General features: G+C 40.0%; 6 protein-coding genes across 7 annotated transcripts; 4 read left to right on the forward strand and 2 right to left on the reverse strand.

The window, feature by feature from the left end:
- Nucleotides 1-6,050: 6,050 nt before the first annotated feature.
- On the forward strand, nucleotides 6,051-27,810 carry LOC128742761 (alpha-tocopherol transfer protein-like). 2 transcript variants are annotated; one of them, XM_053839211.1, is made up of 4 exons: nucleotides 6,051-6,331; nucleotides 26,548-26,822; nucleotides 26,880-27,240; nucleotides 27,307-27,810. In XM_053839211.1, the coding sequence occupies exons 1-4, from the start codon at nucleotides 6,317-6,319 to the stop codon at nucleotides 27,544-27,546; spliced, it is 891 nt and encodes a 296-aa protein (XP_053695186.1). In that variant the 5' UTR covers nucleotides 6,051-6,316; the 3' UTR covers nucleotides 27,547-27,810. The 2 variants fall into 2 exon arrangements, with proteins under 2 accessions (XP_053695186.1, XP_053695187.1); XM_053839212.1 differs by lacking the exon at nucleotides 6,051-6,331 and adding an exon at nucleotides 20,633-20,741.
- Nucleotides 27,811-32,561: 4,751 nt separating this feature from the next.
- On the forward strand, nucleotides 32,562-33,820 carry LOC128744536 (uncharacterized). The gene is made up of 3 exons (XM_053841608.1): nucleotides 32,562-32,747; nucleotides 32,819-32,990; nucleotides 33,049-33,820. Exons 1-3 carry the CDS (start codon nucleotides 32,634-32,636, stop codon nucleotides 33,435-33,437), a joined length of 675 nt encoding a protein of 224 aa, XP_053697583.1. The 5' UTR covers nucleotides 32,562-32,633; the 3' UTR covers nucleotides 33,438-33,820.
- On the reverse strand, nucleotides 33,715-34,546 carry LOC128744537 (uncharacterized protein C9orf85 homolog). The gene has a single exon (XM_053841610.1). The coding sequence runs from the start codon at nucleotides 34,468-34,470 to the stop codon at nucleotides 33,829-33,831; it is 642 nt and encodes a 213-aa protein (XP_053697585.1). The 5' UTR covers nucleotides 34,471-34,546; the 3' UTR covers nucleotides 33,715-33,828.
- Nucleotides 34,547-38,606: 4,060 nt separating this feature from the next.
- Nucleotides 38,607-39,523, forward strand: LOC128744538 (dnaJ homolog subfamily C member 30, mitochondrial; the record flags this gene model as incomplete). Its single annotated transcript, XM_053841611.1, has 1 exon — nucleotides 38,607-39,523. A coding segment is annotated over one exon (708 nt), but the record flags the coding sequence as incomplete, so codon positions are not given.
- Nucleotides 39,500-40,664, reverse strand: LOC128744535 (probable 18S rRNA (guanine-N(7))-methyltransferase). Its single transcript, XM_053841607.1, has 3 exons — nucleotides 40,553-40,664; nucleotides 40,082-40,492; nucleotides 39,500-40,007 (listed from the first exon to the last, which is right to left on the reverse strand). Exons 1-3 carry the CDS (start codon nucleotides 40,589-40,591, stop codon nucleotides 39,630-39,632), a joined length of 828 nt encoding a protein of 275 aa, XP_053697582.1. The 5' UTR covers nucleotides 40,592-40,664; the 3' UTR covers nucleotides 39,500-39,629.
- Nucleotides 40,665-45,564: 4,900 nt separating this feature from the next.
- On the forward strand, nucleotides 45,565-49,131 carry LOC128741553 (protein unc-45 homolog B). Its single transcript, XM_053837460.1, has 4 exons — nucleotides 45,565-45,666; nucleotides 45,735-45,838; nucleotides 45,911-47,462; nucleotides 47,528-49,131. The coding sequence occupies exons 3-4, from the start codon at nucleotides 46,128-46,130 to the stop codon at nucleotides 49,040-49,042; spliced, it is 2,850 nt and encodes a 949-aa protein (XP_053693435.1). The 5' UTR covers nucleotides 45,565-45,666; nucleotides 45,735-45,838; nucleotides 45,911-46,127; the 3' UTR covers nucleotides 49,043-49,131.
- The last annotated feature ends 22,508 nt before the right edge of the window (nucleotides 49,132-71,639 follow it).

Raw genomic sequence — 71,639 nt, forward strand, 5'->3', positions numbered from 1 at the left:
TCTGGAACAGCCTATGGGTCCACCTACCATGATCGGTGCGATCCCATTTCGCCTGCCAACGCCTAATACTGTACCGTAGCACCGACAGGGCAACGCTGGCCATCAGGCATCTCTTACTGCTGCTAGGACCGTACCCGTTCGGCATGATCTTTGCCAGCGCAGTAACCGCCGTTGACGCTTTACCACAAGCATAATCCACATAGCTGGTGAAGTTCAGCCTGTTGTCTGCCATAACACCCAGGTACTTCACGCTTCGTTTGGAGACAATCACCTGTCCTCCAATAGCATCTGTTAACTACAGTTATTAATCTGTACTAGACCTTGTAAGTAAATCAAAGCAATACAGTAGCTTACTTTTTTTTTGTATGGGCTTATCACTTTGACCACAACATTATTGATCTATTGTAATGTTTCCCGGGTGTATGCTGTATTCTGCACTGCATTTCTGTGCTTTATCGTTATTGAGTAAACGATAAGCTTATATTTTTTTATGCGTGCTTATGTGTTGAGGGTTTTACACATGCTTTGATGCATGTCCTACTATACCAAACCTGTTTCGCCTCGTTATAGTTAGCACTGGTGAGTCCTCATGAGGTTCAAAACCATTACCTCCTCAGGTCCTCAATAGGTCCTCATACTATACTAACCATAAGAAGCGTCTTCGGGATAATGTAGAACTCTGCATGAAGGAAGGGTGATGAAGGGCCAGAGAATAAACCCATACTAAAGTCACTTTGACATCGAATGGCCTGATTCTATGTAACCCTTCAAACTGCTCAGCGGGAAGGGAAGGGAAGGGTAATGGTGCTAAAACGGATAGAAACGGTTGTGCGTCACGGCTATTCCTCAATACAATAAGTGTTTCCGTCGCAAACAGAAACCGATGGAAATCAACCAACAATTAGGATAATATCACGATGAATAATGCTACCAGAAACACAATGATCGAGTTTATATTCGGGTCACACCTCAGGAGAAAAATAAACGAACAGGACTGAAACTCCTTTCGAGCTCGCAAACGAAATTTACAATCAAGGTGAAGATAAAATTAGAGGACGGTGACGCTGTTGGTAAAACTCTAGATTATGTATACAATTTACAGGTTTATTTGCCCTCTCCCGACAATTTTGGCTTAAATCTAGGTTACTTGCTTATCTAAGGCTGGTGGAACGACCTTCTCCTCTCAACACCGACGACGGTTTTTCTACACACGGCAATTTTGATGTTAATGTGGTCAAAGTGGCCTCGGCTACCGTAGCTTGATGGTACGGGGTATTGTTCTCGTCCCGCAATGAGTGTATCAACAGCTACGTTACACAACGCAAGGGTGTTCGAATTGCAGATATGTTGAATTAGCCGCAGGGAGGCTTTTGCGGCGGGTACGGTCAGCAGTAGACACCGGATGGTATTGTGACTCGGCCTGTACCAAACGATCCAACGGCCAAGAACACCGATTCACTCGCTCTGCGCCGAATGCTGACGGGCACGCAGGCTCACTGGGTACAGTTGCTAGCGCTGATGTTCTGCGCCTGTGAAATAGTCCAAGAATAAAAGGTCCCTCGAGGACCTTTTCGAGGGATATTAGCCTTTTTCACACACCAGCCTTAGTTTTTCCTACACCAGCCTTAGTTTACTTTTGCACATTTTATAATTTGCTTAAAACTATTTTTACCTTTTTTCTTCCTTGTATATCGGCACTATTACTTTTATAATTCTTTTTATCCACGTTTGTTTCTTCGTTACGTGTTTGTAAATTGTTCGCTTTTAGCTCTTTCTGTGTTTTTATAGCTTAACACTAGAATAAACAATAGATTTTACAATAGACTTTTTACTTTCCACAATACACTTTTTTTTAACCACTTGACAATTACCTAGTTTAGTCCTTTTAACTTTACACAACACACGACAAAATCTTCCTTTTTATCTCACCGACAATAATCAAATCAATATAAATATATTTTTAAAATAGTAACGGACAAAACGATTCTCGCGCACTATTATCGTTTACTTTTCCAAACATCAAATGATATGTTTATCGAGCCTGAACCCTTTTATAAGTTCGGTCAGTTAAAAATTGAATCTTTAAAAGTTTTTCAATTTTTAACAATCTTTTGTCCTGGCAACCATTATTTACTGTATAATACCCTATGGCTCTGAATACCTTGGTTGTGTTTCTCATGGTATCTGTGGGCAACTCTGTGGGGGGGACCCCTCCGTCTATCGGGGACGTGGAGGGTTATCCCACTTACAGAGGAATCTTCTGGTTGTATTTGAAAAGGCCTTCCCGAGAGAGTTACCGCTCCGTCCCAGACGAGCGACGCCAGTCGTGGAGGGATATAACTCACCCAGTCGATCGCATCACCGTTTCTCTGGCAGATAATTGAGAGAGCTATCCGAAGTGAGCGATCCGTCCGTCCCGGTCGCACTGCAACAGACTTGGAGGGATATCGCTCACCTCGTTGACTGCTAACTCAAACCTGTTGAACTATGCCCGAGAGAGCTTTCCTAAGTGAGTGACCCGTCCGCCCCTCGCAAAGCGAGAGACTTGGAGGGTTATCACCCACTCAGTAGACAGCTTACTCAGGTTGTTTTAGATATGCCCGAACAAGCTTACCCGTGTGAGTGACCGCTCCACCCGAAGGTTTGGAGCGCTATCAATCACACAGTCGACAGCTTGCTCAGAGATGGACTTAGGAAATTTGGATTGGGAATTATGAGCAGATTGAAAAAAAGCATGTTAAATTGGCAGAGTTAATTTTATAAAAAATATGTAAACGAAGGTTACATCTACTAAGATTCGAACACACGACCATTCGCTTGTCAAAGCAGACTCGGTAACCTTACAGCTACAGAGCCCCCCTACTTACTTACTTATGTGTCCAAGTCCGCCGGTCCGGCAGAACAAAGAGATGAAATCAGAGATCTCCGCTGCTGACGGTTACCCGCCATGGTTTTTACCTGTCGGCAGGACAGGTTCTCGTCTACAGCCCGGATGACGTTCACTAAGCTGCGTCGCCATGAGCCTCTGGGTCTACCTCTTCTACGCTGTCCTTGTGGATTCCAGTCGAGTGCTTCCCTGCAGACCTCGTTCGCTCCTTTCCTCAAGGTGTGTCCGATCCACTTCCATCAACATCCACGAATTTCTGTGGTTATCGGCCATTGATGACACCGGTGATGGAGTTCCTCATTGGATATCCAGTTGTCAGGTCACCAGGCACGATTGATATAACACAGATGGACTAGCTTATCTGGGACTCCCCTACGCCAAGGCGCGCCCCAGATGTTTTCGTGGTTGAGCCTTTTTGAAGTGTGAAGAGAGTCCTGGAATTCGTTGATCTGCTCCAATATAATGCGGAGCGTTCTGATATGGTCTACACATGATAGACCAGCACGGAATCCTACTTGCTGCCGCCGGAAAGTAGCGTCGACCTTCTCCTGGATCCGGTTGAGGATTACCTTACAGAGTACTTTGAGAGCAATACTGAGCAACGTGATACCACGCCAGTTACTGCATTCAGTTAGGTTTCCTTTCTTAGGGACTTAGGGACCAATATGCATTGCATCCAGTCCACCGGAAAAGTTGCGGTTTCCCAATATATCGTGGGCGGCTTGTGCGCGATTTCTCACTCGAACACCAAAGCTCTTCAGGCCGTTTAAGACGAGTGGCCTAAGCGCCACCTCTGAAAGAGGACCACTCGCTCGGTTAAGGTATTGGTATCGTATTGCTGAAAAGCTGATGCATCATCTGGGCTGACAAAAATGGGTCAGCTTTGAGCATTTCGGCTGAAATACAGTCTATCCCTGGTGCTCTATTGGATTGGAGTTGACGCGATTAATTCCACGAATTGTAGGCATCATACGCTGCTGGTTTTGTTGGTCTCTGACATTTGAAACTCGGAGGAGTAGTTCAATCCATCGCTTAAGCTGTTCTGTACGGTTTGTCACCAGCTGACCAGCTCTGTCCTTTGGCGGCATCTTTGTATTCATCCTGGCACCACTAAAACGGCAGGATATATCGTACAACAAACGGATATCACCATTGGCGGCGGCACTCTAACTGTGTATATAATTGCTCATTGTAACATCGAGACTTCCGAAGTGAAGACTGTGCACATAGCTGATGCTTATATTAAAGACTAAAGAGGTCCCTCTTGATTCTCGTTCTGCATATTTTAGGACTGATTTGCCATCATCCAATCACCTATTTCCGCATTTCGTGCACCACTATGGAAGCTCTATCCAGCTTGAGTGCATTGCTGGTAGAATCAGTGGCGTTATGGCATTTTATTTTTAATTATCTGGGTTTTGTAGGTAAAAGCTAATGTAAAAATTAAGAATTCGGCGCTAAAATCATTTTCCTTATTCAATTAAAGGCAAATCCTTAGTTGAAACTTCCCTTCCCTTAAGGAAATTTAACTTCATATTCTGTGTGAATTCGAATGCAATTGTAAGTGTTTAGGAAACTGACCGATATTTAAGCATATTTTTGGAATTGAAATATTTTGTGTTGCCAAAATCGAGGCATGCCAAAATCGAACCATGCCAAATTCGAAATCCCACTGTACCACTTAATGTCTTCATTTGCGAAAGATTTGCGTTAATGTGCAATTTAATTGTGAAAAAGATGTCGTATATTGTGATATGATTGTAAATTATCACAAAAGTACTCTTTATTCAGCTAGTTATCAGCTAGTTAATTCAGCTAGTATCGATTGAAGCAACCTTTCAGTTAATCCAACTAACCGACTAACCGATTAAATGACCTCCCGACGCGTGGATTGATTGATAATTTGATCAGTTATGCGTTAATTTATTAACCGAACGATTTGTCTCCCGCACACGGATCCGCACATGCTTGAAACCAGCTTTACTGCCTATAATCGCATATCAGTCCCACTAGGAAAATCAGCTTCATCTGTGTTTCATGCCATCGTTTGTATGTCTTGTCAGCATGGTTTGTTTTAGTTTTTTCCTAAGATTTTATCGTTTCAATTTGGTCCATAATTATATTGAAATATGAGGAAATGACTAATATTGTTGTATTGTTGTGTAAGAAATCTGTCTAGTAACTGCATACCAGTATCAGCTCCTCTACCGCTGAATTGTTAATAGAAATAGTACTATGAAAAACAATTGTAAATGTTATGAGTTTCTTTAACCGGATGCAAAAAGTTTAACTGGACAGAAAGTCCAATATAACAAAATTCATACTCTCGAAATTAGCGAAGTGTCATTTTTCTATATCTATATTAACACAATGGTATTTATAGAGACAAATGAACAAAATTATTATTGTTGAGCGTCTTGGTAGAATCTCCAATCTGATTAAAATATTTTTTTTTTTCGTTTAATTCTAATATTATCATAATTGTTATTATTATGATAATAGAAAAATCAAACGAAAAAAAATCTTTTTGACTAATATTCATAGAGACGTAGGCATAGCAGTTTAGAAGAAAATACTTAAAAACTGATCTGGTCTGAATTACAATGGTTTGAAAAGATATTGAAATCTATAACATTTTCGACCCATCAATCTTAAATTTTTATAATAAAAATAGCGACATATTGAACATGTTCTGTATATTCTGTGCTATTTTTTCAAAAGAACTCTCTGGTAGGTAGAACTTTAATTATAATTAAATGGAACTTGTTCTTTTCATTGATTTTACCTCACGTTTGTATGCAAAATATGTATATACTCAATCAAAAAAATCATAGGAATGCAAAAGTATAGAATTATGAGTAATTAGTTTTTGCGCTCAGGTGCCGAGAGTAGAAAATAACTTTCAACAAACCACAGGCGACCAATACCAGTAGCTCGCCACATCTGAGGAAACATATCGTTGGTAAAATGCAACATCATATAGCACCCATATTCTGTAGACCCCGTCAAGAGGCATACAACTTACTGGCTGACTGGCTGTCTGATTGACCACCACAAGCACACGTGTGCACGATACATATTACCGGCAAAACAGAATAGTTCGAGCTAGCGGCTAGCTTGAGACATCCACCGAAAGTACGATTTGTATTTGGACACTTCAGTCTGAAAACGACTCGCGAGTGGTACGGTTCGGCTATTACCATCGGTATCGATCGCCCTCCAAGCTCCTGAGTTGTGTGCCTTGAAACCCCATCTCCGTCAACAGTAACGAATTGCCAAGCCCAAAGCAGCAGATTGTGAGTTAGATAACGTCATTGTCAACACTCGACACCGTTCAAGCATCGTACTGTTTATTTTGTCTGCCATCCGGGAATCACTCAACAAGCTGTGACGGCTACAAGCAGAAACTCCGAGTTCAAAAACAAAAAAATGGAGCCCGAAAAGGTCGGTAATTACATCTAGAACGTGCTAAGTCTCATGTGTGTGATTGGGATCGTTTGCGCTGTCTCGTGCGTTCTAAAATTAATCCCTGCGACGATGCAAAATGCTAATAGATTGCTGAAACTGAGAGTGGAGAGTGAAAACATATTGCATAATGTAACTAGTTTATTGCAAATAGTAAATCACTTTGTTGAAACCGATATTAGACCCAAGCGAACAAATAAAAGGCGCGAAATGTGCCCAAATTAATATATCAAAGAAACTTGCAATTTAGTGCTAAAGCTTCACAGTGATTAGGGAGGTTCAGCAGTTGCCGAAAACAAAATTAAAATGCTTTTGAAAAGCATCACGTTAATAGGAGGACGTGCTGTTTAAAAATTTCTGTGTTGTTTACTCTGATCACATTGCATCAGTCCAAAATTTATTTTTGTTTTCAATTACATCGTGTCGTTACGTGGTTCCATAAGGTACTGACTATCTGTAATAGGCAACAAGACAAAAAAAGTTTCAAGCAGGATTTTCAACTCAAACAGTTGAAGAAATTCCTCAATATCATCATATATGAAGCTTAACGTTACAGGTGGTATCGGCACATTAAATATTCCATCTTTTTGCAGAAAGATATGACAGTCATTCTGTATAATGAAAAGTGATTAGTAAATTGAAATTGGTTAAGGATTGTTCACCTAAATTTTAAATATTCAAATAAGTAAGTGGGAGGAGAGTCGATCAAGTTGAATTCGATCGAAAATACGTCACGATCACGATGTTATTAAATCTGAGGGTGTGTATTTATATGTCGATAATTGTTCTCGGTACGTGCCCCTGGCTGTGTACGTGTTTGTACTGTAATTTACGTTTGAATTCGTAAACATATAAGTAATGTGTCTTTGCGTAAGAGTGGATAATTATGTGATATGTTAATTTGAATATTTATATGTTCATTTGAAAGAAAGAGAAGTTCTAATATACATGAAAATTCAACATTTTGCGAAATTCACATCAACATTTAAATAATTTTTTTGCCTGGTGCATCAGGTGCAACAAATAAACATCCTGTACAGCCACAATGAAGGTTTTTTTTGTGAAATTCCAAAATGATTTACGTTATTAATATTCTATTTTCTAATTTTCATCTCAGTTCAACACATTTATGATTATGCACCTTAAAGTCACTAGGTTATACATCTGTTAGAAAGTTTGCCAAGTTTAATATTTAAAACAAAAATACCGAATCTGGCAATAGTCCAGGAAATGGACTGTCGATGTCAAACATAATAAAAGCCTTGGGCTTCAAAGTCTTTATAAGACTTGACCCTTCTTTATCAACAGACTTCACAGCCGGCTACACTACCAGCTACGGGGCAAGTGCACCTACTGATTCTATTTAGCAGCACCGCCTAGCAGTGATGTAGCCAGGATTATCGTTCGGGGGGGCAAGCCATTTTTTCACTAGAGAAGTTTTAAACCTAAGAGGTTCGCTTGCCTCTGGAGGGAGGCCAAGTTATTATGCAGAAAACGCTTAGAAATATATATTTAATGCTAATGTTACAGAATTTTCTTCGAATTAATTAATTTATTTTAACTAAGTACACTCAAGTCGCTTTTTACGCGCAGGATACGTCCCGCGTAAATCAAAACCGCGTAAAAAAACCTCGTAAAAAACCGCGTAAATTCCGAAAACCGCGTAAAAAACCAAAATTTCGCGTTAAAAAAAACTTTGTAGATTTCAACACTACGCGAAAAAGTAGGCGTTTTGAGCACATCCGCGTAAATTCCGAAAACCGCGTAAATTCCGAAAACCGCGTAAATTCCGAAAACCGCGTAAAAATAGTCGCGTAAAAAACCGCGTATAAAAAAACCGCGTAAAAAGCGACTTCAGTGTATTCATGTTACACTACTAACTTTCTAATAGTTTTCAAAAGTTTCCGTACAATGATTTCTGCTAATTAGTTTGCTGTTGAGAAGAATATTTTACAGCTTCCGGCACTCTCGCATCGAGTCTACTTTTCCCTTCGCAAGACGCTTCGATCAAGGAGCATATGCCGCACAAAGCTGACGATTTACAAAACGCTAATCAGACCGGTAGTTCTATTCTTCAGCTGGCGAAATTCTCTCCGGATCTCTTGTAAATCGGGAGCCAGCATGCTGTTGTCGTTTGTGGGCACCCCGAGGTTAACTTTCGTTGCGTCTCCTATTGCTATATCGCAGTTGAGGTGCTCATCGAAATACTGCTTCCACCTGTCGACCACCTCGCTCTCGTTTGTGATTAGATCCCCTCCCTCGTCCCTACACATGTCAGTTTTAGGTGTGTAGCCTTTACGAGTTTGGTTCACCTCCTCGTAAAACTTTCTCGTGTCATTAGCCCGGAATAGTTGTTCCAGTTCCTCATGATCTCTGTCCTCCTTCTGGCGCTTTTTCCTCCTCAGGATCATGGTCAACTCATTCCGCGCTCGTCGATACTTGATCAAATTCGTTCTCGGGGATATGCTTAGATAGTTTTTCCAAGCTCTTTTTTCCTCTCTGTCGCTTGTTGGCATTCCCCGTCAAACTAATCATTTCGTGCACTCGAGGTTTTCACTCCTAGCACCGCGGTTGCGGCCTCGTTAACGGTCGAGCGTATCATACTCCATCCATTTTCGAGGGTCGAAGCATCTAGCTCCACAGAAGAAGGCAGAGCTTCATCCAGTACGCGTGCGTAGTTTACGACAACTAGCGGGTTGTTTAACTGCCGAATGTTTAACCGAGAAGGGCGGCTTTGTCGCGGGACATAAACCGTCGATAGTTTTGAGCGCACGTGTACTGCTACTAGGTAATGGCCCGATTCGATAATCGCACCCCGTAGGGAGCGTACGTTGGTGATGTTCGAGAAAAACTGGCCGTCGTTGAGAATATGGTCGATTTGGTTCGAAGCTCGTTGGTCAAATGATTTCCAGGTGCCTTTGTGGATATCTTTGTGGATATCTTTGTGGATATCTTTGTGGATATCGCTTTGGGGCCCGATCGCTAGTCTGTGCATTCCCTGCCAACCTGGGCGTTCATATCCCCGATGACGATCTTGATGTCCCATCGTGAGCAGCTGTCGTATGTTGCCTCCAGCTACGCATAGAACGCTCCTTCTCGTCGTCGGGTCTACCTTCGTATGGACAATATACGTTTATGATGGTGTAGTTGAAGAAGCGGCCATTTATCCTCAACACGCACATCCTCTCGTTGATCGCTTTCCAGTCCATTACGATCCTGCATTCTGCCCAACACTACGAAGCCCGTTCCTAGCTCGTTGATCGCTCCACCGCTCTGGAAAAATTGGGCTTTGCCGCCACGGATCCTCCACACCTTCTCGTCTTTGCGACAGATCTTCTGCAGTGTCACGATGTCAAACTTTCGGGGTTCTAACTGATCGAGCAGCACCTTGTCGCCACCAACGAAATTAGGCGATTTGCAGTTCCGGATACCAGTACAAGCAAGGCCCTCAGCCCCCCGCCCTGGCTACGTGGCTGTTGTCAGACAGTAAACTGATGCATTACGTGACAAAAGGAGACTGGAAAGCCAAAAGCGGAAGCGGGGCGACGAACGTGAGTATGATTGCATGTTCCGCCAACAACAAAGCAACGGGAAAGGATGGCATTGGAGCGGCATTTATTAAAATCGGCCCGGACAAGATGGTCGGCTGTCTGCATCAATTAATTGTCAAGATTTGGGATACGGAACGACTACCGGAGAAGTGGAAAGACGGGATTATTTACCTTATCTACAAGAAAAGCGAAAAGCTGGATTGTGAGAACTATCGAACGATCACTATCCCGAATGAAACCTACAAAATGCTATTCTAAGTCATATTCCATCGACTATCGCCAATAACCAATAGATTCGTGGGAAGTCAGGCCGGCTTCACGGATGGTTGGTCTACAGCGGACCAAATCTTCACCCTGCAAGAGATTCTCCAGAAGTGCCGCGCATTCCGAATCCCCACACATCACCTGTTCGTCGATATCAAAGCCGCAAATGACAGTGTAAACCGACAAGAGCTATGGAAAACTTTGGACAAAAAAAACTTTCCGGATAAGCTTACTAGACTTATCATAGCCACGATGGATGGGATCCAGTGCTGTGTGAGAATCTCGGGTGGATTGTCTTTTCAACATTGCGCTTGAAAGTGTCATAAGACGAGCGGCGATCGAAATACGGGGCACGATTTTCAATCAATCCAGTCAATTTATATGCTTTGCTGACGACGTGGATGCTGTCGGCAGAACATTTGACACGGTGTAAGATCAGTACGGCGAATTAAAACGCGAAGCAAAGAAGATGAGGTTGAAGATAAATACGTCTAAAACGAAGTATATGCTGGCAGGCGGGACCGAGCACGACCGTGCCCGCTTGGGCCACGGTACTACCCAATCGGTAATCAACGGGGATGAGTTTGAGGGAGTCGACGAGTTCGTATACCTTGGCTCACTGGCAACTGAGGATAACAATACCAAACGTGAGATTAAAGGGCGTATTATCAACGGAAGTCGGGCCTAATATGGACTCCACAGACACTTGCGGTCCAGTTATACACGGTGTCCTCTACGGGAATGAAACGTGGACACTGCTAAAAGAGGACAAGATAAAAAAGGGCACAGCGAGCGAAGTGGCAAGATCAGATGGAGCCAGAGATCTGGCGAGCCAGAGCCAGAGAACTGGAGACCAGCTGCCATGAACCGAAATAGATGGAGAAATTATATTACGCAGGCCTTGTCATAAGACGTTAGGCTAATTAAGTAAGTAAGTAAGTAAGTAGTTCCAGTCAGCATGGATTCGTACCCAAACGATCCATATGCACAAATTTGGTTTCTTACACGTTGTTTATCGCACGATGATTGCATAATCACTTTTAAATCGACGCAATTTAAACTGATTTATCAGCAGCATTTGATAAAATCAACCATCAAATTGTGGTACCCAAACTCCTTCGACTAGGTTTGTATAGCAATACCTTAAGATTGTTTGATTAGTCATCATACATCATCATCCTTCCTAGTTACGTCTGGTGTTCCTCAAGAAAGCCATTTTGGACCGTATTTATTCTCGATCTACTTCAATGACGTCAACTTCAAACTTTTAAACTTTAAACTCTTTGCTCCTATCAAAGACCAACCAGATGCTGACTTTCTGCAAGCGGAGTTGAATATTTTTGCAGATTGGTGCTGTGCTCACAGAAAGGTTCTTAAAGGAACTAAGTGCTGTTATACATCTTTTCCTGAAGAAAGGAGGGGTCTGAATTCTCCATAGAAAAAGTTCTTGCCTTCTGAAACCTCCACATGCCAAATTTGGTTCCATTTGCTTGATTAGTTTACAAGTTTTGCGGAAATTTATGTTTCATTCATATAGGCGCCCCCCCTTTAAATTCTCCATAACATTGCTGGTCTTTTTATCCATCCAACGACATGTAAATTGTTTAGTTTCGTTCAGTAGTTTTTAGTTATTAGCATTTGAAATCTTTCATTCAAACGTTACACTTCTATTTTCGTTTACAAAAAGTGCTACCCAGTCCCAGTATAGTAAACAACGACGTATATTGACGTAAAATATTGATGCTAAAACGTCAGGAAATTTGTTTTAAACACATTTTTTATATTGCCCATCCAAAACAAATTTCGCATGTTCAAAAAATGGTGGTCGCCCGATAAATTCTTCAATAAAATTTTCAAACATTTTTCAATGATATCGTCGTAGAGTGGATGATCTATTAGTTGCGCCACTAAGCACAATATAACTTCATTTTGCTTGTTTATTGAGATATATGCTTCAATTAATGCATGTGGGATTTAAATTTGTTAAATACAAGGAATTTGTCACAAGGCAAGACAATTGCTTTCGTTGTATGAGAAGCTTTATAAAGAAAAAATGAATTTTCCGATTCATTTATATTGTACCAACTCCAACAGTTGCGCTAATGTTTCCTTAATTAAGTTTGATGTTCCTTTAATTGTGGTATTCCATATACATTGCTAGGTTAATAAGTGAAAAAACATCGTAGCAAAACTATAAATGAGCGCCTATAGTTGTGCGCTTCAACTGCGCGTTGGATTTTGGAAAATTGGCATTTTAGCAAATAATGCTTTAATTTTAAATGGTGTAGTCTAACTACCAATACTTCTAAAAACCTGTTTTATATTATGGATGTAATTGTTTTATCTAAAATGCTACGGTGACGAAAATATGCATTAATAATGGATAGTAGCATAGCTATTGGTACTACCACAACTATTGGATCAACTACCCTAATAATAGGTACAATTACATTTTACCGATTATACTAAATCCAATACACTCAAATTTGTTAGTAGGTTAGAAAGTATCAGATTTTACGAGAGCCTTTTTTGCAAATGAAGCTGTTTTTTTTTTGATATTCTTTCTAATTATGCAAACAACATTGCATTTCTATGAACTGTGTCATTAAAACGCAAATATTTTCTGAGTGCAAATTATCATCTATATAGAGTAAGGAGGGGTAAAAGTGCGATGCGGGTAAAAGTGCGATTCGATGATTTATCGGTGCAGCTTCCGAGTAAATTGACTACATTGACATGGATGGGTGACTACTTTGACAGCTTGAATCTAACGTAAACTTTGGTTGCTTACGAATCACAGTTGCTGAGTTATGCGCAAATGCTATTTTAGGGTGGTTTTGATGTAACTGAAGCAAATACGATATCAACAGGAGGATATTACTTGTTGAAAATTTGTAGCAACGTTATATATCACTCACATATCTGTTTTGAAAATACGGTGAAAAGAATTTACAAAATATATTTCGCTTTTCTGTAATTTAATCTATCCCCGTCAAGCGCCTAGCGGGGTAAAAGTGCGTTTCACGGACGGGGCAAAAGTGCGATTCATGGACGAGGCAAAAATATATAGCTAATTATATACAACTTTAGGGACTATATTACAGATACTAGAAATGAAAGATCTGCAGAAAACTGTGTGCTCTACAGATGTTGGCCGAAGGAAAACAATGTTTTTCCGCTGATGAAACAAAAACCAAACGTTTGGAAAAGTTTCGATCTAACGGAGGCTGCAATACACCAGTGCAAAATAGGAAAGGTGCAAATTGAGAATATTCATTACCGAAACATAGCGCAGATTGAAGATAATATGGTTTTGTTAGCGACGGTTGTTCTAATTTCATGGATTCGAGCTTCGTATTTTTGCCCCGCAGTATACGCACTTTTGCCCCGCTAGTGGGGTAAAAGTGCGTATCGGCACATGATCAGAAGAAAGAAGAATTTGCTTTGCTAAACACTATTACCGCAGATGATTTATAGTTGAATGTGGAGACATTGAGTTACTGCATCACTATAAAATATATTATGCTGTTGTCCTGCTTTATATCTCATGAAAATTGATGACAACATCAAACATCGCACTTATGCCCCGCCCTACTCTATATAAAAGTAAACGTGAGTATGTTTGTATGTTTGTATGTTTGTATGTTTGTATGTTTGTATGTTTGTATGTTTGTATGTTTGTATGTTTGTATGTTTGTATGTTTGTATGTTTGTATGTTTGTATGTTTGCATGTTTGTATGTTTGTATGTTTGTATGTTTGTATGTTTGTATGTTTGTATGTTTGTATGTTTGTATGTTTGTATGTTTGTATGTTTGTATGTTTGTATGTTTGTTTGTTTGTATGTTTGTATGTTTGTATGTTTGTATGTTTGTATGTTTGTATGTTTGTATGTTTGTATGTTTGTATGTTTGTATGTTTGTATGTTTGTATGTTTGTATGTTTGTATGTTTGTATGTTTGTATGTTTGTATGTTTGTATGTTTGTATGTTTGTATGTTTGTATGTTTGTATGTTTGTATGTTTGTATGTTTGTATGTTTGTATGTTTGTATGTTTGTATGTTTGTATGTTTGTATGTTTGTATGTTTGTATGTTTGTATGTTTGTATGTTTGCATGTTTGCATGTTTGTATGTTTGTATGTTTGTATGTTTGTATGTTTGTATGTTTGTATGTTTGTATGTTTGTATGTTTGTATGTTTGTATGTTTGTATGTTTGTATGTTTGTATGTTTGTATGTTTGTATGTTTGTATGTTTGTATGTTTGTATGTTTGTATGTTTGTATGTTTGTATGTTTGTATGTTTGTATGTTTGTATGTTTGTATGTTTGTATGTTTGTATGTTTGTATGTTTGTATGTTTGTATGTTTGTATGTTTGTATGTTTGTATGTTTGTATGTTTGTATGTTTGTATGTTTGTATGTTTGTATGTTTGTATGTTTGTATGTTTGTATGTTTGTATGTTTGTATGTTTGTATGTTTGTATGTTTGTATGTTTGTATATTTGTATGTTTGTATGTTTGTATGTTTGTATGTTTGTATGTTTGTATGTTTGTATGTTTGTATGTTTGTATGTTTGTATGTTTGTATGTTCCACACTTAACTCCAGAACGCCTTGACCCTTTTGGGGGGCGAGGTTCCCTAATAGGTAGAGGAGGGTCCCTAATAGGGAGGGGAGGCCATAACTCCGAAACACCTTGACCGTTGTTCATCAAACTTGGCACACATGTTCCTTGACATAAGAGAATCAGCACTGAAGGAGTTGACAACAGGGGGACCGAAATGTTTAGACGGGTCTCTCATAAGTGACGGTAGCGGTAGGACAAAAGGAGGAGCTGATGACCAGAGGTTGCTGACGAGAAGGGAGGAGTAACGCCCATATGACTGTAACAATTCATCCGTACAATAGAAAAAATCAGAATACGAAACACTAAACTGCAATGCTCGCAGCAGTACATTTGTCAAGTAAGTGTAATTATGCACCGAATCAAAGTGACCTGTATAGTGTAGCGTTCGATCATTAGTGCTAATTATTGTTGACCGATTCTGTTTGAGTCACAGGGGCAATCATTCAAACAGCGTGGAGTTCATCTGAGAACACCATGTTTTTCCCATGGTAAACTTTATGTGGCATGCTCCAGAGTGGGGATAATTTGTGCATACTTGCTCCTGGTGACACTAAAAACATTGCTTACAAACAAGTTTTTTCTTGAAGTGAGATGAAAGGAATGACAGGTTTGTTGTATCCATTGAAGAAACACTGTTGCACCTTCTACTTTTTTTGACGTAGGACTATGTCTTTGTTTACTATACTGGGACTGGGTAGCATTTTGTGAAAACAAAAATAGAAGTGTAACGTTTGAATGCAAGATTTCAAATGCTAATAACTACTAAACTACTGAACGAAACTGAACAATTTATATGTCGTTGGATAGATAAAATTACCAGCAATTTTATGGGGTGATAAGAGAGCAATTTTAGGGAGGGCGTAATATTTTCTGCTATGTAACAAGCGGTGATCTAATGATAGCACGGTTAGCAACTGTGATTAGCTGTGAAAGTAAACTAGTAAAACCTTTTCGGAACAAAAGACAGTGAGTCGACACCGCTAACTTACGTACCCGTTATCATTCATGTCAAAAGAGAAGGACATTCGAATGGCACGTCATATTTGCGATGAACGTGCTTTGGCTTTAATGTTATTTGTAACCAATGACCCTTTTAAACGCCACTAGCGAGTTAAAGTAAGATTATTAAAAAATGTCAAGCTACGCATAATCATATTTAATACATAAATAAATAAAAGCTGTGTTTAGCAAAGTACAATAACAAAACTATTCATTTCCTATTGAAATTGTTAAAAGCGGAAGGTGCAAAAAGGAAAAATGGTTTTGTTTTTGTTTCTTTATAGGGTTTTATAGGGATTTCCGACAAGAAAACAGATGTGCGGGTGGCCGGGTAGACAAAAGAGATGGAGCTGACAAATGGAGAGGAACATCCGAAAGAGGAACAAGCGTTGTATTTTTGCAGGCTCCCCGAGTAAGATCGGGCACTCAGCTAGTACATCAATAAAATCTATCTACGTGCGCTTGCTATGATGCTTAAGTCAAATCCACACACCAATAATTCCCTTCAATAAAAGATTACTACTTTTCACTGGAATAGACTCGTGTCAGTAACGTGCTAATAACGGTCGATAAGTTAAATATTTACCTGGTAGGAATAAATGTAAACACCAAGTACTTTAGTGACAGGCGTATGCTCATCGTTTTTGTGCCGCAAACTGTAAAGCTAATCAGAAATGTAAATTTAATTTGTACCTGAGGGTCATTAAAACAAACTTATTGACCTAGCCGCTACTGATAGACATGCTTTGGCATAGCTAGGTGTTAACATTATCACATTGTAAATTAAGTTTAACTAAATATGGTATGCAAAACGCTTTCATGAGTATAGCTAATCTGTTGAGCAGTATTGTTGTTGTATTTTTCACAATCCTTCTCAGTTCAGCTATGCAACCATATATTGTTCGAATACGGATCTCTTGGAAAGTAGAATCAATATATATAGAATGCCAGTGTCGCTGCAGTGCTCGTGGTAAACATCACACATTTGAAAATTACGTATTTACACTGTATGCGCATATGTGTGAGTGATCGATTCGAAACGGGAATCTGATTGTCAAACTAAAAAGGCAACCCAATAAAAAATCCTTCTGCTTTTCCGTAAATCACGTAGGATAAATCACCCGATTTGGTCGTTTTGGGGTATTTCGTCGGCAGGAAAATTTTCTATTGGGCAATTTGACAATGTAGTTCCGTATCCAAGACACGAACCAGCAACATGTTTGCCACCAAAATATCCATGAAACACCAGCGACACTGGCATTCTATATATATTGATTATACTTCTTCGAATCTCGGCTGCGTAGGCTGTTAGCAGACTGTTAGAGTCAATAGGATCGTAGCAACTGGCCCTGCAATTGTCCTGTACTCTAACAGCTGACTGCGAAATCTGTCGTATAAAAAATAGAAGGTCAAGTTTCGATAACGGAACGTAGCACCTTGGCTTTGCTTTGCTTAGCATGTATTATTCGCACTTTGTTAAGGTGGTAAATTGTTTTTAGATTTCAAACAATCATTTTTTACTGATAATTTCGATAGATCAATATTTTGAAAATATGCGAAGCCGCTTGAAATTTTTGATTTGAAAAACAAACAAGTAAAATGTGGGTGAGCTTCCCAATAAAGTATTGTTGAAATAAAATAATCTGTTTCCTAAGTTTGTTACAGCAGCATAAGATAAGTACCTAACTTTTTCACGACATTGCTCACTTCGATTTTGAAGCATACATACCTTATGTTTATGCTGGCATTCATACTGAGTTGATCTGTAGTAGAAGTAGGCAAAGCACAAAGAGACTAGAAAACAGGTTTTCCTCGTACATAAGCGACACTTAGATTCCGTTAGTGGAAAGCGTTCGAACGCTAGGGTCTATCGACAGTAAGAGTAAATGCCAACATACCGGTTAGCTCGATCATGGCAACAAGACTGGTTCTAGTCAATATTAGCCAATATAGTTATACAATCTTATTTACTCATTTACCGCCATAGTTTTATCGTTTTTCACACTAACGATAGAGATTCATCATTTTAAGTTTGTTTTTTATTTCTCTTATCTCATTTGAATTTCAAGACTGTTGGAGTGGTCAAGGTAAATGCGTTAATTGGCAAGTTGTTGTTGGAAATTACTAAGGTTGTAAGCCGAGTAATTATGTTGAAACTAATTAACCATACTCAATGTAAAGAGCTACAAAATTTTTTACTCAAAGATTTTTATTCAAAACAATGGTAGGTACTATGTAAAATTACCAGAAATTTGACCCAGATTCGTGCCAATACACTTAGAAGTATCGTTGTTGCTTTTTCACATCTTGATTATTCTCAGCTGGCTCCTGGTACGCATCTGAGTTACTTCCACTTCGGCGTTATGCGTTGCACGCAAGAATTTTCGTTACAGAAACTTTTTTCCTTTATTAGGGCCCATTTTTCAATTTATAAAAAACTCCTAATTAAATTTTTTGAGAAATATCTGCATCTGGCCGCACAGTGCGTTGAGCCATAGACAAAAATCATTTTTCACTTTTTTACATCGGGTATACCAAGTATTTAAAATTGTTTATAGATGTCTTCTGCTATATAAACAAGTATTAGTTTGCTTCGGAAAGCGTCACAACTACCATTACAAGCGTTCAAACTGTCAAGTTGCAGAGGGGATTTTACTTACAAATTTTGCTTTCATTTTTGAAGGATATTCTTCGCGCTCGTAAAAGTTTCATAGTTTGTGTAATCAAAATCTTTAAAATGGAGAATAATAATCAAGGTTAGTAGAATAAAATTTGGTTATAGAAGGAATTCATTTTAACCTCACTCCTAAGAAATCGCCCCATAGAAACGACATAGATATTATCCTTCAAAAAAACAGAACTCCAACTTTGATTACTGATTTAAAAAATGTTCCACCGACTTCCAAGCTAAAATATACACAGAATTATTGTTCAAAGTGTCCTCTACAAGATCGAATAGGTTTTAGCTGCAACTCTGCAAGATATTTCAATATTTGTAGATCAACGTCAAGCACTGATAAACCATCAGATTTCCGTTGATTCTACTATATTATGTTATTCCTGTTAGAAGAAACCACTGTTTATGAAGCTTTGTGCTATTACTGTTCAAAATTAAACTCAAGGCGATTTTATTTCATATAGCGAGTAAATATTTCTTTAAAAAAATTAATAAACTTATTGCCGGTTGCCTTTTTTCCCGTTTCTCGTTTTCTTTTTTTTATATATATTTTTGTTTATTTACATAAAATGTATGTACAAATTTTAATTTTCATATTCGCAACTTAAATAGAAAGATAATTCCTCAATGTTAATTGTACCACTAGCTCTTCAGACATATGCAATGTATAAAATAAAGATTTTTAATATTTTATTCCGTTTGGTAGTTGGTATGTTCAGAAGCGAAGGCCGCAGCAATGCTTCAAAAGACAATCTTTGCCATCCGCCCAGTATCGTTGTAATTTTCTGTTGAAACAGAGTTGGTAATAATGACGAATAATGAATGATAACGGTTTTCCTGCTGGAAATTCGATTCGTGGATCTAGTTGAAAGGTTTTCATGAATTGCCTAACAAAAACAGAGCACGACGAGCTGCAGACTTCTCTCAAATAATACCACAGAAAAATATTATTTACTTATCCGTTATGGCTGAGAATGGTAAAAAAGGCTTAAGTATCACTCAAACACTAGCTCTGTTCATAGATCTAGATCTGTTAGTGCGAAAGTATGTTGTGCTTCGAAATGCTTCGAGAGCTTCCATGCACTTAAGAAAAACCTTTCGATTACCGAAATTGCAGCTAAGGTTGATCTTCAAGTGCTGCTCAATCTAACACTGGATGACATTGCTGAATTTACTAAAGTATTTTGAGTACAAATGCTGTTTTTACAACTACTTGGGTAGTTATATAGCCGTCGGCAACCCATATAATGATGAAAAACTTTTGCAATACTTGCATAAAAATTTGGCGTTTGAGACATTTTTGCCATTATGTAAATATTTTGAGACATTTAAGCAAAAACTAGCTTTGTTTACCGCAAACTACTTTTTTCATTACACCAGCTTGATAAAATTTCTAAAACTAGCAGTTTTGATTTTTGTTCCGCAGTCCCATACTTTCAACGCAAAGTGGGCCGTTTTGAAAAAAATACAAGGTATACAGCCCTAAGGGTTTTGCGAGAGGGTGACGTAGGACTATATCATCATTAGATTAAAGACTAATCCCCCTTTTTAAAAAAGGCAGAGGTCTTAATTCACCATAGTAAAAAATCCTGCCTCAAAAAACCCTCACATGCCAAATTTGGTTCCTTTTCCTTGATTAGTTCTCGAGATTTAAGGAAATTTATATTTCATTTGTATGGGATCCCCCGTTTTGAAGGATAGAGGGGTCATAATTCGCGTAGAAAAAAATCCTAAAGAAAGGAAGGGTCTCAATTCACCACAGAAAAAAAATCTTGCCTCCCCCACATGACAAAGTTGGTTTCATTTGCTCGATTAGTTCTCGAGTTGTGCAGAAATTTGTGTTTCATTTGTATGGGAGCCCCTATCATAAGAACTTACTATCATAAGAACCTTCCCCAGTCCCAAAGCCCCTGCATGCAAATTTTTACACCGATCGGTTCAGTACTTTCCGAGCCTATAAGGAACATACAGACAGACAGACGGACAGATAGACAGACAGAAATTCATTTTTATATATATAGATACCATAAAATTGCTAGTCATTTTATCTATCCAACGACATGGAAATTGTTCAGTTTCGTTCAGTAGTTTAGTAGTTATTATCCCGCATTTTGCACCTTATTGGACACCGCAGTCTAAAAGTGCGACTGGTACAAAAAGTGCGACAATGCGAATCCTGTGAGTGAGAAAGAGAAAGAGTGACAACTGCAATGTTGCTGTTTTCTTTTGTCATGTACATTGGCATTAGAGGAAATAATCTGGATTAATGCAGGTACAGCTGCAAAGCACAATACTATTCGAAATCTTTCCATCAAACGTTACACCACTGACAAACTGACGTGGCACGGGTAGGGCTGTCGGTATTGGGCACTTTTGGTGAAAGCTGGTATTTCGGTATTGGCGTAGAAAATAACGGTAATACCGGTAAAATACCGGTATTGGCAGATTATTCGGAATCAATAGAAAAGTTCATGTTTTTCAGTAAAAGTCTCTATTTTTAAACTTTTGCTTCAGTATTGGTGCTTAGCAAAATAGTATTAAAGCAGAAATACTATGCTTACCGATTTATTTCCTTCGGTAGAACGGATTTTGTTGCCAACGCATTTGGCAATTGAAAAAACTTCCGCTTTCATAGAAGTCAGACGAACGGCTGTAAGTGCATTAGAAACTTTGCTTTCATTTCTTCAAATTTATAGTAGGGAAACCCGCTTTAATTATTTTCAAAGATCCCTGTATTGCAGCTTCCAGCATAATGAATACCCGGATCTCCTACAGTCTCTTCACGAATTTTTCCTCTAACCCTAAACCGGCACCCTCGCAAAGCAACATTCTCTTCATCATCGTCTACAGATACCTTCTCTTCGCTGTTATCTGTCCCACTGTTCGCAGAAAGTGGCTTGGAGATTACATTTGCTTGTTTAATCAATATATCACCACAGAAGACTTGAAAAAATGTTCCAAATTCATTCCTGGTAGATCCTTTGATGCCAATAATACTCACAAAGCGCAAAGAGCTCCGTATTGTAATCAGGGCCTGGTATTGTTGAAACAAATAAATGAAGCTGACTTTCTCGTACTTTCGCTTCATACATGAAGCGAATTGTTTCATTGGTTGAACAAAACGTTTCAAGCAAGCTTCAGTTGAAGTTAGTGACTGTTTCAAATGACGAAGACAGGCGGTCAGGCACGACTTGTCAATGTTGAGTAGGTTAATTATAGTATGCGTTAAATTGTAAAAAAATTTACTCAAATTCAATTCAATTGCATTCAAAGTTGTTGGCCTTCTAGTGAATATTTGATAGAAAAATCAAATGAATCTTTAAAACTGGTCTTCATGGTGAAGTGTATTGACGCTGATTGAAGCCAGTTTTGAAACAAATCGGTGCTGCTTCAGTTCAAACTGAAGCTTCATTACTTCAGTGACGATTGTAAGTGACGTTGCCGGGCCCTGATCTTGTTTGCAAAGTTCGTTATTTGAGAGCTTCGAATAATTTGGGGGTTTTAAATATTGAGTTGTTCGAAAATAAATTAAAACGCAACGTCTAGCTTATACAATAAAACATTTGCGTGAAACATACAGCAAATATGTTCTACTGTCTCTTAAACGGGTTCGAGAGCTATAATTATTTGACCCACAGTTTCATCCTCTGCATTACTAGTAGTCGAAGAATCTTGTCAGCATTAACACGAAGTTGTTTTTCTATGAGTTTTACAATCTTTTATCAAACTTAGTTCTTGTTCAAATAAGAAGTTTAAAGAAAACTAGGATATTATAAAATACCGGAAATACAGTTCCCCCACAATTATGGACCATTTAAGCAGAAGTATGATTTTAAAACAATCAATTGTAGCGCATACTATTATTTAAAAGCAGTTTATAAATGTTTTTAGTTACAGAAATATGTAATCTTTCAGTTGATTCAGTTCTTAAACCCATTTAGTGCAAGTTTTCCACGGAAATTAAGCTTTTATTATGACTGATCAAAAACACAACTATGGATCACTTTTGGAAGCGGTCACAATTATGAAACAATTTTCGCCATATTATGGATCAAAATAAAAATACACTTTTTGCAGCAAATTCTCTCAATGAACTTTATTCAAATCATGTAATAACATAAAAATAACATGTTTCAATCGTATGAAAGACCTTGTGTGGCTTTTGGTCTGTCTTTAGAATCCTGTCGTCCTTCTTCGAAGACACCTACCGATCAGCCGTTGGGAATGCTTTTCGCGATTTCACGACTGATTTTTTGTCCTGAAAAAAAGTCTTAGGCTCACCAGCTGCGTTGGCTCCGAAAAGACTAGTACAGGATGAAGCTTTTTTTCCGAATTGTTATTAACGATGTACACACTTAACAGACTCAGCAAAATTTGCCGAGATTTGGACAGCCGAGCGTTCGGTAAAAATTTCAGTTTTGCAAATCGACGTTTACGGATCTTTACTAACGTTTGGCATTATTAAAAAATTTTACCGAACGCTCGGCTGTCCAAATCTCGGCAAAATTTTGCTGACTTCGGCACTTTCTTTTAAGTGTATAGGTACAGTGGATCTCAGAAAAGTTAATCGATGCAAGAGTTTAATTTCATCGCTGCTATGATGCGATGTATGAAACAGTGGAAAGACGACAATAAACCGAAAAAATGAAATATAAACATAGAAGGAAATTTTTGACCGAAAGCTCGAAGAACCAGTAAATTCAAACTCTTAAAACAGTTAAGGAAAAAATTAAAGTTTTAGATTGTTGCATGAGAGCTAACATTCGCTTAACTTTTACGATGAACCGTTGCATATGTACCATCATAGCGTTTTACTGCCTTACGTAGCTTCCTGTCCTGCGTAATTCAGAAACAGCATTTTTCAAAAACTCAGCTCTGTGCAACTTTCGATTCTGCTTTAAAAATGTTTGTAATAGGTGCTAAACTGACTGAATTTGTGAAAATTACATTGGAATCAAAGTGATCCATAATTGTGAAAAATTACCTTGTTTTGGTCACTATTATGGATCACTTTGAAAATTACTTATTTTTACAGGAAAATCATTGGCAACCACCAATATTTCGCTGAATCGTAAAGAACTTAGCTTGATCTTTATGTACAAGTCATTTTTTGCTCGAAAATTGGTGATTATGCCACATAGCAACCTTAAGAATGAGGAACGTACTGCTTATGCTGATTTAAAAAAGGACAGACATTTTGAAAGATTCTCGATAACAACTTTTTTACGCTCATTGAAAAAGCATCAATGTCGGGATTTAAAGGATTTTTATGTGTTAAAAGCTAGTTAATAGGGTATATTTTGTTGCAAAAATGCTTCATTCCTTCAAACGGTTTGTTTAACTGAGTTATTTAACTTGAAATACAAAAGTGATCCATAATTGTGGGTGATCCATAATTGTGGAGGGTGTACCGGTTTTTTGCCTTTCCGATACCGGTATTTCCGTATTCAAAAATTGGTCGGTATTACCGCTTTCGGTATTACCGGTACTACCGGTTAGACAGCCCTAGGCACGGGCGTTTCATTTTTGACTCACAAGATCTTGCAAGCAAACAACCACTTGTTTACAAGCGAATGATCGCTTATGTCAAACAGCAGAGCGCTGTACAAAAGTACGGGAGACAGATTTATGCAAAATTCAGTTTGATTCACCGGAAATCTGTATGAACATAGGAAATAACCCGATAATTCTTTGTGTATTGCAAAAACAAAGGATAAAGTTATTTTTACAAAGAGCTTTATGCATTCAGTTGTGCTCCTAGTGTGTTTTTATTTTGTCATGTCAGTCACACATAGTTAGTGAATGACATTCTGCCAAACCTGTTCTCTACTTTTCCAAGATAAATAGCGATCCGTTGTGCAGATGGTGTTACTGTTTAACGTATTCTGATTCAAATTTTCGGACACAAGTTTTTTAAGGAAAATGTATGGGATGTCATATCGGTTAGTCGGTGGTTACGAACATTTGCATCTAGAGATTTTCGGGGCCGGATAAGGTGGTTAGAGACCCCTCTTCGCACTAAGAGGGGGGGGGGCTATACAAATGAAATACAAATTTTCTCATAAGTCGAGAACTAATCAAACAAATCGAACAAAATTTGGCATGTGGGGGTTTTTGGAGGCAAGATTTTTTTTGATGATGAATTAGGACCCCTCCTCTCTTTAGGAGGGTGGGCTCCCATACAAATGGAATACAAAGTTTCTCTTAACTCGAGAACTAGTCAAGCAAATGAAACCCAATTTGGCATGTGAATGTTTTTGGAGGCAAGAATTTTTTTCTATGGTAAATTAGGACCCCTCCCCACTTTAGGAGGGGTGCTCCTATACAAATGAAATACAAATTTCCTCATAACTCGAGAACTAACCAAGCAAATTGAGCCAAATTTGACATGTGGGGGGTTTTGGAGACAGGATTTTTTATGATGGTTTGAGACCCATCATCCCTGTGATAGGGGGATAAGGACTCTCATACAAATAAAACAGAAGTTTTTGCGTAACTCAAAAACTAATTGAACTCGAGAAATTTTAGACTCATCCATAAAACATTAGTCAATAACAAGACCACCAAAAACATTCAATAGTAACACTAGATGATGTGTTGCCGGCGACCCACCGTCAGAAGCGCCTGCCACTGCGGGGGCCAGCACCCTTGCAGAGATTACCTCTACCTAGATTTATTTATTTTCCTAGATATACTGACCTCGGGTCTGCTAGTTTTTTATAAAAAACGGAAAATAGCGATCTTTTTTTGAAAAATCAAACAAAATAATTTGATTATTTATACGAAATTTTCACGCCCTCAGTTTTATTAGCTTCTGAGTTAATGCTACTGTTAGTCGAGTTGGCACGAACTCCATTTTTTACATTATTTTTAGAACTATTTGGTTCTACAAAAAGAATATTTTTCCGCCTCAATACCCATTCGAGGTTGAGCATAACAGATCGTCTAGTATTATATAACATGCCTTTCAGGCGACGTAAAAGTCGACTTTGATCACGGATAGCTAAGTTAGACAGCAAACAATAAACATAAAGTCCATTCATTAGCAGTAGCTGAACCGCAGCCGCAAGAGTTTCCAAACCGGTTATTTGGGATAAAACGTGATTCTATTAACACAAAACACTACTTACGTCTTTATTCTTATCGCGAGGCATACAAAAAACTGACCAATTTGTGAGTGGTTTTCAATTCTTTGAACTCCGAACGTTCCATCCTGTCGATTTTATAACGATCTATATTTTTCTTATGAATTACATCGTTTCATGGATTTTAAACTGGAACGAATATGAATGTTGGTAAAATGTTACTGTTTTTTAAATTTGGACTGTCTTTATATTAAATCAAACGTGGTACAGGGATACCTCGATATAAGACAACCTCGTTATAAAACAAACTCGATATAAGTCAATTTGATATAAGACAAAAATTGTCTTATATCGAACAAATCCCTTTGATATAGCTGGTAAGGATACCACAGCTAATTTTCCATTCTAAAATCGGTGCCATAAGGATGTTTATTATTTCAAAATAAACCCAAAAATTGTAAAAAAAACAGGCGATAGAAAAAATCATTACATACATACACACACACACACACACACACACACACACACACAGACATTGCTCAAATCGTCGAACCCTATCGATTGGTATATGTGACTTGGCCCTCCGGGCCTCGGATCAATTTCGTGTTTTTCGACCAATTTTTAAACCTTTGTTATAGTATAACAAAGGTAAAACTAATTCAAACAATAATAAATAGTTCGAAAAACGTGAATACACAACACAGAGCAAAACAGTCGACCGCTAATGAAATTTAAAAAAAAACTATCTTTCGATATAAGACAAATTCGATATAAGACAACTTTTTGAAATTATAAATTGTTTTATATCGAGATATCCCTGTAGTTGTTTGTATTTTAAAAAATGTATTACAAATTGAATTAAGTAGATTGAAGCTAGCTAAGTACATTTGTTAGTTAATCAAAGGGCTAACCACGTTAGTTTTAAGTTTTAAGCATTACATTACATATTATTTTTATCATATTAATGTTCCTCATAAAATGCTTGTCTTACAGATGGCTTTCGATCTTGGGTACGATCTAGAAGAGGCTTTAAAGCGACAGGATTTATCTCGAGAGGACTTTAAAGCCATACGGACACCGCCAATCGAGGGAGTCCCGCTGAATATTACCGATAAACAAATAGCTTGCTTTCTAAACGCATGTAACAAAAACATTAACGTAACTCGAAAAGTCATTAAAATCTACTACGCTGCACGTCGGGACGCTCCCGAATTGTTCACCGATCTCGACCCACTGGGACCAAAAATTCAGCAATGCTTCGAAAATCAGTAACTTGCTATTATCAACGCGTTTGCAAACCGATAATAATTGGTTTTCTGTTTTAGGGACTACTTTCCGCTTCCAAACACTCCCGCCGGCTACTCCATAGTATACCATCGACTGAACAATCCTAAAGCATCAAATTACAACTTCGACGAGGCAGTTAAAACCTATTTCATGCTGCTGGACTCTTGTCTTTACAATGATGGCCCTAGGCCCGGCTTGATTTGTTTATTCGATATGAGCAACGTTGGCTTATCGCATCTCCTTCGAGTTAAGATCAGCACGGTACGAAAGTTCTTCCACTATCTGCAAGACGGGCTTCCGGCAAAACTAAAGGCCATTCACGTGCTGAATGCCGTTTCATTTTTCGATAAGATCTTGTACATTATCAAGCCTTTTATGCATGGTGAAATTTTAAAGATGGTAACTAACGCTTTATAAATTCTAATGAAAATATCCAGTAAATTTATGATGCGAATGTAATTTCAGCTTCATCTGCACACCTCAAATGCTAGTTTGGAGAAACTGTACGAAGAATGGATTCCACGCGAGTGTCTCCCCTCGGATTACGGCGGATATTTGAAATCGGTTGCAGAACTTCACCAGGATCACATCAAGAAACTGGAATCACTGCGGTCCTATTTCTTGGCTGAAGAGCAACAGCGAAATGGAGGTTCCAATTTAATAGAAGAAACTAGCACGAAGATGAAATCTTTGGAAATTGATTAGCAATGTTGATACTTAATCGAGCCAATCTGGTGGGTTTGGGTCCGGTAATTGTTACAATTAGAACCTTGTGCCAAGCATATGACAGTCGTCTAGCGACCACTTCTCCAATTCGTCTCCAACAGCAGTGTGCATTCACTAAAATGTGTAAAATGACAATGTGATATTATTTACTTGCCTTCTTTCTATTTTCAATAAGCTACATATGTATGGTTCGGGTGTATGTACAAAGTATTAGAACAAAGGAAAATAAATGTAAGCTTTAGATGTACTATAGAACAACGTTATTAATTCTATCTGAACTATCACAACTACTACACCTGACAAACTGGGCATTGGAAGGTCGCTGCTCCAGTGGTTTAAATCGTATCTGTCAAATCGTCTTACTAATGCATCTATTGATGGGTGCATCTCACCGGTTTTCACCGCTTTTTCCGGAATCCCACAAGGTAGCCATCTCGGACCATTGGTCTTCCTTATTTATTTCAACGACATCAAAGTAGTACTCAAAGATCTTCAGCTTGTGCTCGCCATTGACTTGAAACTGTTCTCGGAAGTCAACGACTCATCGGACACTCTCACATTCCAGGATCAACTGTTGATGCTTGCTGGATGGTGCAAACACGGCCGTTTGATACAACACCCTGACAAATGTGAAGTGACTACGTTTTCGACAAAGCTGAATCTTGTAATATTCGATTACTGGCTATCAAATGTATTTTTATACCGTGTAGATTGCGCAAAGATCTTGGGGTACTGCTCGACTCCAAATTGACATTCAAACAGCATGTTTGGTTCGTTGTCGGCAAGGCCTGCAGGAACTTGGGCCACCGATGAACCGACATGACATCCAATACATTTTCCTTAAACAACCTGTGTCCGAAAATTTGAATCAAAATACGTTAAACAGTAACATCATCTGTACAACGGATCGCTATTTAACTTGGAAAAGTAGAGAAAAGGGTTGGCAGAATGTCATTCACTAACTATGTGTGACCGACATGAACAAATAAAAACACGCTAGGAGCACAAGGGAATGCATAAAGTCCTTTGTAAAAATTACTTTATCCTTTGTTTTTGGAATACACAAAGATAGTTACGGGGTTATTTCCGATATTCAGACAAATTTCCGGTGATACAAACTGAATTTATCATAAATCTATCTCCCGTACATTTGTACCGTGTATTTTTTTTTCCTTTCTCCTTTATGTACATCGCTCTGTTTGACATAAGCGATCGCTCGCTTGTAAGCAAGTGGTTGATTGCTTGTAAGATCTTGTGAGTAAAAAATGAAACGCCTGTGTCACGTCAGTTCGTCAGTGCTTGGGCTACGTTATGCGCATCACCAAAAATTTCAATGAAATTTATTGTTTGAAAACACTCTTCTGTGTGTTGGTTCGTTCCAACCTCGAATACTGCGCATCCGTATTACCAAAACGGTGTCAACCGAATCAAGTCGGTGTAACGGAGGTTTAGGGAACGAGCTGAGTTAAATGAATCAGCGTAAAATAAATATAATGAAACTGAACTCAAACTCAAGTAAATACTTGAGTGTAACTGAAACCCCTTGCATAGGAAGAATACCGTCATAACATGTTGCGGAGTAGCCTGCATTTGCAGGGTTTTAAGCTGTGAGGTTTTTACATTTGTATCCAGCTTTTTACGAGCCATAATGGCGGACGTGGTCGTAATATTTGAACATCATTTTTGACATTTCCCTAATACATCGCACGTTTTCTTTCCGCGTGTTCACGGTAAAACTAAAGGAATGTATGGAAAGAAAACGTGCGATGTATTCGGGAAATGTCAAAAATGCTGTTCAAATATTACGAACGCGTCCGCCATTATGGCTCGTAAAAAGCTGGATTGGTTTTATACTGAAAACTCCGAAGACTCGATGCAAAGCTCGCGCGCCGCGGTGTGGTCATGTTGCGAAACATGCTTCTTTGAAAAATGAATGGTTTTTGATTGGACGATAGAATTAACGCGAGTGTCTCGTCTGTTAGTCTGTGCCTGTACTTTACACTTTCTGTGACATGTGTAAAATACCAAAGAATATGCGCCAACAACGGGGTGCATACTGTATACGCGCGGTTACCGGCTAACAGCAACTCCGACACGATAGTCCGCGGATCGGAGCATGCGCTGCAAACTCTATAGATCAAAGCATGCTCGGAAATTCCTTCATAGAATCGTCCTCTTTTCCAACTGGACCGCTAACGAGGTAAGATGTGAATTGATAGACTCCTTGCGGTACCTGGCAGAGCCACACTGTGAGGTGGATACAGGACTCTATATACAGTCACTCTACTACCCCCTTAACGACGAAAGTATCGGCAACGCTGTCATGTGAAGCTGTCACAGTGCGCAATTATTATTGGCAACATTGCTCGTGTATCTTCCTCTTTTCTCAGCAGACTCCTAGCAGGATCGCCAATGTGAATGCTCAATGACATAAAGGGTTTCATGCCTGACGCCATTACAAATCGCACTGTAGAGGTCACTCGACGCGGAGAAGCGCTGTGTGAACAAAGTACGTCTTACCTGTCCAAGAAACCAAATTTGGCATGTGGGGCTTTTGCGGGGCAGGAATTTTTTTTATGATGAATTAAGACCCCTCCCCTGTTTAGGAGGAGGGCTCCCATACAAATTAAATTCAAATTTCCTCATAACTTGAGAACTAATCAAACAAATGGAGCCAAATTTGGCATGTGGGGCTTTTAGGGGGCAGAAATTTTTTCTATGATGAATTAAGACCCCTCCCCTGTTTAGGAGGGGGGCTCCCATACAAATGAAATTCTAATTTCCTTCTAACTTGAGAACTAATCAAACAAAGGGAACCAAATTTGGCATGTGGGAGATTTTGGAGTCTTAAATTTATTTTCTGATAGAGACCTCTCATCCCTGTGGTAGGGGGGTATGGACTCTCATACAAATTTGCGAAACTCAAAAACTAATCGAACTCGAGAAATTCGAGACTCTTCCATAAAACATTAGTCAATAACAAGACCACAAAAACTATCTATAGTAACACTAGATCATTCAGGACGAGACGGTCGCGAGTGCTGCCGGCGACTCGCCGTCGGAAGCGCCGCCCACTGGGGGGAGGCAACTACCCGCAGAAATCACTAGTGTCTAGGTTTATTTGTTTTCCTAGGTCTATCTGGGTTTCCTGGAACGAGTGACAGCGAGTAAGGAGAGGATCGCGAAACGGTACTTTCCACAAAAAAGTTTTCCGTGAAATGGTACATTCCTATTAAGGTTTTTCGCAAAATGATCTTCGGCGAAATTTTATACAATCATGGCGAATATTACTATCCGCTTTCTGGCTATGCAATGAGGGGACAGGGGAGTTATCTTCTACTTTACTGTGAGGAAAAATTACAAATTTGTATATTATATTTCCCATTCCTGGTTCCTGATTTGCTGCTTATGTTAATGCTTATTACACAGAGAACAGACATTTATGTTCATATAAAATTTCATTCAAAAGGTGTGTAAAATTTTGAACAAAACACTAGCGACATCTATCTCAGAGTGCACCCGTTACGCTTTTTCCATGTTGCCATATTCAATATATTTTCTTGCGATGTTCTGCATATTTGAATAACCGGCAACTCCAGTGTCAGTTGCTTTAGCAACGGCTGTGCTTGTTTATTAAAGGACAACATGTATATATTTTTATACAATTTGTTTCTGGTAAAAAGCTGAGAGAGATTCGCGAAGAGGAAAAATTCTAACGTCAAATGCAGCCAGTACGATCTGTCAAATGCAGCCAGCCGTTATCGTTGGCCCAAAATGGAAAAGTATTGATAATTCTCATAAGTTTTCTGCCGGTGTTTTTTTGTAAAAAACACATTTGGGATTGAATTAGTCTTGTTTGTCTCAATTGTAAACTAACATTTTTGCAAAAACTAAAATACCCGTGGGCCAATTAACACCAAAATATGTTATTATAAAACGCACATTTCACACGTCCAATGAGATGTTCACGCACAGGTTTTATTTATTTGCCCGAAAATGAAAGCAAACGTAATAGGAAGAAGAAGAACAGCTAAAGCAGGAGAAAAAGAAGACCGTCTTCGCGACTCTCTCTCAGGTAAAAAGCATTTGAGTGCAGTGCAGGATTCGCTCTCGTCAGTTCGTTGTCCACTGCATTTAAAAACGAAAGTTAGTGAGGTGTTCCCTTTTGCCATCATAAAAATGGATTTGTGTTGTCACGTAGTTGTACCAGTTCGTCGATCAGTGATGATGTTGGCCCTAGCCCTCGGAATTGAACTGAATCTAATGAAAACGGGTGTGCTGAAACGCGATCAACAAATCCAGCTTTTCAAGCGCGGAGTCACCAACGTTGCATCCCAATGTTGGTGGATGGCGACGTGATTGTCTTGTCTGGAAATCGAATGCCACTTTAATGTAGCTAAAAAATACGGAACAGTGGATTAAATGCTAGATAAAATAAACTATCCGAGAAATATCGTATCGCATCAATTTCTTGTTTATTTTATTATTGGCAAATTGAGCAAACAATTCATCTCTGTGTTGATAGACTCCCTGCGGTACCTGGCAGAGCCACACACACTTTAACACCTTGAAACAGCCATAAAACGGCTTGATGTCTATGGCTGTTAAGAAGCGGATTGTTTAGCAGAAAAATCGGCTATTAAGCCTGTTTATTAGCTTTTGAGAGAGAGCTGGTTTGAAAAACTTAAAGTAGTTTATACATCGCTTGTTTAAACACCATTTAAGTGCTTACTTTATGCAGCTTTGGTCACCTTAAATCAAACCGTAAACAGCAACCGCTCTTACAATTCAGCTGTCGTTGTTATTTGAGGTACGTGAAACGGCGTATATTAGCGTTACATAATATTTAAACGACACCTGTATTGTTTTTCGAGCAGTACCTGATCATTTTGAAAAAAATATGGCATCTCTGCTCTTGTGACAGTTGCATAGAAAAATAAAAACAGTGTTTCCACTAATCTGTTGTTTCACTATTTTTCTATTTATTGTTGGGTCTTTCGCTTCTGCACTTTTTCTAATTTGTATATTCTAAATATTATTGCCGAGCTGTTAAAGTGAAAATATCGATGTATCAACAGTATTTAAACCAAGCAGTTCGCACACTGCAAAATCTTAGCTCTGATGAGCTAAAGGATCTGCTGAACGATGACGGGAAATTGGATGAACGTGTCGATCAAGCGGTGAGTCTTGATTAAATTTAGGTACCATGAATCATCTGTGTTTATTGCGTTTTTTATTTTGCTTCATTCAGGTTGAAACACTCGAATCTGAAAAAGAAGTTGTTCTGAGTGAAAATCGCAGCTTAGCTGAAAGCAACCTAAACAAGGAACCGAAACTGATTGAACTACGTTCACGAGTAAATGATCTTTCGGAACAAGGACGCGTTTTAGCAGCTTCCGTGAAAGCAAAAGCGTGTGATTTGAGTAAAAATTTTAATCTATTTGTTTTGCGGTTACTCAAGTTCTAAAATATTACTTTCAGAGGACAAATCTAGCAGCACTAATCCAGACACAGTTTTGGCTCTACTACAGGCTGCTGCCGCTGAGAGCGAAGAACAGTCCGAAAAAATCGTAAAGCAGTTTCTAGACAACGACATCACAATCGACGTTTACTTGGAACAATTCATGAGCTCGCGCAAAGCAATGCACAGTCGTAAGTTGAAAGCGGAAAAAATGACCGAACTAGTACGGAACGGATTGAACCAATCAGCGGCACATGGTGTCATGCATGGAACGCCCACTTTTGGAATGGGTCCCACCCCAGGTCGAACTAGTGGGTTTTATCCACCACCTCCTACAACTGGTGCAGTTCCATATCCATTAGGGCAGATTGCAATGCCAATGCCAGGCATGTTCCGTTCGCCATATTGATAGTGTTAAGTGAAACATTATTTGATTGACTTATATTCACTGTTAATAGGAAAGTAGTTCTATAAAAATGTATGTATCAATAAGCTTATCATTATGTTATAAATAATTCTAAAACTGTAAACTGTAAGCCTTTTCAATGATTAAAATAGTTATAGTTGTAATAACCATAATTGATTCACGCTCAAATATTGGTACTTCAACGAGGGGAATTCATTGTTCACTTATTTGATTAAAGCTATCGTCATAAACACTCACGCCTTGTCCTAAGAAATGCAGAAAAATTCATAAACGCAAGTGAGTTATTTGATGCTTTTCAATCATTGAAAAAGAACTCCTTTATTAATTGATTACAGGATATCATTTATACAAGTAGCAAAAAAGGCAAACATTTTCAATCAGATAGATCATTATCACTAAAGTCGGAGTAATCTTCATCCGAAAATGAACCATCCTCCTCAGTTGCGGTTACTTTCAGTTGTTCGAACTTTTCCATCAATTCTTCCCTCGTACGTGCCACGGTTTCCGGCTGTTTTTTCCCTCGCTGACATTCTTCGTCTTCATCGGAATGTTTATCTTCTTTCTTTTTGCCTTTGTTCATGTAGCGTAAGAAGGTTCTTCTCTTCCGTTCTGGTAGAGACTTGATTAATTGATCCATCTCGACCTTAAGTTTTAACTTCTCTTCCTCCGTCGGTTCCGGCGGAATAATAGCAGTTTTATCTGCGGGAGCAAGGCATTTCGCGCAACATCTGCTGGCAAGAGCACAGTCCCGACAAAGAACATGGTACGCCCGTTTAACTTTACGTTCGTTACATTTATTGCATGATTTCGGCTGTGTCAAGGGTTTGTATTTTCTGTACTTAATTTTCCACTCTATCACCTCCTTGCAGCGTTCGCAAACCTCACAGACGTTCAGCGTATTAATAAGTTTTATCAGTGGCGTATGTTTATCGTGCAAATCGTTTTTGAAAGCAAACGTATTCTGATGTTTCTGTGCGCGCGTGCGACGTCCACCATCACCACGTTTACTACTCATTGCGATAATTTAATTAAAATATTACTATTCAGAAGTTAAAAATTATCCGTACAATTGAGAGAATTTCTAATCTATTTTCACGTGTTTTCCGACTATCAGTTTTTTATTTTTGTTATCATTGTTGACACTTGACCAGAGATGCCAGATTGTTCTAAAAATTAATACTTTTCGAGCTACTCGAAAACCAAAAGAACAGCTCGAAATCCAACAAAAAACATTTTTCCCGGCAGAGCTGCCATAAATACAGATATTTGTGCATGTATAAATTTGGGACTAGAAATCGAGGGGATGCGCTGTGCTATCCCTTGCTATGTATTTGTCAGATGGTAACATCGCGCTTCCAAAACTTTCAACGCTTTCAAAAGTGTAAAATTTCATTGCAGTTACATAGCGAGAAAGAAAAAGAAAAAAGCAAAACATCGAGTTTCTTTGTTAGATGTTGTACTTGCTGCTCTCGTTAATGGAGCATTCCCTTGCTAGAAATACCAAGGGCATGGTGTGTTGCTATCTCTTTCTCATGTAGGAGTGAAGAGAGCAACTTTCAAATGGTCCTTGGTAAAGGGGAATTCCCAGCAAATTTTTTGATTCTTGTCAAAATTAACATTTTGGTACAGCCCGGTGTCACCAATACACTCTCACATATGATTTGACAGTACCCCCATACTGATGGGCCCCTCGTTGCTGGGCCCCAAACAACAATGGCCGCTCCATATATTTTCTATGAAATGATTTCCCACCCAGTGTTTTGACGTTTTAGATTGTGGTCATAGAAAAATGGCGACGTGCCGGGGGGTCGTTTTGGTACCTATGCGTGGGACATCGAAAATGTATGAATTTGACAGCCACTTCACCCCGTAGAGAAATACTCAGAGGTGAGAGATACGCGGAAGCAGCCATCTTGGGAGCCAATCACGGTTGCCAGTATGCCAGATAAATTTGGATTTTGCCAGATTTTTGATTGCGCGCCAGACAAACAGACAAAGCTTAAAATCTTCCAGATATTTGGCAATGTGCCAGATTTTTGCCGGATTTTCGATTCTCCGTCTTGCAAAAAGGTCATCACTTCTAATTTTGGACAAAATTTTCCATCTACGGTGAGCAAAACGAGCAAGATTTTTTCAGGAAAACGCCTCCCCATCGGACTAATTTACCACCAGATTTTTGCCGGACACTTTTATTCGTGTTCGCCAGATTTTCGGGAAAACCTATTGGCAACCTTGGAGCCAATCGAGCAGCGAGGTTGTCGAAAGGGAGCCAATCAGCGGGGTGCAGGGGCTTGCGATGGGTGCCATGTTTTTGTTGCCAACATCTCAGCACATCTCGACCAAGGTTGGCAGCAAATTTACCTGTCAGACGCTGGCGGGGTGCTATCCCTATCTTAACGAACGGTGTTTGACAGTCGACTTAACGAAGGGCGCTATTGCAAGAAAAGCGCCCGTCTGACAGGTAAATTTGCTGCCAACCTTGGTCGAGATGTGCTGAGATGTTGGCAACAAAAACATGGCACCCATCGCAAGCCCCTGGAGCCAATCGAACACGCATACTTTTTGCTTAAATGTGTGATTAACAAGTATTGAAATAGTTATGAAATCTACTTAAGCTATTGTCACGCACCTTGAATATTATACTCCGATACAGTGTGTATAAAGCTTTGCAATGCATTTTACACTGATTAAGTTGAAGATATATCGCTCTATTGTGCAACATTGATGTGTATAAAACTAAAGCGGATCATGTTGAAAACAATCAAGTCACACTGCTACAGTATTTTGCTCCGCAGCAAGTGCTGGCAGTTTTTGTACACTGATGCCAAATCGTTGGCTTTAGTTTCCGCGTATCTCTTACTGTGAGTATTTCTAGTTTATAGGGCTTTAAAATTCATGCATGCACAAATTAGAGTGACTATATACAGATTGGCGACATGACATCCCAAATGTATGCCATGCGGTTTTTCCAAGGTTTTTCTTTCTCTTTCCTGCATACGCGTTGGATAGGCGAATAAACGCAAAACTAATGAAGCCCATGCGACTCCTACATTTGGCTGTCCGAACTAGGAAAATGATGATCAGTTACAAATTTTCGCTGGACGGATATACAAATCAAAACATTTTTCATTTAAATCTCAGTAAAATGAATATTGCGAACATTGAATTTTCTGCAGCGGGTTAGAAATCTTATTTACCAGCTAGCGCACTGGTGGTTGCAAATGAAATGTGTACTTAGGACAAGTAAATTGAGATCCGGATTTAGTTTAGGTGTGTGTGGTTATGTTTATAGGTTCCGGACCGAAAAATTTAGATCCAGATATATTCATGAAAGTGTTCTATATATTGTTTAAGGTAATTTCAATGATTTTAAGCAAAATTATAACAATATTTCATACAAGGCATGTTGAATCAATGTCCTTATTGTTTAGTATTTATTATGTAATAAAATTATAAATGGTTTTAAATAAAATGCAGGCAAATAAAAATTATAGTAAGTATATATGTTATTTTCTAACCCAACCATAACATTTGATTGATTCCAAAGCGCGCATTTTTAAAAAAAATTCAAATTCGCTTCTTATGATTTTAGTTTTCTATGTGTTTTGACAGCTCGATATAAAAATATCATCATTTTTACCGCGGCGCCAACTACTTGTCGAACGAAGCTTTTGTTCACCTATAGGTCGTCTGCTCCATTGGCATGACACTGACAGATAATTATCATTCCAATTTTGACACTGTCGCCACTCTGTATATAGCGTATATAGTCACTCTAGCACAAGTCAGGGATAACAGACTTGCAGATTTATCTGCAAATTCCGACCCCTCGGCACGTCGCCATTTTTCTGTGACTGAATCTGAAACGTCAAAAATACTGGGCGGGAAATCACTCCATAGAAAATCAATGCGACGCCATTGTTGTTTGGGGTACAATACTGAGGGGTCCAACTTAATGGGGGTACTGTCAAACTCTGTAGACCAAGATAGCGATGTCGTGGAGGTGGCAAATTCCAGATTTTTGGAACGGTCTTGCAGACAGAGATGCCATATTTTCTAAAAAAAATGTCTGCAACTGCTCGAAAACCGAAAAAATCGAGCAGTTTTCCGGCCACTCGAATTTTCTGGTTTAAAAATAATCTGCGAAAATCTGCTCACTTTTTTAGGAAGTCTGTGAAAGTTTAAAGAGCTTCGAACAAAAATCTGTACCAAAACAATAAAAGTCAGAAAAACTGCAAATGTATAATGATCTGCAAGACCGTTCCAAAAATCTGGTATTCCTGCTTGCAGATCATTATAAATTTGCAGTTTTTCTGACTTATTGTTTTGGTGCAGATTTTTGTGACTCCTATCTTTTGTCCAATGCAATTCGACCCATGCATCTTCCAGCATTGGACAAAAGATAGGAGTCACAAACGACAACTTGTTAAGCATAGCTACCTATTACCCCCCTCCCCCCTTCCTTTCCACCCTTCCCCTTCATTCCCGGAAAAAATCCTTCTTCATTACTTTCCCTTACCATCCCTTCATCAAATGTAGAATCATCGTTTCTTGATTTTGATAAATTGTTTTCGAATGTACAATCTTTTGAGAATTGAACGTATGCAATGTTACTACTTTGATAAATGTTACATACAACGCATGTAGCATGTATATATGTTGCATATAGCATGTATACATGAAGAATCGAATGATTGCAAGCATGAATACATGCTACTATCACTACAGACACTTACGTAGTCCTGCGTCACCTATGTATACGGTCGTGTCTTGTACACAACCCCTCTGTTTTTTCTTTTATTGTTTTGGTGCAGATTTTTGTTCGAAGCTCTTTAAACTTTCACAGACTTCCTAAAAAAAGTGTGCAGATTTTCGCAGATTATTTTCAAACCAGAAAATTAGAGTAGCCGGAAAACTGCTCGAATTTTTTCGGTTTTCGAGCAGTTCCAGACATTTTTTTAGAAAATATGGCATCTCTGGTTTTAAGAAAGTTTGACCAGAATAAAAATTTCTGATGGCACCACTGGCCGTATTATATAAAAATGACATAACCGAAATTTTGTTTTGTTATTTAGGTTTGTAGTTTATATGCAAAATATAATAGTGAGATTTTTTTTTTAATTATATAAAAACTTTTACCATTCCTTATAATTTTGCAGATCAAGTACAGTAGCCAACGGTATGCTGAGTCAAAACAAACTACAAATTTTAGGTAAAATCGCCACATACACTAGGATACAACGATGCATAAGTTTATACAGGATTTTGAATCGATCTCACTATGATGCTCTTGGTATAACTCCCAATGCAACACAAAATGATATAAAACAAGCATATTACAGTCTGTCAAAGCAGTATCACCCAGATCGAAATGAAGGCAGTGAGGTAGCGGCGAATAAGTTCCGTGCAATTACAGAAGCTTACGAAGTTCTGGGCAATTACCGGTTGAGGAGATTGTACGACAAAGGTATATTGCATACAGCTGGTAAACAATATGCCCAATCGGATCCATCAATTACCAAAGAGCCTGAAGAGGACGATGCTCAAACTAGATTCTATAAAAAACGCATGCAAAGAACTCACGTCCCATCGGCTTCAGGTCGTACCCCAATTTATAACTTTGATGAATGGGCTCGCCATCATTATGCGAAAAATTTTGAACGAAAAAAAGCCGCTGAAGAAAAATTTAAAGCAAGATCGGAACGAGACGCTATCGTCGATGCACACGTTGTGCACGGATATGTTGTTTGGGGTGTCGTTGGGCTAATTGCTGTATATGTGATAATCTTCTTGCAGGAACGATCCCACGATATTCCGAGAACTACTGCAAAGCAAGAAAAAAATGTTTCTGAAAACTAGAGAAAGCAAACTAACTGCAAAATGAGACGGTTCAGTTTCGTGGAACGTTGCCGTAATAAGTACTATTGTTACATACTGAGAAAAACTATAACAAAGTTGTAAATAGTTAGCGCTTAAATCAAGATGTGAATATCCTAGGAAATTGTAGATTAAATAATAAAATACCCTTCGAAGTTTCACAAGTACCATTTTGTAGGTATTCAAACTAAAGATTTATGTATTGTTTTTTCTATTTTGAAAATCGGGGGTTTGAAAAAAGAAAAAGCATCTGGTAGGTTTTACATTAGTTTCAGTTTAATGAAAAATAAGAGTGCTTCAAAACTTCCCGCTTCGCTTGCGTGCTGTGTACTTAGAATCGCTGCGAGTTTCATTCCCTTGCTGCCTTCTTCGTTCTTTTTTCTGCATTATCCAGTCACGAGATTTCTTTAGCGGTTTTCCTCGGGCATTTTTCGCTAACTCGCGCTTACGACTGTACGGAACGTGATTGGAATCTTCATTAGTTCCCAGAGCAGCCGGTAGTTTAACCATGCCACCAGTCATAAGGACAAGAAAATATTTTTTCGCTTTGGCAGAGTTTGGATAGTCAACCACCAGACCTCCATAGAATCCCGCTTTCATTGCCTGTGTTGTAATTAAAGTAACTTGTTCCGAGTTTTCTGGGTAGAACTGAAACACTGCTCGAGCGTTACGTGTCTGAAAATGAAATAGGCGTCTCAACAAAAGAAAACCCAACCAAACAAATAGGTAGATAAATTGATGCTGCTTACCAAACACGAAAATAGTGTGCTGAAAAATTGGTACAATCGCTTTTGTGGTACGTGCGATTTTTTATCTGCGTTGCAGAGCCATTGCAATGCCGAAATAGAAACGGCTCCGTCAAATGTCCCAGCCTTGAAGGGCATTCCTTGACCCATGTCTCCCAGCACAAGATCGCCTTCGACTTCCCTTTCTACAGCTACATTTAGCATAGCTTTGGCAATATCAATACCGATCCAGAGGTGCCCTTGATCTTCCAAAACACTTCCTGACAAACCTGAGCCGCAACCGATATCCAGTATCAGCTGATTTTCATCCTCTGGTAATGCCAGCAATTCGATGGCCCGCTCGCACATCTGTACCTGGATGTCGATAATGCGGGTATTGTTGGTATATTTTTGCGCCTCATCTTCATTGTAGAACTTTGTGGAAAAAAAATATTCATAGAATTTAGAACCGTAAATATTATAGTGTACACTTACTATTTCAGGCGGAGCCGCATGCTCAGGACGACGTGCCATTGCAGTTTATTATATTCAGATATTTTTGTTCAAAATGTATTTAATATTTACATTTATTCTCAGCACATGCTTTTGGTCCTACTCCTGTCTGTTGTGTTGATTTTATTTTGAATTTTTGATTGATAGTCTGGATGTCTGACTCTGAGGTTGGCAAAGATGCCAGATATGTTTATGTTATGCTACTGCTCGAATGTCGAAAAAGTGAACTGCTCGATAACAGAGATGCCATATTTTCTAAAAAAATGTCTGCAACTGCTCGAAAACCAAAAAAATCGAGCAGTTTTCCGGCCACTCGAATTTTCTGGTTTAAAAATAATCTGCGAAAATCTGCACACTTTTTTAAGAAGTCTGTGAAAGTTTGAAGAGCTTCGAACAAAAATCTGCACTAAAACAATAAAAGTCAGAAATACTGCAAATATCTGCAAATTTATAATGATCTGCAAGACCGTTCCAAAAATCTGGAACTTGCAGACAAATCTGCAAGTCTGGTATCCCTGTCGATAACAGAGCAGCCAAATATTTTATTATTATCAATTTCTCACCCTTTCGTACGCTATGAATTATAACCGTCACGGGCGAAACCGTCGCCAGAATCGTCGTGGGGGCAAATATCGTTTATTTTGTCAAGTAAATCAATAGTTTACGTGCTAGACAAGCATAATATATATTTATAACTTATTGCCCCTTTTATGACTATTTAGACTACTGTGATAATCATTTATTGCAACGTATCGCATTTTGCACTGTTAATCTGACACTAGAGTGGCTTTCAGTTTGATCTACTAATGAGTTTTATTTCTTTTTCCTTCTTCACCTTCTTTTTCACTTCATTTTCTTTGAGCGAAATCGTGTGCGAGATTCGACTGTAATAATCGTGTAAATCAGGGTAGTCTAAATAGGGGCAAATGTCGCAATACATACAGCCAGGGATGGCACCTCCTCAGAAGAAAAAAAGAGAAGAGAAAAATTCAAACTGTGCTCAGTCTTCAACGCGATTTATTCTGCTCCGTTTCATTTTAACTGTGCTCTTTCTTGCTGAACGCAGTTGTATGAGCAACCGCACACTGTGCTACTCATTGAGGAGAATGTTAATACACTTTGAATAAGTTGATGCGATGCGCTGACGTATGACAACTACGGGTAGTTTTAACATGGGTAGTGCGTTGAGAAAAAACGACGATTGTCAGTAGCGGTCATTGCCATCAGAAAAATATTAATCCATTAATGCAGTTTAATCATGATTCTTACATTTAGTATATTCAGTTGAGTTTGGCTGCCCGTGAACGCAACTGCATCATATGGTTAGGCATGTCACAACGGCAACAGTGCGAAAAATATTATTTAGATATGGCAACATTTGAATTCCCATACATTTGCTTCTTGACGCGTACCAACAGGAAAGTCCCATTATAAACAAAGGCAATTCTCCGCTAAGATTCAAAATATAACGACTTTTGATTGTCTTGACGCCTCTGAGTCTATAGCTGCTGTACGCGCACCGGTTGTTTTGTTTCCAGGTTTACTGCTGTAGCTACCGAGAGGACCGGGAGCAAAACCGAAAGTTGCTCATTTAAAGAGCGCATTAAGAAATTTTTCTGCACGTCAGTTTTTCTCATTGTGTTTAGTCTGTTTCTCATTGTGTGGATTTACTTCTCATTTCTGAAAGCAGTTCTGCTCATTGCGTGGAACAAAAAAAGTTGCACTTTTTGCACAATGAGTGAGGAAATAACAAGCCTGCATACAGCCAAGCAGATTCTCTCTGCGACGAGTTACCAAAAGAAACGGGCAATATTATACCGCACTTCCCACCAAACTGGACGCAGCAGTTTGAAACTGCGATTGCAGCTTACTGCGATCAAACTGCAACATACTGAAATTACTGTAGTCAGATAGAGAAAGAGCAATAACGGCAATATTGCTGTTTCGTTCCGATATATACATTGGCATTAGGGAAAATAATCCAGATTTATTGCGCTCTTCGCACTCAATTGGACTGCACAGTTGTAAAGTGCAACCTTCAAAACTGTGATGAAAAGTGTGCTACTGATAATATCGCTAGTAATCTTATATCGATAATACCATCAAACTTTATCGTCACGGAAAAGTATCGAAAATTGGAGGGTTTAAAATGGAATCTTTTTTTTGGCTTGTTATTATTTTAACATTTTTGTTCTATTTCTTACGTATTTATGCTTATACTGTCATATTATCGTTATTAATTATTAACGATAAGAAAACTTCATCAATAATCGTTATAGATTTTGATCGGCATTTCCCATCATTACAACTCTCCCATCTGAGCTGACATTTGATTTAGCAGTGGCGACAGAACCAGTTGTACGAAAAGTAGTATTTAATTTTTCATTTATTTCAAATATGCTGCATATTTGTTCAAATTATGTATTTAGAAACTATTTTTATATTATTCGTAGCGTCGATAACAACTCTACGTAAGCATTAGAATTCAAATAGGAATCAACCAAGATTCATGGGTTTTTCCCACGAAATTTTGGCAACTTTTCTCACCTACAAAATGTGTGACTGAACAAGTGTGCTCAAAATCCAACTTTCAATGCAAAGGGCAATAGCTACCAGACACAATATTATGGCCAAGTTAGCGCACTAAGTACCGTGGACCCCCGTTCGTTTGACCGTTTTTAATCTGATCACTTTTTAATTTGAACCCGCTGGTTTGCACGATGTGCAAATTAAAAATGGTTCACATGCTTGTTCACATGTCATTCTCAACATGGCATCATTAGCCTTCGCAGACAATGCACATAAACACGATTTATTTGTACTGATCTAGCGCGTTTAATCCTAGTTTAATCAGTTTCACATTTCGTTTCCCAACGATTACGATAGAAATCCGATCGGAGAATAACATATTCGCTACTTGCAACTACCAACTAAACGAGACTAAATCCGAGACTATTGTCAATTGCAAGGAAAATTGTCCAATCAATAAGTGCACAATAGATCATAAAAGTGCTATTTTAGCTTAAATCGTTTCGGTCTCTTCAGCGCTCTTATTGCTTGGGATATAACGAAAAAGTACGCCGAAGATACCGAAACGATCTAATGCACAATAATACTTTTATGAGCGATATCGCACTTTGGATGATACAATTTTCCTTGCAATCAGCAATAAATCAAACCACCAAAACAATGACAAAGAGCAGGGCGGGCAGTTCATACAAGTTTCAGCATATTAAGGGTTGCTAGTTGTTCAAATTAAAAACGAACCCCGTTAGTTTGCATGAGGAATCTTTAAACGAAGGGGGGTTTACTGTAGAGAGAGAAAAAAGACGAAGCCTCGGACAAAGCAAAACTTTCAATGAGAGAGCACTTTTATTAGATGGTTTTGAATACTCAGCTGTAGTGACATATCATATCCAGGTACGCGTTTTACACACAATGTTGTATTCGAAAAACTATGCTGTAGCGTTATTTAAAAAATGTTCAAGATTTTCAAAATCCCAAGTAACCAGTAAGCACTAAACACTACCCAGGTAACCAATAAGCATTTCCAATGCAATTTAAAAGTAAGCCAATAAGCATTTAAGTTGCCTTAAATGCTTTTTTGGCAAAAAATGCGGCTGCTTTACTGCTAGCCCTCTTATAATGCTGACAATGCTTATTTGCAGCTAGTTACCAACAAGAAGAATTTAAAAAGAATTGTGGATGCCAATTTACAACAGTTATGCAGTCAAAAAGCTTATAAACAACAACCTGCAGTATAAAACGCCAGGGATGCTAATAAACGACTGATATACTGCTTATTTTATTGCTTATTGGTTACCTGGGTAGTCCTTTGACAACATTGTATAAGCATACAGAACTTAAGCTTATTTTTCTGTATATACTTCTGTAGAACTCACATAATGCTAAAAAGGCGAAATAGCGGGTTATTAAAATGCTATACCACAAGCATTCAATAAGCATTATTAGTGTTTGTTTGAGGCTTAATTGAAATGTCATTTTGTCTACATTATCGACGTATCGAAAATGTATCGACGGCATATAGTTTGCTTGTTAAGGAAAATAAAAAGAGATTCGGTCGGGATTTAAAAAACTAAAAAAGCAACCGATTTATTTTTGCTGCATTCTCAAGGGGAGCAGGATAAGCAGAACCATTTTTTGAAATGCTGAATAATGTTACCACCTAGACAGGGGCTCGAACCGGGCGTTAGTCATGCAACCTGATTCGTTTCCTTGCACCTTTGCTATCTAAACCATAGCGGACGTGATTGAGTGAGTTGAAATTAGTCGTAATTAATGTTGGTGATATTCTTTCTCATATCAAAGCTACTTGTCCTGCATTACCAATAGGGTAGAAAAAGAGGGCATCCGTTAGGTAGAAGAGGGCACGAATAGTGGCCGTAGAATAGCAAAATAAGAAGTCAAGTACAAGCCGTTTATCACCACTTACGGCTTGTTTTAACGCAAATGACTGAATGCACCATATTGTTACGTTATATGCGCATATATTGCTTACTTTAATGCTGATTTACGTTATTGCTTCTATCTAGGCTTCTATGCATCAACAATGTTCATACATTGTGGATATACGTTTTATAAGCATTAAGATTGCTAATATACCCAAGTTTGGCACCAGGGATGCAGAATTATTTCCAATATACGGTTTTGGATTAATGCTTATGGTTACTTGGGATGTTATCTTTCTCGTTCGCTCCAAATCTTTTTGATGCTAAGCGCTGGCTCGGCATTATACCGCACTTCCCTCCCATAAGATTTACCCGGAGATAAAGCAAAGCAAACTGCTTTGACCATACGGCTATTTAGTCTAGAAAAAAGTTTTCTTTTTCTACAATTAAATTCGAGCAGCCGAGTTTTCGGGGCAACTTTTCGGGGTTTTGAGGTTTTCGAGTAGTGACAGCATAAAATAATATCTTTTTTAAATATTTTCTTTAGAGAAATGTGATGGCATCTCTGGCTGAGCAAGAGCAGTCGTCGACGTTCAAAAACAGAAATACGAAACGCATCAGCAATTAAACTATTTAAGTTATTAGCTAAGCATTTTAGTGGCTAAATTGATATTAGTGCAACAGTTTGTAAGTATTCTGATCTTAAAAAAAACTTAAATCTGATTTTTGATATACACACCCCACACCCACTCTAGGTCTAAGTAAGTGCAACACCGTCAATGCTGTAAGCCAGATGCGGCAGATGAAACCGATGAAACATTTGCTACCGCAATGAATGTACCCACATCTTTTTATGTTGGTAAGTCAAATTCTAAAAATATCTTGGTTCATTCAAATTTTTACATTTTTGCTCTCTTTCGTTATCACGTAGAAGAAGCGGTCGCACGTTTTTATGCTTAGCGCTGTTAGTCCAGATTCAACAAGAATCGTCGAGAATAAATTGCAATTTCGTAACACCTAGAGGTTTCTTAGTTATTTTGCGGAATCTATAAGAACGAGAGCTGAGCACAAGTCACACATCAGTTTATCGAAGATAACCGATTGAAAAGAAAGCTATATTCACTGTGGGTGATCCTATTTAGAGCAAGATGGTGAGCGAAAATTTGTCAACCAATCAAGAAGACCCAAGTGCGTGCAAGGAGCGTGGAAATGAAGAATTCAAGGAGGGCTACTGGGACTCCGCTGTTACCTGGTACACCAAGGCGATCCGATTGGGTGAAAAACACAAAGATTTACCCGTGTTTTACAAAAATCGTGCGGCAGCTTATTTAAAATTGGAAAAATTTGAAGAAGCTTTGGAAGATTGCAGCAAATCATTGGATGTTTGTCCAAACGATCCAAAGGCCTTGTTCAGAAGATTTCAAGCTTTCGAAGGTTTGGATAGATATGAAGAGGCATATAAGGATCTTAGAAATATTCACACCTACGACCCCAACAACAAAACCATTAAGCCACACTTGGAAAGGCTGCATGAGATTGTGCAAGAGAGAGCACGCCAACGAGCACAGACCTCTAATAAGGTAACACAAATGTTCCAGATTGCCTTCGATTTGACCGCGGCTACTGAAAAACGAGAACAAGCCATGAATAATATAGTTGTATTGGCTCGTGAATCTGCTGGGGCAGAAGTTATGCTGAAGGAAGGTCTTGTTACCCGTATTGGAAAATTGCTGAAGGTTGAAAAAAACAATAATATTTTCATAAATGCAATCCGTGCCATTGATACAGTGTGTACTAAAAGCGCGGATCGGACGAAGACCGTTATAAAAGAGTTGGGCATCCCTTGGTTTTTGCAAATACTTGACAGCAATATTGAAGATCGTGTGGCAGCATCGCAACATTGCATGCAAACTGTTTTAAATTCGCTCACCGGTATGGAAAATAAAGAAGACTCGAAACCGGTTGCAGATCTTGTTGAATCTAACAAGCAACTCATTGAAACCCTTCTCAGCTGCCTTGTGTATTCTGTTACAGAACGGATGATCACGGGCTTGGCAAGAGATGCCATTATGGAGCTGATAATTAGGAACGTTCACTATAAAGCTATCGATTGGGCAGAAAAACTAATTGAAATGAAAGGTTTATTACGGCTGATGGAAGTTTGCTCTGAGCTGGAGGAATATAAGTACGAAAGTGCCATGAATATTACGCCTTCTTCTAGAACCATTGCCGCGGTTTGTTTGGCACGCATTTACGAAAATATGTACTACGATGCAGCGCGGGAAAGTTTTACTGAGCAGATCGCAGATTTTGTGAAAGACAAGTTGTTAACGCCGGATCACGAGTCGAAAGTGCGTGTAACCGTAGCTCTTACTGCATTGTTGATGGGTCCGCTGGACGTGGGCAATACAATGATTTCAAGAGAGGGAATAATGCAAATGATTTTGATAATGGCTCAGTCAGATGATTTGTTGGAACAGAAGGTAAATTTAATGAATAGCGTCTAAATCATACAATGTGTTTGATTTTTCGTTCATCTACTTTCTAGGTTGCCTGCGAATGTATTATAGCAGCTGCGTCTAAGAAAGATAAAGCCAAAGGCCTTGTTCAGTCCGGTGCTGAGATTCTTAAGAAACTTTACACTTCGAAGAACGAAGAGATTCGTGTCCGTGCGCTTGTTGGTCTTTGCAAGTTGGGCAGTTCCGGCGGACTGGATGCCTCTATTCGACCGTTCGCTGATGGTTCTACTAAAAAGCTGGCAGAAGCTTGCCGCAAATTTTTGGTAAAGCCTGGTAAGGATAAAAACATCCGAAAGTTTGCGGCTGAAGGTTTGGCATATTTGACCCTCGATGCCGACGTGAAGGAAAAGCTTGTAGAAGATCGAGCAGCTATACAGGGCTTGATCGAGTTAGCTAAAACGGGAGATCAGTCAGCAATTTATGGTGTGGTAACTACGTTGGTCAATCTAGTTAATGCCTATGAAAAGCAGGAAATAGTACCGGAATTGGTAGAGCTGGCCAAGTTTGCAAAGCATCATATCCCTGAGGAGCATGAACTGGATGATCCAGATTTTGTAAGCGGACGAATTATTGTTTTAGCTAATGAGGGAGTTACCTCAGGTCTCGTGGCTCTATCGAAGACGGAAAGTGACAATAGCAAGGAAATGATTGCACGTGTGTTCAACGCTCTTTGTAGTGAGCAGGATGTTCGTGGAAAGGTCGTGCAACAAGGTGGAGCCAAGGTATTGCTGCCGCTATCACTGAAAGGAACTCCAAACGGAAAACGTCACGCAGCTCAGGCTCTTTCGCGTATCGGAATAACTATCAATCCAGAAGTAGCATTTCCCGGTCAACGAAATTTGGAAGTTATTCGACCTCTAATTAATCAACTTCATCCAGATTGTAGCTCGTTGGAAAACTTCGAAGCTTTGATGGCCATTTGCAATTTAGCGGCTATGAATGAGACTACTCGACAGCGCATATTAAAGGAAAATGGTTTAAGCAAGATTGAATCGTATATGGCCGAAGATCATGTAATGCTGCAGCGTGCCGCTACTCAGGTTATATGCAATCTGGTGCAATCCCCGGACGTCATATCGCTTCATGAAAAGGAAAACGATCGGGTAAAATTATTAGCTTTACTTACGCAAGAAGAGGACGAAGAAACTGCAAAAGCTGCCTCAGGAGCTCTGGCATATCTTACGGCTGTAAGTGAAAAGTGTTGCGAAAAAATGTTTTCGCCAGCTACATGGATTGAAGTCTTCCAAACTTTGATGGCAAATCCTAGCCCGGATGTACAACACCGTGGCCTCGTCATTATCTACAATATTGTCAAAGTGAGCAAGGCATTGGCAGAGAAAATTTTTGATACAGACTTACTGCGGCTATTGTATGGCGTTACGCAGCTAAATGACGAGAAACGAGCTAGGGCAATTGAAATGGCAGAAAAATGCCTCAAGGTGGCTGAAGAGTACCGATTGATCGAGGAAAACAAGGACGCTGATCTTGCACCGGATGTCTTCCAACAAGCGCAAGAGGCGACTATAGAGGAAGTTGATGACTAATAAAAACGAGCATTACAGTTTTCGTACTTAAAAAGATTAATTTTTGAAATTATTAATCTGTTCATTTATTCTCTTTATAATTATCAGAGCTATTTATATTATGCATTCATTTATTATAACAATAAAGGAAAGTTTTTGACCTTTTAAAATTGATTTCTCACGTTTTACAGTTGTATGATAGAGGGCTTCTATTGCTTGAATATCTCATTTATAGATGCATGCCGTCGAATCAGTTGCGAAAAAAGATGAAATTTGAAAGTCTTTTTCATCCGATGATCACTGGCGTGGCCTGCCTAGCCAATAAACAAAAGATGGTGCAATCGGCATGAAATTGGACTTAAGTTTGGACCAATTTAGTTACTTAATTGACTTGCCATTCTAAGACATTGCCTGACGAACAAAATTTTTTCAATTCACTCGGTTGTGGCCTACCGGTCTACAATTCCTTGGACACCGTGTACTATCCGCCAGATCTCGCTCCACCTGGACAAACCATCTAGTACGTCCCTGGTTGTCTTGTTCTTACCGGATTTTAAGCAAACACCATCTTTGCAGGGTAGTTATCCTGCATTGCAACATGCCCTGCCCATTGTATCCGTCCAGGTTTAGTCACTTTTTGAATACTAGAGCTGTAGAGCGCCATAGAGCTGTTGGAGTTTATGGTTCATCCTCCACTTCCATACTCCGTTCTCCTACACGCCGCGCTACAGAGCGTTATTAGCAGTTAAGTCTTCGCGAGGCATTCGTTCATAGGACTTGCGCGTTCATTTTCCCAGAATATTTGTTCTAGCTCTTCACGATCGTTGTCCTCCTTTTGGTGCTTCTTCCTCCTCAGGATAGTGGTCAATTCATTCCGCACTCGTCGATATTCGGCCAAACTCCCCCCTCGTGCCAATGCTTAAGTAGTTTTTTCAAGCTCTTTGTTCCTCTCCATCGCTTGTTGGCAAACCAATCATTTCGTGCATTCGAGGTTTCTTCATCTGGTACCGCCGAGCGTCGAATCACCTAACTCCACAGAGGAAAGTAGCGCTTCATCCAGTATGCGTGCGAATTTCTCGGCAACTCGTGTAGACAACCCGCGAGTTGCCAAGAAATTCGCACGTATACGTTGCCGCATTTTCAACCGAGGAGGGCGGCTTGGTCGCGAAGTATATAAGTCACGAAATCTATAATTTTGAGCGGACTTGTACTAGTACTAGATCGATATCCGCACCTAGTCGGTCCTAGTCGATATCCGCACCCCGTATGGAGCGTATGTTGGTGATTTGGTTCAATGTTCGTTATTCAGTGTGGTCTTCGGGTGGCTTTGTGGATATCTTTGCGGGTAAAAGTGCTTCTTATCACCAGATCTCGGGAAATTGCAGAGTTGATGCATCGCTGGCCGTTATCGTTCGTGTCGCTATGCAGGCTATGGGGCTCAATCACCGGTCTATATATTGCTTTCCTGCCGATGGAAGCGTTCGTATCCCCGATGACGATCTTGATGTCCCGTGGCGAACAGCTGCAAAACTTTGCCTCCAGCTGCACATAAAACGCTTCCATCTTGTCTTCGGGTCTTCGTGAGGACAGGGCACGTTTATGATGGTGATGTTGAAGAAACGGGCTTTTATCCTCAACACTCTTTATACTCTCATACTTTACACTATTATACTCTTATGATGGCATTTAAGACCAAAATTAGACCACCATAAGAGTGCAATAAAACTCACACTGTTGCTTGGGATCATCTTCCATTCCATTAACTTTATTCCACGATGCTGCATTCTGCCCATCACTACAAAGCCCGTTTCCAGCTCGCTAGTTGCTCCACCGCTCTGGTCAAATTGGGCCTTGCCGCCACGGATCCTTCGAAATTTCGGGGTTCCAACTGATCGAGCAGTCGACACCCACAAAATGTAGCGATCTGCAGTTCTAAGTACCAAGCACTCATCCTGTGTCCTTATATTTGTCGCTTTTGTTGAACATTATTGGAAAATACAATAACATCTACGTGATTTCCACGTAAATGCATGCATACTAATGCAAACTACGTGGAATTCACGTCAATAGTACGGGAAAAATTGGATGGAAAATATTCACATAACTTTTCCCGTAATTTCAACGTGAAAATTATTTTGAGTGTACAATTGACGAAGGGACGGTAGGGGAAAGTAATGAAAAATTTTTTGGCACGGAGGGAAAGAGCTGAAAGCTGAAGGGGGGGGGGGGGGGGGGGGGGGGGGGGGGGGTAAGCAGTCAAATGTTCAAACTAAAGGCGAGCACCGATAATATTCTTTGGCTCTACGATGGCTGTTTGAAATTTTTAAATTTAGCCACCTGCCGTCCTACAATTGCTGCCCTTGGTAATGATATAGCAGACCTAATTACACAACAGACGGCTGCTATCAATGAGCTGAAAGCGGAGATACGTAAAGAAAACACTGAAATCACGCCGCGCGGTCCACAATATAATTGGCCACCCATCTATCGTCCAACGCCTAAACGCAGTAGAGAAGATCAGCTCGTTTCTAACCGGGACATCACAATTGGAACCAATACTAATTTGTCAACAACAGTTGCTACTGTCCGTGTAGCGGAAAAAAAGTTTTGGATTTACTTATGCAGAATTCATCCGAATGACTCAGTTCAAAACATTAATGACATGGTAAAAGAATGTCTTCAGTGTGACGAGGCGCCCGAAATTGTCAAGTTGGTTAAAAAAGATATAGACACGAAATCGCTGCACTTTACTTCTTCTAAAGTGGGTATCGACCCGAAGCTCGAAGCTACCGCACTAGCTGCGAACACTTGGCCGGCTGGAATCTTCTTCCGGGAATTCGAGAAATACGGGGCGAAAAACGGCCGCGGATTGACATCAGTGACAATTTCAGTCATCTTTCACTGAACGAGATCACTTGTTAGCACGCACAAATAACGCGGCTATTCAGTCACCGAATAACTAATTCTGCTTTTCCCACTTTGCTCCGACCAAAGTTGAGGACCAAAGTTGATGCAACAGAATTCACACATAAAATGTGGTACCGAACCGTGGAGGATTTTTCGGTTCTGTCTCGAGTGACCGTACGCTTTGAATACTTAGTTTGAACTGTTGACGTAGAACTACGTCTTACCGCAGGGTGTCAACCCAAAATTTGGATTCAACCTAGAGTCACGAAAGAATGAAAGATTTTGAACGCTAATAGCTCTGCCAATTATGAATGGATTTTCATGGTTTAGATACCGATCGACTCACAAAAGATGTAGCAATTATGTGATTGCTATTGTAACATTCTTTTTAAAGCACAAATTAGTAAAAATTATCGAACAGTTTCAAGGTAAAATTATCTCATACATTTTCTTTGTGATCACTTTGCTCCACATGCAGGGCCGACAGTTAAATACACCATCTATTTACTGTGATTTCGATTACTCGTCCCAATAGGTCGAAGATTCTTTACAACGTTTAGACTTATACCAATTTGATATCTGTGCTTGGGAAGTATGCCGAAAAGAGTAATAAAGTCCTCTCGCCCTTACAAGATTTCTTAGGACTGCGACAAACCAACTCCAGTTTGATGTCCTGAAAGTAAACAATTTTGTTAAAGCATAAAACCACTCCTTCCTTTCAACTTAGTTTATTTTTAAACATTGAATCTAGTCAGAATTGATGTCCTGAAGATGAAACGGCACAGAAAAGTGAGCAGCAATCCTTTCCTTTTGCCAGTTGCGAAGTTGCTAATACACTGAAGTCGCTTTTTACGCGACTATTTTTACGCGAATTTCGGAATTTACGCGTTTTTTCGCGAATTTCGGAATTTACGCGGCCTTGGACCCCCCCCCCCCCCCCGAAATATTTTGGCGAAATTTTTTTTTAAGATTTCAATGCAGAATGACAATACACCAAGCTAAAACTGTAACACAAGTATATTTTTGATGAGTGCGCCTTTGAATAACAATATAACCGAATACCGTTTTGTATCTCTCATAGTCTTTGAAAATTCTCAGCAATGTAGCTTTCAGTTACTCGGAACATTCGGCATGGACAAAGACGACAAAATAAGGACATGGAATGGAGACTTGGTATCTGGAACTGCAAATCGCTCAATTTCGTTGGTGGCGACAGGGTGCTGCTCGATCAGAAAGATTGGCATCGTGGCACTGCTGGAGATGTGTCACAAAGGCGAGAAGGTGTGGAGGATCCGTGGCGGCAAAGCCCTATTTTTCCAGAGCGGTGAAGCGATCAACGAGCTAGGAACGGGCTTCGTAGTGTTGAGCAAAATGCAGGATCGCGTAATGGACTGGAAAGCGATCAACGAGAGGATGTGCGTGTTGAGGATAAAAGACCGTTTCTTCAACTACACCATCATAGACGTATATTGTCCACACGAAGGTAAGCCCGGCGACGAGAAGGAAGCGTTCTATGCGCAGCAGGAGGCAACATACGATAGCTGCTCACGACAGGACATCAAGATATCGGAGATATGAACGCCCAGGTTGGCAAGGGAATGCATAGACCGGCGGTCGGGCCCCATAGCCTGCACACCGATACGAACGACAACGGCCAGCGATGCATCAACTTTGCAGCTTTCCGAGATTTGGAGATCAGAAGAAATTTCTTTTCTCACAAAGATATCCACAAAGGCACCTGGAAATCATCTGACCAACGGACTTCGAACCAAATCGACCATATTCTCATCGACGGCTAGTTTTTCTCGAACATCACCAACGTACGCTCCCTACGGGGTGCGGATATCGACTCGGGCCATTACCTAGTAGCAGTACACGTGCACTCAAAACTATCGACGGTTTATGCCCCGCGACAAAGCCGCCCTTCTCGGTTAAACATTCGGCAGTTAAACAACCCGCCAGTTGTCGAAAACTACGCGTGCGTACTGGATGAAGCTCTGTCTTCTTCTGTGGAGCTAGATGCTTCGACCCTCGAAAATGGATGGAGTATGATACGTTCGACCATCAACGAGGCCGCAACCGCGGTGCTAGGAGTGGAAACCTCGAGTGCACTAAATGATTAGTTTGACGGGGAATGCCAACAAGCGATAGAGAGGAAAAACAGAGCTGAGAAAAACTGTCTAAGCATACGCACCACGAGAGAGAATTTGGCCAAGTATCGACGAGCGCGGAATGAATTGACCAAGTTCCTGAGGAACAAAAAGCGCCAGAAGGAGGTCAGAGATCGTGAGGAGCTGGAACAACTATTCCGGGCTAATGACACGCGCAAGTTTTACGAGAAGGTGCAGCAAACTCATAAGGGCTACACACCGAAACCTGACATGTATAGGGACGAGAGAGGGGATCTAATCACAAACGAGTGCGAGGTGGTCGATAGGTGGAAGCAGCATTTCGATGAGCACCTCAACGGTGATATAGCAATAGGAGACGCAACGAAAGTTAACCTCGGAGTGCCTTCAAACGACAACTGCGTGCCGGCTCCCAATCTCGAAGAGATCCGGGGAGAAATTCGTCAGCTGAAGAATAGGACAGGACATTGTGCGGCGTATGCTGCTTGATCGAAGTGTCTTATGGAGGGAAAAGTAGGTTCGATGCGAGAGTGCCATGCAGTCTTTAAAAATCCTGTAAAACATTCTTCTCAACAGCAAACTAATTAGCAGAAATCATATTGTACGCAAACTTTTGAAAACCATTAGAAAATTACTTGTGTTACATGAATACTTAGTTAGATAAATAAATTAATTAATTTGAAAGAAAATTCTGTATTATACGCATTAAATATATTACTTAAACAAATGGTTTTCTGCATAATAACTTGGCCTCCCTCGAGAGGTGAGTGAACCTCTTAGGTATAAAACTTCTCTAATAAAAAAATGGCTTGCCCCCCCCCCCCCAAACAAAAATCCTGGCTACGTCACTGCCCCCTAATACCCCTACCTCCTCGTCTGCTTCCACGAAAGACACCATGGTCGAATGGGAAGCTACGACAATTGAAAAGAACCAGAGCTAAGGCCCTTCGAGCATACACCATGCGTCGTTGCCGAATTCTGAACTTTACCATTGCTAGTAAAAAATATCGTTGCTACAACAAATTTCTTTATAATCGCCATGTTCGTCGCGCCCAGCAAAATTTGCATCGAAATCCGAATAAGTTTTGGAGCTTTGTTAACACTAAGAAGAAAGAGAGTGGTCTTCCTTCCACCATGTTCCCTAACGGCACTAATGCTACCTCAACTGCAATTTGACTACTACCTCGGAAAGGGAACAGGATCTATTCGATGCTAGAAATGGACATTTTTGGCATAACTGAACAGGCAGGCTTTTTGTTTTTGCTGCCAGTAACCTCAAGTCGTCCATTTCTCCTGGACCTGGAGTAATTCCCCCAGCTTTAATGAAAATATGTTCGGATATCTTGGCGGCTCCGTCTACTATTCAACTTGTCATTTCAACAACAAAAGTTCCTTGTTACTTGGAAAAATCCTGTATGTTGCCGGTTTTCAAAAAAGGTGATAAATGTAACGTGGCGAATTACAGAGGAATAACCACGGAGAACAGACATCCATTCAGGAACAAATTTTTCGGGAATTCTTGGATAAAATTTCAAATTAAAATCACCTAATATGCTAGCGTCACACCCACTACAGTTTCTCAACTAAATGATTCTTTGGATTTGCATACTGACAACCTTTGGCTCCGCTGGCGCTAGTATATATGAACTGTAAGCGTTATGCTAGCTGTTGTGAGTTTAGTGTAGAATTTTATACGCCTTTAGCGACATCATCACTATAGTTTCCCAACTAATTTGACATAAGTTTTATCCAAGTGAGGACCTTTAGCCCAGTAAACCATTTGGTTTATATATCTCGATTGCAACTGAGATATACGAAATCATATCTGAACGAAAAAGTTATATTTCACGCCATATAAGAGCATATATGTACCAAAGTGGAGGCGATATACGTGCGAAAATTTTGACAACTATTTGTAATTCTATTTTGCGCAGTTTTTATAACACGCAACTAAATACTCCTGAATATATGATATAGATATAATCAAATATTGCAATTGTCTATCCTGATTTATAATTCACAGTCATGAATTGTATATGAAGACACGCACGACTGCAACACAACTTATTGTTCACTTCGATTTGACATACTCTAATCATTATACAACTCCAATATGAAATTGACATGAAAACGATTTAATGTGAACTTTCTATTACGATTTTGTGTTATCTGGGAGCTTGGATGTCTGTTCTCTGTGGAATAACCTCCTTGTGTGTGGATTCTAAAGTCTTTAAAACTATTGTGAATAAGACATTATTTGCTGCTTGTTGGAATTATATTAGTACAGTGCAACGTGTATTTTTTCGAGGATGTGCAGTAGAAACTAACCTTGTTAATTTCGTTTCATTTTGTATATGAAATATCAGTTCCAAAGCACAGGTAGATACGATATACATTGATTTAAAAGCCGCTTTCGATACTGTGAGCCACAAAATACTTTTGTGTAAGTTGAAAAAACTTGGCTGCACTGAAAGGATTTGTAAGTGGCTGAAATCATACCTCGTCGATAGACAACTTTACGTACAGATTAGAAACTGCCAATCTGCTACATTTACGAACCAATCACGTGTGCCACATGGTAGTAATTTTTCCGTCCGTCCGTTCGTCATAAATTTTGCCGCGGCCAGAAGAATGGCCATCTGTAGCATCTACTTTCCACATTTGAATATTTGGAAACACACCTGGAGGCATCCAAATGGAGACTCTAGCTCTCAGATCATTCATGTCTTGATTGACGGTAGACACTTTTCGGATGTTATCGATGTACGGTCTTTTCGGGGACCAAATATCGACTCTGACCACTATCTCATAGGGAGTAAGACTCGCGCAAGGTTGTCGAACACGGCGAAAGCTAGCACTGAGAGGACGCTGCGTTTCAACATCCAGCGGCTAATGGCAGACGGCGTAGCAGTGAAGTACGCCAGGAAGCTTGACCAACGAATCGCAGAACAGCAGGTAGAAGGTGAAGATATAAATGGGCTGTGGAGGAACATCCATGTGTCATCGAAACAGCTGCGAGAGAGGTGGTAGGCACGTTGCGTAGAAGACAGCGTAACAGCTGGTTTGATGCCGAATGCCAGAGAGTGGCAGATGAAAAGAACTAGGCCAGAAGTCGCATGCTCACTGCGGCAACGCTTCAAAACAGAGGAGGTACAGAGAGACTAGAGCTGCGGAAAAAAGAATCCATCTTCTAAAGAAACGCGAGTACGAGGAGCACGTGCTCGCCGGCGCAGAGGAGCGATACGCCAGCAACGACACACGGAGTTTCTTTAAAACGGTGAGAAGCAGGATTTTGCCATGCCTATGATGAGCAATGATAGTGCTGGCAACCTGCTTACCGACAAAACGGCGGTAGCAGCCAGGTGGAAGGAGCTCTTTCAGACACAGTTGAATAGAAAGGTAAATGCGGAGATCAGCAGGGACAGGATAGGAATTGTAAGCAATGGTCAAGCTGTGGAGCCACCAACACAGGAGGAGATTAAAAAGGCAATCAGTGAGCTGAAAAACGGTAATGCTGCTGGGAAGGACGGTATCCCGGCTGAAGCGGGGAGGGAGCGGCTGTACGAAGCAATCCACCGGATCATTGTCACGACCTGGGAGGAAGAACAAATGCGGAGGAGTGGTTGGATGGCTTCATTTGCCCAATTTTCAAAAAGGGACATGGAGTGTAAAAACTATCGAGGAATTACATTGCTCAATTCTGCCTACAAGGTGCTTTCCCGTATCCTGTTCTGCAGACTGAAACCGTTAGCGGAGACCTTCGTCGGTGAGTACCGAGCTGGTTTTCGTGAGGGTCGCTCCACGACGGATCAGATGTTTACCCTGCGTCAGTTGCTAGACAAGTTCCGGGAGTACAACTTGCAGACACATCATCTCATCAGACATCTGTCTGCAAGCAGTACGCTGCACATCAGCAGCGTACGATTCTGTTAAACGAAATGAGCTGTGGCAGATAATGCTAGAACACGGTTTTCCGACGAAACTAGTTACGCTGATTCGTGCGTCACCGGGACGGATCCAAATCATGCGTTAGGATAGCGGGTGAGACCTCAGCTGCTTTCGTCACGTTGGATGGACTGATGCAAGAGGATGTACGCTCTAACCTGATATTCAACATTACCTTGGAACGTGCATTACGAAGGGCAAACGTTGAAAGGAATGGAACTATCATCACGAAATCTCACATGCTTCTTGGTTTTGCGGATGACGTCGGAATCATCGGAATCAACCGTAGAGCAGTGGAAGAGGCCTTCAGGCCCTTTAAAAGGGAAGCGGCGAGATTGGGACTTACCATTAACACCGCCAAAACGAAGTACATAGTCGCTGGTAGGGAACGTGGGAGCTCAAGTGGTGTTGGTGCCGAGGTGGAGTTAGATGGGGAACGATATGAAGTAGTGGAGGAATTTATATACCCTGGTACACTCGTGACATGTGACAACGATGTAAGCCGAGAAGTGAAACAATGAGTTGCAGCCGCGAATCGGGCTTTCTACGGATTAGGTAGCCCGCTGAAGTCCCGCAGTTTGAAAATTCGCACAAAACTGGCGCTCTACAGAACACAAATCCTCCCGGTGGCGCTTTACGGTCACGAATCATGGACGCTAAAGGTAGCTGATCGGCGAGTGCTTTTTGAGCGCGTGGTTTTTGAGGGTAAAATTTTGCTATCTATACTTGATGGCAAAATGGAAAATGGAGTGTGGCGCAGACGCATGACTCACGAGCTGTACCAAGTATACAAATATGCTGATATAGTGAAGGTAGTGCAATGTGGCAGACTGCGGTGGGCTGGACTCGTGGCCAGAATGCCCGATGAAAGAGTAGCCAAAACGATTTTCAGCAGAGAACCAGGAAGAGGCCGTAGACTCCGAGGCAGACCCCGCACCTGGTGGGTGTGTGCTATCGAAGACGATGCACGTTCAGCTGGTGTTCGTGGGGATTGGAGAACGGCAGCCCAGGACCGACGGTACTGGAGGACCATAATTCGTACTCTCCCAGGTCCGGTTACGCCGGTTGTCACCGATAGCACAAGGTTTCGTAAGGAATTATCAGGCGGGTTTCATGGGGGCTCGCGCAACTACGGACCAAATTTTTACTATCCGATAGATCTTGCAGAAATGTCGGGAGTACAACGTGCCCACGCATCACACCTTTATTGATTTCAAAGCAGCATATGATACAGTCGATCGAGACAAGCTATGGCAGATAATACACGAACACGGTTTTTCGGACAGACTGACGTGACTGATCAGAGCTACATTGGATCGAGTGATGTGTTTCGTTCGCATCTCTGGGACACTCCCGAGTCCCTTCGCTACGATCGCTACGATCAGGAAGCGCACGCCGCCGCACGAAGCTAACAATGTACAAAACTCTTATTAGACCGGTAGTTCTTTACGGACTTGAAGCCGTGACGTTGCTAACAGAGGACATACGTGCGCTTGCCGTGTTTGAGCGGAAAGTGCTGCGGACGATATTTGGAGTACAAACTAAAAGCGAAGAGTGGCGGAGGCGTATGAATCACGAGCTACAGGCACTACTTGGGGAGACTCCATCGTACATCTAGCGAAAGTTAGCAGGCTACGGGGGGCCGGACACGTCGTAAGGATGCCGGACGACAGTGCGACAAAAATAGTCCTCTTCAACAACCCCGCCGGCACCAGGAACAGGGGAGCCCAACGTGCACGATGGCTCGACCAGGTCGAAAGCAATTTGCGACTTCTGAGACGAAGACCGAGGTGAATGGAGACGAGTGCTTGAAACAGCACGAGTCGCCCCGGCTCTATGCTGCTGAAGAAGAAGAAGGACCATAATTCGTTCGGCGCAGGATCGGTAACGGACCGTTGCCACTAAAGTAAAGTAAGTACTGGATGAGAAATTATCTTTTAGCCAGCACATCACAACAACAATCGAAAAAGCTTGGATTTATTTTTAAAATAGCACGCAAATTCGATGACCCCCTTTGCTTTAGAGCTTTGTACTGTTCGCTAGTCCTTTCAAAACTGTAGTATGGCAGTATAGTTTGGAGTCCGTATCAGGGAATCTGGATCAACAGACTAGAAAATATTCAGCTCAAATTCGTTCGCTATGCCCTGTGAAATCTTTCTTGGAATGATCCGCATAGCTTGCCTACCTACGAAGATCGTTGTCGCTTATTGGGAATCAAAACCTTAGACCAACGTCGCCGAGCTTCGCAAGCCGTATTCGTTGTCAAGCTAATTAATGCTGAATACGATGCTCCAGATCTGCTAGCGCAAATTGGATTCTATGCACCATCTAGAGCCCTGCGACCAAGAATCATGCTGCAGGTAGAACTCCAGTCAACTCAGTATGCAGCCTTCTCACCAATCGCATCAATAGACCATCAGTTCGACCAATATACTGATATTCCACTTCCGTGAGAGTACATCTGTTTATCACCGCAAGTTACTAGAGAGTCGTTTATTGTAGTTTGTTTTTAGGTTATGACCATCTTATGCTATAGAATGTAAATAATTGTGCAATGTTAGTAATGTATTGTAATGTTTAATTGTTATTGTTATTTGTTATTTATTGATTATTTCATCCGACATAGGTTGTCTTAATGAATATTGAAATATGACAGGGAAAAGCCACCTTGAAATGCACAAATGACAGTTTCAAGCCGGCATAAAAACCCTGCATCTTTTCAACGTAATGTAATGTACTGTTTAATGTAATGTATTATAGTGTGATGCGACCAGATGTAAGGGAATATAACGCATAACAAAAGATGGTGAGTTTTTTATGAACATATTTATGCTTGACCGCATTTCAAGGTCAAAACTAAAAACACGAGGTTAGTTTGACTCTGATTAGTTTTTCCTAGTCCTCGCCTCGATTTATCCTGCATGCAACAGAAAACCGCAAAACTGCTTTTTAGAACTGTCTTGATCAGGCCTCTTGGAAGCTACCAGAAAAAGAAAAGTTCAGAGCACATTGTTACGCTAATTCTTCAAACTTTGACAAAAAATCGATTTATGGCAAATGTACATTATAAACTTTACCAATTATAAAATTTCTAGTAGTTTATCGTATAACTAATAGAAATAAAAGAAAACTTTTAGCTGGTTGCAATGAGATTTTCAAATCCCGATGATCTCAGACAGTTTCCTGGTATGTTATTTAAAATTGAAATCAAATTTTTAAATTAATTTAATTCAAGTGTGTCAATCAACATGATGGAAATCTACAATAAAATGTAAGAAAGAACTGACGTTTTATTAATAAGTTTACAATTTGCTACCACTAATTGGTTTGATAAATCATATTTTAAATTATTATTTTTGTATCGATACAGTATGTAATATTGAAAAAAGTTTGAATGTCGTTTACAACATCCACCCATAGTCTATCTAGCAGTGCAAAAAATTCATTTCTTCCTACGTTGCCGTAATATTTTCCCCATGCATTCATGAAATAAAAAACTTCTATGTGCGAATAAACTTCGTGTTCCCTTTAGTCGGAGAGATTCACGAATAAAGTGTAATGCAACGGATTTACCCTACTTGCGAATGAACTTCGTGTTTCCTTTGGGCGATGGGACGCGTGGGTAAAGTGAAAAGTGAGCCAGCTCACCGTTCACTTCGGTTTTCCCATCCCACCAACCGACCCTAGCACGTGTTTATATGAAAGTATGCGGGAGAAAATCCTTGCGTGAGAGTGAGAATCTCCACGGTTGCGTAGGATGCGCTGCGTTGCGACATAACGCGAGAGCAGAGAACGAGGATTTAGCATTTTCGAATGGAATGGGTATGCGATAACTTCCGTGAGGCATCCTTCGGCGAAATGCTTACTTTTTGCAGACTTGCCTAGACTTATTTATGTTTTGCTTTATTCGCAGTCGCGTTCCATCACGAGTGCAACGTGCAGGGTTTGAGCTGCAAGCTGAGGTGTAATATTTCATACGGGAAACTTATGATCAATCGGGCTTCCGTAGCTGTCCTTAGCTTGTTAGCACTAATGATGAGGGGATAAAAATACGTTTAATTTCTTTTGCGCTTTAAGCAAAGGGAAAATGATGTATTTTCCAGCCAAAGTAACAAAGCCAATTTAGATTCTGATTGGACGGTACATGCTGATTGAACCACAGTTTTCGAGGATTTATGCAGGTCGTTGTTTTTAGGGAGTGGTCTTCTACAGCTTTCCATGTATTCGTTTAATCGTAGAATGTTAACGAATCATTCAGTTACTTTTATCTTGAAAGGTTAAATTACGTGAAATTGATTGACGGCCTTGAGAGTACGGGTTACAAAGGTCCACAAAGGCCCAAGATTAGTAAATTAGCACTGATTGTTGTTTGCAGCTTACAAACCACTTTTTCTTAAAACTCATTATATTTTTGAATTCTAAGGAATGCAGTTGAAAGAAATTCCTGGAGAAGTTGTAATTAAGTTAGGCACAAGCTCATTAGTAACAAAGCAACTGCATTGTATAGGCATGTACTGAAATGCTCTGAAAGTGGCAAATGCAACATTTTGAATGATCAGGTGCGGGGAGGGGTATACAGTTTAAGGTTCCATGATAGCGCGTAGTTCACTATGTGGGAAGCAGAAAAGTTGAAAAGTTTTAATGTCTTCATTTCTACCTTTATTGGCCCTATATTGGCTGTGCATTTCGTGCCAATGGAAATGAAAACGCAAGCTTAAAAAAAGATTTCGACTCTTCTATCCCTGAAAGGAATTTAAACATTTATATTCCGATAGACAAAAAGTCTAGCATTTTGTTACATGAATGTCGGAATAACTTTAGAATTGCTAAATGGTCAGTACCGATTGAAAGTTTTAAGTGAAATTTCGTCATATCCATATCCACATTCCACCTATCCAATACCGTAGTCTCAATGACCTCAAATTTTAATGAAAAATTTCTATTTGACCACCGAAACCTTTCGATGTTGAAACTTTAAAATTTCTTTACCCCCATCAATGTCTACACAATAAGATAAATGTCTTTAAAACATGTTTTTACATCCCGAATATATTATAGCCAGTAGCTCGTTGATATAGGGCATTGGATGGTATTTTTGGCATGCTTCTAATTATTATTGCACCTACTCTGTTTTCGTGTTAAGTACTTGTACCTGAAGAACCAATTTATTTATTCACCACGAAACGAATGTGCAACCATAGTAGTGTATATTAGTAAGAATTGGTGATAATTTTCCTCACAGGATGCGGAAAATACAGGGCAGGCCCAAAATAGAAACAAGCTGGAACACTAGCGCGGCATCCCTATAAGGAGCTACAGAAGTTAGAAGTTCATTTGGAATTCTGCTTTCACAGACAAATGGTGTAGCATTGTTTGGTCAACCACAGTCCAGTATAGTGTATCGTTGAGTAGGGAGAACTGTTGTAAAATGTAGTGTTTTTTAGCTCCACTAAGTTTATATTTGACCTTTGACTATGATGTCAACTAGTTGCAATGCAGGAAGAAAGTTTTCGATAAACGGGCCGTGCCAGGTTGATCGGTTCACCGAAGAAAAAGAAATCACTAATTTGATTTATGAATTATCTCGAAGATGTAATTCAAAACAAAACACGTCAAGCATGAAACCGATGCAACAAACACGGATAGAGATTCAATCCCTAAAACGAGCAAAATGACTTATGATTTCCGGAGTCTAGCTTATGGTTTATGAAAATATACCAAGCATAAAAGTCATGATATCACAAACTTCTTGCGGTACAACGCAACACAAGATCATAAATTATCATTCATGATTTTGAGCTGCCTGACAGTTCAGTTATGATTTCCCAGCAATTCAAACTTTATGATTTCATGATTTTATTTATGGTATAGAGGAATCGAATTTATTTCCGTGAAGGTGTTCGTTCTTTGTGACCTGACATTTCCAAATAATTTTTATCTGACCCACAAATCATAATGAAGTCTCTACTCTACATATCTAGTTCTATGTAAATCCTGCACATCAGAGCGTTCCGAACAAGTGCCAAACGAACAAATCTACGTTCACATAAAACAGTAATGTTAATCATACTATAGTGAATTGTCTGATGAATTTCAATCAATTGTTCGATGAAATGTACTTGTAATTGAATAAAGCATTATAATCGCCATAGTAAATCAAGATAATTCCAGATATCGCAGGTTCGGTTTTCGACGAATGTGATATAAAGAGTGCCGAATATTATTTTATCAATGAAATCGATAAATCGATTGGCAGGCAAACAGTGAATATGTGCAAACCTTTGTCACCTTTGTCCAATAAGTTCTTTTCCTACCTCCACGTGGCGTTGGCTGGACTGTGCAGCCTTGATTGCCGTTCGCAGACAGGGAAGAGATAACAGCGGCTCTCACCCACTATAAGATGGTAGCCCCATCAACCTCAACCTAAAGCTTAGATCATTTAGAAACCGGGCACTTCATTTTGCCGATAGCGGCGCTTTCCGCCGATAGCGGCGCTTTGACCACTGTCGCATGTGCAAACTTTTGACATCTTTTTGTTGTTTATAGTTTGTTGTAAATAGTTTTGCTGATACTTTTTCGCTGTATAAAACTAAGGTGGCTTCGAGATGTTGTAGTAGGAGAAACTTGGGAATTGGCAAAACTGATAGAGTATACCTATTGAAAGCACTGTGGCATGAGTGATTGAGAAGTAAGTACAAGGAAGGTCTCAAGACTCAGTAAGACAAGTTGGCCCAACTTACAAGGGAAGCGAGCCGTCTGAAGTTTGAAATCCTGGGGCTGAGTGAAGTCCGTTGTTCGGATACTGGCGAATAAAAAACTTCGCCAGGACCTGACTTGCTCTACTCTGGCATACGAGGTGAAAATGCAACTAAAGAAAGAGGTGTTGGCTTCCTACTGAGCCCGGGGGCCACTTGCCACTCTGATGTAGTGGAACCGATAAACGAATGAATAATAGCGGCCAGATTTAGAACGCGAGTTACCTTACTGCAATCCAGTGCTACGCGCCAACAGATACTGCTGACCTGCAGGTGAAAGAGAGTTTCTAAAGCCAGTTAAACAGTATGGTTGAGAAAATCCCGAAGGGGGACATTCAGATCCACTTGGGCGACTTCCACACGAAGATTGGTTCAAACAACGCGGCTCTTCAACGCGTCATGGGACTCCACGGCCTTGGAGAGACGAGCGAAAACAGAGAGCTGTTTATAGGGTTTCATAGGGCAATAACACCATGCTCGTTGGTGGATTGCTGTTTCCACATAGATCAGCACATAAGGGATGTGGGTTTCCCAAGACGGCCGCTTTGAACAGTAAACCACATTGCCAAGCGGAGAAGAAACCTTTGTGAGGCACGCAACTAGCGCAGCGCCCGTATTTCCTTGTTATCGCTGAGGTACGCTTGCGTGTCGCACGTATACAGTGACGAGAAGAAAGTTGGATGTCGTTACGACTTCCGCCGATTGGCGACTCCCGAAGTGAAAAGGGTCTTCGTCGGACAACTTCAATCCCGAGTCTCTGAGTTTGCCACCTCTTGGTGGTGTCACGATGAATACTAAGATGGCGCTAAAGGACACAGCCGGTCAGTTACTAACTGACCTATAGAAGGGCTTAAGCGATGGTCTGAACATTTTGAACGGCTCTTTCAAGTGTCAAATTAGCGCGACGCCGACAGTTTGTCGCATTAATTGCGTCAATTCTGAGGTACAATCACTGGATGAAATTGAAGCACCCATCGAAAGTATTATATCCAACAAAGCGCCAGGGATAGACTACTTTTCAGCAGAGATGCTCAAAAATGATCCATATTTGTTAACTCTAGAACCCAGCTACTCTCACAGTGTTATGTAAGGTAATCCTCAACCGGATCCTTGCTACTCTCCGGCGGTAGCAAGCCGAAGACCATATCATAACGCTCCTCGTTGTATTGCAGCAGAGCAACGATCTCCAGGACTCTTTTCTGCGGGTATTGATTGGTTGACTTTGAAAAAGCATTTGACCGACTTAACCACGAAAACAGCTGGGACACATTTAGGCGTAGAGGAGTTGCAAATAAACTAGTCCATTTCATCGAGGCTCTCGATGTCGCGTTCTCGTGCCAGGTGTTGCACAATGACGTCTTGCCCGACCCTCTAAGGGTTACTGATAGTGTGGTACAGAGTTGCATCTAGTCTGCTTATCGCCGCTGCTATTTCTCATCGTTATGTATGAAATCGTGGAATGACTTGGAATCCTCTAGCGATGGAGCAGCTAAATGATCTCGATCTAGCCGACGACATTGCCCTGCGCACGCAAAACTGAAACAATACATATGCAGAGCAAGTTAGATGATCCAAGAGCTCCCAGGCAGCAGGTCTCATAGTCAATGTAGCAAAAATTAACTAGCTTTACAGTAGCGGGACAACAGGCTGAGCAGGTGGAAACCTTTCAATAGCTTGGTAGCCAGACAATGCCCGGTAGTAGTTATTCAGCCGAGAGCCGGGGTGGCTCTTGCCGTATCAAGAATTCCTCTCCATTGTACTCGGTCCTGGACTCCTCGTCGCCAATTCGTTGCGCGTCTCGACACACACAAGTCGGCTTCAATCTGGACCATCTAGCACGTATTCCTGGTGCCGATGGGGTTCTTGAAGAGAACGGATTTCACTACACAGTCGTCCGGTATCCTTGCGACGTGGCCGGCCCACCGTAGTCTCCCAACTTTCGCCAGGTGTACGATGGGAATCTGTCCAAGCAGTGCCTGTAGCTCGTGATTCACACGTCTCCGCCACTCACCGCCTTCCGTCTGTACTTCGCCAAAAATAGTCCGCAACACCTTTCGTTCAAAAACGGCAAGTGCACATAAGTCTTCCGTAAGTAAAGTTATTGTCTCAAGTCCGTAGAGGACTACCGGCCTAATTAGCGTTTTGTATAACGTCAGCTTTGTGCGGCGGCGTATGCTCCTTGATCGAAACGGGAAAAGTAGGCTCGATTTCCAGCTTGAATGCGTCGTTGGATCTCCTTACTCGTATTATTGTCGGCGGTTACCAGAGATCCCAAATATACGAACTCATCAACCACTTCCAGTTCATCGCCGTCAATAGTCACTGTCCGTGGGAGACAAAAGTTACTTTGTCGGGAGCCTCATCCTACCATATATTTGATTTTCAACGCATTAATTTGTAACCCTATCCTCCTAGCCTCCGTTTTTAGTCTAGCGTAGATTACCTCCGCCGTTCCACGGTTTCTAGTAATGATGTCGAGGTCGTCTGCAAAGGCTAGGAGTTGGCTACTCTTACTGATCGTTCCTCATCGTTTCGATGCCCGCTCGCCGGATCACACCTTCAATAGCGCTTTTGAATAGCATACAGGACAGTCCATCCCCTTGCCGTAACCCTCTGCGTGATTCGAAAGGGTTTGAGAGTGTCCCCGAAACGCGCACGTAGCACATCACTCGTTCCAGGGTAGCTTTGATCAGCCGCGTCAGTTTGTCCGGAAAACCGATGGTGGTACCAATATTGATATAGCCGCATGGATCCAAAAGGCCAAGGGTGCCTTTGCAAGTCTGCGAAATAATTCGTACCTAGTGTTTAGACAACTGGTTATCCAACGAGGAACTTTATCGTTGATATAAACAACGGGGTAGCTAGGAAAACTCTCAGAAAAGACCTGGGGGTGCCTCATTTTTATGAATATATCAATCTACTGATAACAACAAAAATATAATGTTCCTCAGCAAGAATACTTTATCTATTTTATCCGAATATAATGTTCCTCAGCAAGAATACTTTATTTATTTTAGCCGAATCGTCGCGTCGATGTAAAATGAAATGAGAATGTTCCAGCGGAGCGGACAAGTCTTTCCTATTCAACTCGATCTTAGGCCACTCGTCGCCAATTTCGCAGTCGTCTCAGAATCCGCAAATCACTTTCGACCTGGTCGAGGCATCCTGTACGTTGCGCCCCCTGTTCCTGGTGCTGGTGGGATTCTTGAAGAGAACTCTTTTCGTCGCATTGTTGTCCGGCATCCTCTCTAAGCACTGCCTCTGCTCGTGATTCATACGTCTCCACCACTCTACGTTTCCAGTTTGTACGCCGCCAAATATCGTCCGCGGTTCCTTCCGCTTGAACACGCGTAAGGGCGCGTATGTTCTCTGTGAGCAGCGTCACGACTTCAAATCCATGAAGAACTACTGGTTTAATGAAGCTTTGGTACATCGTCAGCTTCGTACGGCAGCGTATGCTTCCTGATCGTAACGTTTTACGAAGGACAAAGTAGGTCTGATTTCGCGCTTGGATGCGCCGCTGGATCTCCTTACTAGTGTTGTTGTCCGCGGTCACCAGCAACCCCATGTACACGAACTCATCAACCACCATCAAGTACGTCGCCGTTAACGGTTGCTGTTGTGGCCAGGGCCTTTAATTATCACCGAATTTCAAACAAAACAGAAAATCTTTTTTCTTAGCATACATTGTTTTTTATGCCTCTGAGTTTCGTATGTACAACTGCACAGTGATTTTCATCGTAGTATACAAGTTCAATATATCGTGAAAATAGAACAGGAGAAAGTGATTTTCAAATCCACAAGGTGATATTCACTTCAGGAAAAAAACAATTTTAAATGCAGTAAATGAAAAGAAAAATCTTATGTCCAACAGCTGAACGCAATAGATGCTAAATAACAGCATAAATTTTTTTTATTGATTTTCACTGCTCAAACGTGAATATCAGTTAGTTACAATATCACAGGGCGCTGATATTGTATATTCTCGTGCATGAAGTTCATGCTTGCTGCATTTAGTTATTATGTACGTTTGATCAAAGCAAGCAGATTTTCAATGCAAGGTAGACTGATAATCCAGAAGTTTGAACGCTATGCTGATGAATATTAACAGCACTGGTTGTGGCACCGATGCACCTGCCACTATCTCATTGGTAAATAGACGTCAATACAGACATATAGGGGAATGGCTGTTACCTAGACAACAAAAACACCTTGGTGCTAGTGAAGAAAAACCAAAACAAAGTTAAAATTGCAACAAAATAAACTAAATTAATTATTTGAAGATTAAATGCTAACGTATCGTTGAGCTGGTTCTGTTTAAGTGAAAAGTTCTAGAAAGCAGGTCTACATGCGTTAGAGTGAGTAGCAGAATAAGGTGAACTGTGAATCTTTATTTGATTAATGAATTTTCTGCAGACAAAATTAGTCAGCGTAACCGGCAAGCGAGTCAGAGGCCTTTGGCAGAAGATTCGTATAAAACTGAGCATTAGTTGCTTTTCTCGCGAAACGTTCAGGTGAAACAAGATTCCGCGGCGTGCCCGTTAGAAGATATTTCGTGAAAAACTATTCATGTAAGCGAAATTAGATTTATATAGGATCAAAATGTTACGAGAAATTTTATTTTAGTTTTAAGCTGCACAAATAAAGGCTGCTGTAAGAATTTAGTTCGTTCACGATCCGAATAGTTGCCGTCTGCGAAAGGCATGCGTTTATTTCCTTCGAGCCTCTTTCTTTCATGTTTTGGTCTTTGAAGCATTTATTTTTAACTGAATCCACCAAGACTCCGCTTTCAGTCTGGCGTAGATAGCCTCCGCCATCGCAAAGTTCCTGGCTATGATATCGTGCTTCTCTTTTTGGTGCCCGCTCGCCGGGCGATGTCCAACAAAGATTTTTGATTAACAATAGCTTATTCAAGTATTGTTCAGTTGATTTCTGTGGGACAAGTGCTTGATATGCTATTATAGAATACAAATGTTACTTCGTTGTTGAACAGCAAGCATGATAAGCCATCATCTTGTCTCAATCCTCGCCGCGTCTCGAATGGACTCAAGAGTGTACTCGAGATGTACACGAAATACATCACTCGACCCGATGTAGCTTTGATCAGTCGCGTCACTTTATTCGGAAAACCGCTGTCTGGCATTATATGCCATAGCTGGTCTAGTTTGACTGTATCGTATGCTGCTTTAAAATTAATACAGATGCGATGCCTGGGTGCCAGCGTTATGCCGCGAAAGTTGCAGCAGTCGAACCCATCACCCTTTTTGTAGATGAAACTCCTTCTCCTCCTCCCAAATGTTGGAAATAACCCAGTGTAGAGCTGTTGCTAGTATTTCTTGGTCATGTTTATAAAGCTCCCCCGGTGACCATCCGGTGTTTTCTTGGTTATTCGAACCTCAGTTGGTGCCACGTGAAGGTAGGGATAGGAGTTACCGATTAAACGACAATAAATTATTATCTCCAGAGACGAAAAATTCTCATGCATTACGGATTAACGTTCCGCGTAACGAATTTGATCGTTGAGACATGAAAATTTTTTTAACTCAAAATGTAAGTCTAGAAATATTTTATGTGCCCTAATGGATGTAGGGGAAACAAGGGAGACTTGATCCCCATTTTATTTTATGTCTATTTCTCAAAAGTCCACTAGAAAAAAACCTGGGTGTTCAATTTTTCGGCAGTTTACAATACAGCTTATTACCTACAATTTATCAATTAGTGATACGTACCGCTAAACAAAAGATATGGGATATTTTAGAAAGTACAGAAAATTGTACATATTCAAAATATGCGGGAGACTTGATCCCCAGTTTAGGCACAATTGATCCATTTGCAAATATATATATTTTTAAAGCTCATCTTTCATTTGGAAGTTTTATTAAAATAGGACCAGTTCATGTAGTATCATTATTTAGTGTACAACAGTTTAATTCAAAAGTATAAAAAGTATTTAGAAATCGTTAAAACCATCGATCTGTAAAAGTATAGCTTTGGACATCTTTTATAATCTGCGACGAGAACTTTTTCGTTGGGTTTGAATTTTTGAAGCATCATATTTTTCCTGTTTAATAATCAGAGCAGCCTCCAGCTTCAATGTCGTTGGTGCATCTGTAAGGATGTGTATTTCCTCGTTTTCTTACTGTTCGTATATTTTTACGCCTTACGGTGATGCCTTTTGAAATTGTTTTATATCTACAAGTGTTTTGATAATCGTATTGTTCGGAATCATCGGGTACCAATGATTAATAGAATTCTTCAAAGAAGATGAGTTGTTTTGTTCAGATGAATTCTTCCGTCCGAGCAGTCTTTCTTCTTCCTTGTAAAATGCACGGGTCGCTCCTCCGTAGTCCGGTTGCTAAATGATCTTTTCAGAAGCATTTTTTCGTTTTCTCTCATATCGCTTAAGTGTCATTACATTCAAGTTGAACATTTTTGCGGTCGTTCTGACCGGATCTGCGGACTATTCGTGATGTTTACATAACGAATGTTTACGATATGAAGAATTGTTCATTTTATTATTTACGACATAACGGCTTTCAAGCTATTCAGTTTCTAACAAAAGGATCAAATGTCACTGAAATAATGTGGAGCAAGTGTACCTGTCGTAGTAAGTTTTACTGAAAATTAATTTTGTAAAATATATACAAGTTTTATTGTAAAATGTATACAGCATCAATGAATAAACATGTTTAGCTAATTTTTTGATTGAACAGCAATTCCAAAATTTAAAGACATTTCTTCGTAGCCAAAAAGTTGGACTTCACTAAAAAAAGAAGTATAGAGAATTATTCCGTTGCAAATCTTATTATATTATATATTCCTTGCAATGTAAATATTTATTACATTTTTGTTTTGCAATTTTGTTAGTTGATTGAAATGTAC

This window comes from Sabethes cyaneus, chromosome 3 (assembly GCF_943734655.1).
Source record: "Sabethes cyaneus chromosome 3, idSabCyanKW18_F2, whole genome shotgun sequence".
In the NCBI taxonomy this organism is placed as follows: Eukaryota; Metazoa; Arthropoda; class Insecta; order Diptera; family Culicidae; genus Sabethes; species Sabethes cyaneus.

What these genes read in the sequence shown, in the direction of transcription:
- LOC128744537 (XM_053841610.1), bottom strand. Translation starts at nt 34,470, where the DNA reads ATGAGTAGTAAACGTGGTGATGGTGGACGTCGCACGCGCGCACAGAAA.
- LOC128744536 (XM_053841608.1), top strand. Translation starts at nt 32,634, where the DNA reads ATGTATCAACAGTATTTAAACCAAGCAGTTCGCACACTGCAAAATCTT. An exon ending in ATGAACGTGTCGATCAAGCG is followed by an intron (nt 32,748 to 32,818) that starts GTGAGTCTTGAT and finishes TGCTTCATTCAG; the next exon opens with GTTGAAACACTCGAATCTGA. An exon ending in AGCAAAAGCGTGTGATTTGA is followed by an intron (nt 32,991 to 33,048) that starts GTAAAAATTTTA and finishes TATTACTTTCAG; the next exon opens with AGGACAAATCTAGCAGCACT.
- LOC128741553 (XM_053837460.1), top strand. Translation starts at nt 46,128, where the DNA reads ATGGTGAGCGAAAATTTGTCAACCAATCAAGAAGACCCAAGTGCGTGC. An exon ending in ATGATTTGTTGGAACAGAAG is followed by an intron (nt 47,463 to 47,527) that starts GTAAATTTAATG and finishes TCTACTTTCTAG; the next exon opens with GTTGCCTGCGAATGTATTAT.
- LOC128744535 (XM_053841607.1), bottom strand. Translation starts at nt 40,591, where the DNA reads ATGGCACGTCGTCCTGAGCATGCGGCTCCGCCTGAAATA. An exon ending in ATGCGGCTCCGCCTGAAATA is followed by an intron (nt 40,493 to 40,552) that starts GTAAGTGTACAC and finishes TTTTCCACAAAG; the next exon opens with TTCTACAATGAAGATGAGGC. An exon ending in GCACACTATTTTCGTGTTTG is followed by an intron (nt 40,008 to 40,081) that starts GTAAGCAGCATC and finishes TTTCATTTTCAG; the next exon opens with ACACGTAACGCTCGAGCAGT.
- LOC128742761 (XM_053839211.1), top strand. An exon ending in CAGCAATGCTTCGAAAATCA is followed by an intron (nt 26,823 to 26,879) that starts GTAACTTGCTAT and finishes TTTCTGTTTTAG; the next exon opens with GGACTACTTTCCGCTTCCAA. An exon ending in ATGGTGAAATTTTAAAGATG is followed by an intron (nt 27,241 to 27,306) that starts GTAACTAACGCT and finishes ATGTAATTTCAG; the next exon opens with CTTCATCTGCACACCTCAAA.